The sequence below is a fragment of the Cervus canadensis genome, chromosome 30 (assembly GCF_019320065.1).
Source record: "Cervus canadensis isolate Bull #8, Minnesota chromosome 30, ASM1932006v1, whole genome shotgun sequence".
Classification (NCBI taxonomy): domain Eukaryota; kingdom Metazoa; phylum Chordata; class Mammalia; order Artiodactyla; family Cervidae; genus Cervus; species Cervus canadensis.
Window position 1 is genome coordinate 29,347,920 of NC_057415.1, and position 72,089 is coordinate 29,420,008.

Here is a 72,089-nt window from a genome sequence, read left to right on the forward strand (position 1 = left end):
GTGACTCAGTGGTAAGGAATCCACCTGCCAATGCAGGAGACGTGGGTTCAATTCTAGGATCAAGAAAGAAATGGCAACCCACTCCAGTATTCTCACATGGGAAATCCCATGAACAGAGGAGACTGGCGGGCTACAGTCCATGGGGTCGCAAAGTCACACACACAAGAGTTGAAATTCCAAGAGTCATGACAAAAACCACTACAATTAAAAAAAAAAAAAAAAAAAAGAACCACCTATAAGGCTAAATGGGTGACCCTGGTGGCTCAGACGGTAAAGTGCCTGCCTATAATGCGGGGACCCAGCTTCGATCCCTGGGTTGGGAAGATCCCCTGGAGAAGGAAATGGCAACCCACTCCAGTATTCATGCCTGGAAGATCCCATGGACTGAGGAGCCTGGTGGGCTATAGTCCACGGAATCACAAAGAGTTGGACATGACTGAGTGACTTCACTTTCACTTTCATAAGGCTAAACGGCTTTCCAAAAGATCGTAACAAACTGTAAAGTCACCAGCAAACTATGAAAACATTTTTTGTCATACAGTTTTTAATATCATTGGAGGTTAGTCTTAATTGTTCATTTTAACACATAACAATATCACCTTGTTTTAATATGCTTTTTTTTGATGGGTGGCTGAATTTTCCTTTCACCATTGTTGAGTTCTTTCTCTGTTCTTGGCACTCCTCCTGGTGCTTACAGAATCTGAACAAGTAAAACAGACAAAGATCCCTGTCTTCTAGCATGGGAGATAGACACTAAAGACACATAATAAATAAATAAACAATATAGTGTGTTAGAAGAGGAGGAGAGCAGGGTAAGTGGTATAGGGAGTGTTGACTGGGAAACGGACATCGTCATAGCAAACTGGGCGGTCAAGGGGTCAGAGCAGGGTTCACTGAGAAGTTGAAAACTGGAGCAATGATTGGAGGATGTGAGGGAAAGAACCCGTGCAAGAGTGTCTCGGGAAGTAGAGATCAAAAGACCGGGTTACAGTGGACCTGGTGAACTCAAGGGACAGCGAGGCTGCAGCAGACTGCACCTGGGGAAATATATAGCTGATGACATCAGAAAAGTAACAGAGAGGACGGAGGGAGGGGAGCGACGCAAAGATTTGAGATTTTACTGATGGAAGTGGGAAGCTAGTACAGAGTTTTGAGCAGTAATGAACTGATCTATATTTTAAAAGAATATGGCTATTATATCTAGAATAGACCATGAGAAAGCAAGGGTGGAAACATGATAGGCACTTGAGGGGAGTGACCGTGGTGGCAGAGGTGGAGACAGTGCATGGCCTCTTGGCATGACGATCCTTGGTAAGGATGGTCTAGCCACGATCGCCTCTGAATGTCCAACCTGCCAGAGAGAGAGGCCAGAGATGAATCCCCCATCTGGTACTATTCTCTGAGGGACCTACTGGTCACATGGTAACAAGTTGACTTCACTGGGTCCTTTGCATCCTGGAAGGCCAAGCAATTTGTTCACATAAGAACAGATAATTATTCTGAGCACACGTTTGTACTATGAAGTACAAGAGCTTCAGCCTCTACCATTCTGCAGTTTACAGAGTGCCTGACCCGTAGACCAGAACCCTACCCATAACAGCATCCAACCAGGGGACCCACTTCACAGTGAAGGAGGTTTAGGAGGGATCCCATGATCACGGGACCTATTGGTCTTACCACACACCACCTTCCCCCGAAGTGCCAACCTGAGAGATTGATGGAACAATCTGCTGGTGGTGCAGATGAAGTACCATCTCAGGGGCAATCCTAGGAAACTCAGCTGGTAAAGAATCCGCCTGCAATGCGGGAGACCTGGGCTCGATCCCTGGGTTGGGAAGATCCCCTGGAGATGGGAAAAGCTACCCACTTCAGTATTCTGGCCTGGAGAATTCCATGGACTGTACAGTCCATAGGGTCTCAAAGAGGAGACACGACTGAGCAACTTTCATTTTCACTTTCAGGGGCAATACTGTGCAAGAACAGGGTCTCATTCTCGAGGGTAGAACCTACAGACTGAATAAAAGTGTCCTACAGGGTACTGTGTCCCTAGCAGGAAGACCAGATGGTCCAGAAATCAAGGCAGGAAAGCAGGAATGGGCCCATTTACCACACCCAGTGACCCACTGAGGACCTTTCTGATCCCATATCTTTGAAACCTGTGTGGTTAGAAGTCTTGGTCTTCAAAGGGGGAGCTCTCTGTGAGGGGACACAGCAACGGTCACAATGAATTACAAGCTGTAGCTGCTACACGCATGCCTGCATGCTCAGTTGCTCAGTCGTGTCTGAGTCTTTGTGACCCCATGGACTGTAGTCCGCCCAGCTCCTCTGTCCATGGGATTTCCCAGGTAAGAATCCTGGAGTAAGCTGCCATTCTCTTCTCCAGGGGATCTTCCCAACCAAGGGATCGAACCCAGGTCTCTCAAATTGCAGGCGGATTCTTTACCATCTGGGCAACCAGGGAAGCCACGTGGGATCAGATGCTAACTCCAGGTAGTGCCAGGACTGAATCACACTGTAGGATACCCAGCTGGTGTCTACAGAGAACTGGAGAATTACTTGGCATGGGGAAAAATAAACCTACCTATTTGGTGATCAGAAGTAAATATTAAAAGTAGTAATAGAAGTGAGTAGAGGAGACACAATAAGAGTTTTGCCTATTCTGTTCCTGTCCTTGTAAGAAGAGACAGAGGGACAGACATACAAGAGGAGAACATCCAATGATGATGGAAGCAGAGATCGAGGTGGTGCAGGAAACCACAGGCTGCCAATGATCGCCAGCAAGCCACCAAAAGCGAGGAAGAGGCAACGAAGAATCCATGTGTCAGATATCAGAGAGAGTATTGCCTTACCAACATCTTAATTTTGGGCTTCTAGCCTCCAAAAGTGTGAGACAATAACTTTTTGTTGTTTTAAGACACTCAGTTCAGGGTACTTTGTTTTAGCAGGCCTATGAAACTAACGAGGTGTAATCCAGGGAGATTCAATAAAGGGACTCCTCACAATGATGTAGGGAAGTGTGCAGGCACGCTACAAGGACAGGGCAGCACCCTGCAGTGAGAAGCAGGGCCCTCTAGGGAGCACTTACCAGGACCTGGAAGGACAGAGTCACACGGAAGGCCACACAGAAGCAATTATCCTGTATCGAGAGCACTGCCAACTACACACCTAATTTCACGTTCCTCCCTCAGTCCTCTCCTGCTAGGACTCCCCAAGAAGCCAACTGTGGAAGCCCATCTGGGGCAGTCCTCTTGGGACCAACTGCTGGGTGAAGAAGGGGTAAGAAAGAGGATGGGTGAGGGGGACTTCCCTGGCAGTCCAGTGGTTAAGAATCTGCCTTGCCACGCAGGAGGGCTCCCCAAGGGGTTCAGATGGTAAAGAATCTGCCTGCAATGTAGGAGACCTGGGTTCAATCCCTGGGTCAGGAAGATCCCCTGGAGAAGGGAATGGCATCCCACTCCAGTATTCTTGTCTGGAGAATTCCATGGACAGAAGAGCCTAGGGGACTATATAGTCCACGGGGTCGCAAGGAGTCAGACATGACTGAACAACTAACGTGGACATGGCCTGACTTGCAATGCAGAGGACGTGGGTCTGACCCCTGGTTGGGGAACTAAGATCCCACATGCCTCAACTAAGCCCGCGTGCTGCAACTACTGAGTCCATGAGCTACAACTAGAGTCCTTGCGTTACAGTGAATGATCCTGCATGATGAAATGAAGATCCTGCGTGCTGCAGTTAAGACCTGATGCAGCCGAAAAAATATTTTTTAAAAAGGTGAGGGAGGGGAATGAAAAATAGCTGGTACAATCTCTGTAGCAAGTATTTCATTTCTTAGCACTACTGATCTTCTTCATGTTCTTTTAAAAAAAATAGTACTTATCAGTACCCCCATCTGCTATAATTTTGATTTTCAGTTTATTATCTATTATTCCACTAGAATACAAACTCCATGAGGGCAGTGACTTTGCTCCCTATTGTATCCTCAGCACCTAGAACAGTTCTTGGCATGGAGAAAGTCTCAAGAATTCCTTGATGAATGAATGAATGGCTTGGACTCTGGCATGTTCTACCCCAGTATTTTCTAAGTCAGTAGCTCTTGCATCTCTGCTTGCTCATCTTCTTCCTTGAAATCATTTGACTGACTTCCAAATATACAAGTAATATTCCCTGGATTGTTCTCAAGTATTTGGAAGTAATGACACCCTTCCATCTTTATATTTTGGCCCAATAGCTCCTGAAGAAGCTCAAGGTCTATCCTACAAGCCTTTGCTCATAAGCACCCTCACCTTGGTGGCCTTTGCACTGGCGAGTTGGAGGGGGTCCTTTCATCTATTATGTAAACGGCGGGACTCTGGGCAAACACACCTACATCAGACAAGGAGGCATACAGCCTGCCCAACCTGTACTATTTAGCCAAGAAAATTAAAAAAAGTAATAATTTCAGGTAGAGCCATGAAACAATTTAAAGAAGGGTCCTACTGTAGATGGACTTTGACTGTGTATATCACAACAAAGTGGTAAATACTTCAAGAGATGGGAATACCAGACCACCTTAACTGCCTCCTGAGAAATCTGCATGCAGGTCAAGAAGCAACACTTAGAACTGGACATGGAACAATGGACTGGTTCCAAATCGGGAAGGGAGTACGTCAAGGCTGCATATTGTCACCCTGCTTATTTAACTTATATGAAGAGTACATCATGTGAAATGCCAGGCTGGATGAAGCACAGGCTGGAATCAAGACAGCTGGGAGAAACATCAACAACCTTAAATACGCAGATGACACCACCCTTATGGCAGAAAGCGAAGAACTAAAGACCCTCTTGATGAAAGTGAAAGAGGAAAGTGAAAATGTTGGCTTAAAGCTCAACATTCAGAAAACTAAAATCATGGCATTCAGTCCCATCACTCCATAGCAAATAGATAGGGATACAGTGGAAACAGTGGCTGACTTTATTTTTTTGGGGGGCTCCAAAATCACTGCAGATGGTGATTGCAGCCATGAAATTAAAAGATGCTTGCTCCTTGGAAGAAAAGTTATAACAAACCTAGATGGCATTAAAAAGCAGAGACATCACTTTGCCGACAAAGGTCCATCTAGTCAAGGCTATGGTTTTTCCAGTAGTCATGTATGGATGTGAGAGTTGGACTATGAAGAAAGCTGAGCACCAAGGAACTGATTCTTTTGAACTGTGGTGTTGGAGAAGACTCTTGAGAGTCCCTTGGACTGCAAGGAGATCAAACCAGTCACTTCTAAAGAAAATCAGTCCTGAATAGTCATTAGAGGGACTGATGCTGAGGTTGAAGCTCCAATACTTTGGTCACCTCGTACAAAGAACTGACTCACTGGAAAAGATTGATGCTGGGAAAGATTGAAGGCGGGAGGAGAAGGGGACGACAGAGGATAAGATGGTTGGATGGCATCACTAACTCAATGGACATGAGTTTGAGCAAGCTCCGGGAGTTGGTGACGGACATGGAAGTGTGGTGTGCTGCAGCCCCTGGGGTTGCAAAGAGTTGGGACACGACTGAGTGAACTGAACTGAATTGTAGATGGGTTTCCCAGGTGGCCCTAGTGATAAAGAAACTACCTGCCAATACAGAATACCTAAGAGACACAGGGTCAATCTCTGGGTTGGGAAGATCCCCTGGATGACAGCATGGCAACCCATTCCAGTATTCTTGCCTGGAGAGTCCCATGGATAGAGAAGCCTGGCAGGCGACAGTCCATAGGGTAGCACAGAGTCGGACATGGCTGAAGTGACTTCGCACGCATGCACTCCTGTTGCAGATATCACATAGTTTGGTGGGGCTCAGATATGAGGTTCCATGGAAAGTGCCTCGAATAGTGCCTTGCCTAAAGGGTTAATGTATGTTTATTATATATTATTAAAGTTGCTGGAGAAATCTGGGGAAGTAAATTATGACTTGGACCCTGAATGATGAAAAGTTAGTCATTCAAAGATCTGGGAAGAGAATTTCAAGCTGAAATAAACTCAAATGCAAAGGCCAAGAGATTAGAACCAGCCTGGCCTATTTAGAGTATGAAAGAAAAGTGGTGCAGAGGGATGACAGTGAATGAGAGGGAGAAGGGAAGAGATGAGGTCAGAGAGTTTGGCAGAGCATGTGAGCTCCCCAAGGTTGGGTCAGTTCAGTGCAGTCACTCAGTCCTGTCCAACTCTTTGCAACCCCAGGGACTGCAGCACACCACGCTTCCTAGTCCATCAGCAACTTCCGGAGCTTGCTCAAACTCATGTCCATTGAGTCAATGATGCCATCCAACCATCTCATCCTCTGTTGTGCCCTTCTCCTCCTGCTTTCAATCTTTCCCAGCCATCAGGGTCTTTTCAAATGAGTCAGTTCTTTGTATGATGTGACCAAAGTATTGGAGCTTCAACTTCAGCATCAGTCCTTTCAGTGAGTATTCAGGACTGATTTCCTTTAGGATTGACTGGTTGGATCTCCTTGCAGTCCAACGGACTCTCAAGAGTCTTCTCCAACACCACAGTTCAAAAGCACCAATTCTTCGGCACTCAGCTTTCTTTATAGTCCAACTCTCACATCCATATGTGACTACTGGAAAAACCATAGCCTGGACTAGATGGACTTTTGTTGGCAAAGTAACGTCTCTGCTTTTTAATATGCTGTCTAGGTTGGTCATAACTTTTCTCCCAAGGAGTAAGCGTGTTTTAATTTCATGGTTGTAGTCACCATCTGCAGTGATTTTTGAGCCCCCCAAAATAAAGTCTGACAGTTTCCACTGTTTCTCCATTTACCATGAAGTGATGGGAACAGATGTCATGATCTTAGTTTTTTGAATGTTGAGCTTTAAGCCAACTTCTTCACTCTCCTCTTTCACTTTCATCAAGAGGCTCTTTAGTTCTTCACTTTCTGCCATAAGGGTGGTGTCATCCGCATATCTGAGGTTATTGATATTTCTCTTGGCAATCTTGATTCCAGCTCGTGCTTCATCCAGCCCAGCATTTCTCATGATGTATTCTGCATACAAGTTAAGTAAGCATGGTGACAATATTCAGCCTTGATGTACTCCTTTTCCTATTTGGAACCAGTCTGTTGATCCATGTCCAATTCTAACTGTTGCTTCCTGACCTGCATACAGATTTCTCAAGAGGCAGGTCAGGTGGTCTGGTATTTCCATCTCTTTAAGAATTTTCCACAGTTTATTGTGATCCACAGAGTCAAAGGCTTTGGCATAGTCAATACAGCAGAAATATATGTTTTTCTGGAACTCTCATGTTTTTTTGATGATCCAGCGGATGTTGGCAATTTGATCTCTGGTTCCTCCGCCTTTTCTAAAACCAGCTTGAACATATGGAAGTTCACGGTTCACGTATTGTTGAAGCCTGGTTTAGAGAATTTTGAGCATAACTTTGCTAGCGTGTGAGATGTGTGCAACTGTATAGTAGTTTCAGCATTCTTTGGCATTGCCTTTCTTAGGGACTGGAATGAAAACTGACCTTTTCTAGTCCTGGGGCCACTGCTGAGTTTTCCAAATTTGCTGGCATACTGACTGCAGCCCTTTCACAGCATCATCTTTTAGGATTTGAAATAGCTCAGCTGGAATTCTATCACCTCCACTGGCTTTGTTCATAATGATGCTTCCTAAGGCCCACCTGACTTCACATTCCAGGATGTCTGGCTCTAGGTGAGTGATCACACCATCGTGATTATCTGGGTCGTGAAGATCTTTTTTGTATAGTTCTTCTGTGTATTCTTGACACCTCTTCTTAATATCTTCTGCTTCTGTTAGGTTCATGCCATTTCTGTCCTTTATTGAGCCCATCTTTGCATGAAATGTTCAAGGTCAGTTAAATTTGCAAGGTCAGGTAAGGAGTTTGAATTTTATTCTCAAATGTGATTAGGTATTAAGACTGATGTGACATGATTTGTATCTGAAAAAGACCACTCTGACGGCTGAGGAGGTTGAAAAAGAACAGAAGCAGAGAGACCAGTTTGGAGGCAGGTGAAAGACGCTGAAAAGATCCTGATGCTGGGAAAGGTTGAGAGCAGGAGAAGAGGATGACAGAGGATGAGACGGTTGGATGGCATGAGTCTGGCAAGCTCCAGGAGTTGGTGATGGACAGGGAAGCCTGGTATGCTGCAGTCCATGGGATCACAAAAAGTCGGACAGGACTCTTTGAAAGATGAACTGAAATGAAAGACGTTGATGGACTAGCCTAGGGTTTTAGAAGTCGAAATGGTGAGAAACAGCTGATTTGGGGATATAACTTGGAGAATAAAGTTGACAGGACTTGATAATGGATTAGATGTGGTAGCTGGTGCAGGGAAGAGGAGAGGGAAGAACTTATCAGGCATGATGACTAGATTTTTGGTCTGAGCATGTGGGTTGATGGTGGTGCCATGAACTAAGATGGGGGGAAACTGGGAGAACAGGTTTCAGGGGGGAGGGAGGCCCAGAGCGGGTCAATGGTTCTGTTTGGCCATGTTAAGTCTCAAATGCTAATTATATTTCAAGTCAAGATATTGTGTTGGGACTTCCCTGGAGGTCTAGTGGTTAAGAATCTGCCTTCCACATGAGGGGGTGTGAATTCAATCTCTGATCTGGGAAACTTAGATCCCACATGCTGCAGGGCAACTAAGCCTGTGCACTAGGAAAGATCCCATGTGCCTCAGCAAACACCCGGCACAGCTAAATACATAAATATTTTTTAAAAAGATACTGTGCAGGCAATCAGCTAATGATAGCTAAGGGGAAAAGTCCAGGCGAGAGGTATTTCAAAACAAGGGATAAGATGAGATCACCTGGTGACTAATAATAGATAAAGGGGAAGACAGAGGGTGGAGGGTTGGATGCTGAATTACAATACAATAGGGCAACACCAGGTTGGTCAGGCAAAGTTCCATGGAAGAATTAGATCTGGGCTCCTAGAATCCACAGAAAACCAAGCAGTGACATTATTTCAGTGAGGATGCTGGTACAGTGGGGGTAATTTGCAATTAGTCATACAGCTAGTGACCTAACTGTAACTTTGCATTTGAATTACTTTAAGTTAAATGTGCAGCTGAACCCAGGTCTCCCGCATTGCAGGCAGATTCTTTACCAGCTAAGCCATAAAGGGAAGCCCAAGAATACTGGAGTGGGTAGCCTATCCCTTCTCCAGGGGATCTTCCCGACCCAGGAATTGAACCCTGGTCTCCCGCATTGCGGGCGGATTCTTTACCGTCTGAGCTATCACGGAAGCCCCTAAATGTGCAGCAGAGTAGGTAATTAAGAGAGAGGAAAGCCAGGCACCTAGGAGCATAGACTTTGAAATCATTCTGCTTGGATTCAGATTCTGGACCTGCCACTTAGCAGGTGGGTGACTCCAGGTACGTTACTCATTATACTTCAGTTTTCTTAGTTGAAATGGGCATACTACAAACAGCTATCTACTTATGGGCTACTAACTGTGCATTCCTGGTACAAATATTTTACATACACTATTCAACACCCCCCTCCAATAATCAATGAAGTGCTATTATTATCCCCATTTTACTGATGAGAAACCAAGAGCACATTCATGGATTCCAAAAATATTTACCGTGCCTGCATTACACTCCAGGCATGTTTCTTCGTGCTAGGGGTGCATCACACAACACAACAAAATCTTTGCCTTTGTGCAGCTTGCCTGTGATTTACTGAAGGGAGAAAGATGATAAACCCAATAAATATGTCTTAATATAAGGGGACGTCAAAGGATGAGATGGTTGGATGGCATCACCGACCCGACAGACCTGACTTTGAGTAAGCTCCGCGAGTTGGTGATGGAGAGGGAAGCCTGGCGTGCTGCAGGCATTGGGGTCGCAGAGTCGGACACGACTGAGCGTCTGAATTGAACTGAACTAAGTACGATAGAAAACACAGCAGGGTAACGGAACTAGGGAAGTTGCTGCTTTAAGTCGGGTATCCAGAGTCGATCTCCCTGAGAAGGCGACATCTGAGCAAGGATTTGAAGGAAGTGAGATGGCGAGCCACGCACGTATCGAGGAACAGAGGACTCGAAGCGGAAACGGCAAGGGTGAAGGTAGACTCTCAGGTGAGAGCATTTGCTGAACATCCACCAACAACGTCTAGTGCAAGCCGAAAGAATAGGATGTGGGAGGTAGGGACTGTGTATCTAGCTCTAGGAACTTTGACTTTTACTCATGAGATGAGGTGCCATTGGACAGATCTGCCTGGGGAAGTGATATAATTTGATCTTATATTTAGGCGCAAGGTCCATTAACTTGGTCTGGCGCTGAAGTCAGTGTTCTCAGGGTAAATTAATCCCAGCACAAGGGTTCAGCCTCACAGCAAGCGCCGGCCCACTATTCTGGTTGCCCACGACCCTTTCACTTAAACCTCGCCCCGACCTACCGCCCTCTAGCTCCCCAGTTCCAAGGATCGCCATCCACTCTGTCCTGTCTCCACGTAGCGCTTCCCCGGCTACGGATTGCGCAACTCAGGCAACCGGAGTCTGCACGTAGGCGGAGCGACAGCGGGCGGGAGAAGGCCCCAGAAACAGACGCGACGAGGAAGCCCTGAGCTCCACCCCCCGCGACGCCCACTGACTGCGCCTGCGCACGCGCCTTCCAGACGGCCGACATTCCAGAGCGGCAATCCGCCCCGCCCCAATTCCGGGGCGGAGTTCTTAGCTGCGCCTGCGCACAGCCTCGCCGCACCCTACGCCTGCGCGCTCTGCCAGCCCGGCCCCATCCCCCCAGGTTTTTAGGGTGGTGGGGGGAGGGCGCGTCTCGGCGAGTCACGATGATGGCGGCCACCAGCCTGTGGTGAGCTAGCGGATTCTGTGCTCCTCTCGCAGAGCCCCTCGCGCTTCCTGCAGACCCAGTGGCTGGTAACCGGGCGCGTGAGGAAGCACGGTGGCCCGAGCTCGCGAGGAAGGCCGCAGTCGCGGAGGGAGCGGCGCGGCCGGGGGCCAGGACTCGGGGAGAGGCCGCTCTGCAGGGCGAATGTGACAAGCCCCCACCCCCACCGCCTTCCTCCCGAGTGCGCGAGGAGCGCGGGCGACCCCGGGGCCCCGCCAGGCCACAGACCCCGCCCAGCGGCCAGCACCCGGAGCAGGCCCGGCAGCGGAGCTGCGCGACGGCACCATGCTGGTCACCCTGAAGACCCTCCAGCAGCAGACCTTCAAGATCGACATCGACCCCGACGAGACGGTGAGTGCGGCGGAGCGCGCTGGGCCCGGCACGGATCGGGGGCGGTCCGCGCGAGGGGCCGGGAGGGCCTGGGCTGGGGTGGGTGGCGCGGCGGGACCGCGTGCGGGGCCCCGACCTCAGCTTCGAGCGGAGCCCGAGCGGGTAGAGCCGCGGTGCACCCGAGAGGGCATGGCGAGCCGGGGGTCTAGGGACCCGGGCGCTTATGAGGCCTGCGGGCTCCGGGCGCGGGTAGGGCCAGGGACCCGGCGGCGTGCGGCCCACTGGACCTTCAAGGGTGGGCTGCGGGCTTTGTGGCAGTTTTGTGGCAGCAGTGAGGGGAAGCAGTGGTCGGACACCGAAGCCCGGGTAGCATATGGCGTGAAGCACGCGCTAGCGGGGCACCGGAGGCCTCGGCCTGGGCGCTCTCGGCGGAGGGGCCAGAGGGGGAGGGGACGTCAGGGTGGCCTGGGCGGTCGAGCTGGGCTACCGGGTGTGGGTGCACAGATTGGGGAGGGAGAGGTAGGCGTCGCCACTGTCCCTGCGTGGACCTGGTTAGGCGCTGAGGTCTTGGAGGTGGTAACTGGAGATAATGAGCCTTAAATAAAATGGTATCGGGTTCTGTCAGCCGCGGAGTGTGAGTGTGAGGGGTGGTGAAAATGCATTTTTTTGCCCTCTTCGCCGCAGAATTGGTGACCCTTTTATTTGCATAAATCTCGAATCGTCTCGCAGCAGTTCTGCCGCCACCCAGCCCACACCCATACGTTGATTGCACTTCGAGGCCTCTTTGGTGGTGAAGATTGTTGCATTAGAGCCCTTCCAGTAAATCCAGACGCAAACTTAACTCCAGATTAGCGAGTTCCCTGTGTTAGAAGCCTTGAAATTGTAGGAGTCGGAAGTCTGCACCCTACCCCCAAATAATAACCTTTCAGAGGAGAAATAAAATAAAAACTCTGAATCTCTTCTGTAAACTCTTGAACGACTCAAACTTCACGTGTAAAATTCTCATGTCATTCTCTGTATTTGTGACCGCAAAAAGCCACTGTGTTGAAATCAGTACAACTTTATGCCAAGATCTAAAAATTGCCATTCAGTGTAAACTTACTTCTTGTGTTCTGGAAGTGTGCGTCTGCACACCTTTGAGGTTGTCACAGTGTTGTATTTACAGCAGCAACTTTCTGCCCGTCTGTATTTTTCAAAATGATTGATTCAATTTTGGTGGAGGTCGGGGACCTTCAGTTCAGCTCAGTCGTGTTCGACTCTTTGCGACCCTGTGGACCGCCGGATGCCAGGCCTCCCTGTCCATCACCAACTCCTGGAGCTTACTCATTTAAACTCATGTCTATTGAGTCGGTGATGCCATTCAACCATCTTATCCTCTGTCGTCCGCCTTCAGTCTTTCTTAGCATCAGGGTCTTTTCCAATGAGTCACTTCTTCGCATCCGGTGGCCAAGTATTGGAGTTTCAGCTTCAGCATCAGTCCATCCACTGATATTCAGGACTGATTTCCTTTAGGATGGACTGGTTGGATCTCCTTGCAGTCCAAGGGACTCTCAAGAATCTTCTCCAACGCCACAGCTCCACAGTTCAAAAGCATCAATTCTTGGATGCTCAGCTTTCTTTATAGTCCAACTCTCACATCCATACATGACTACTTAGTGTTGGTTAATTAAATAAACGTGAGCGCCCATTTGCGGCTCTAAGTTAATTTGCCATGTACCAGTTTTACAAAGATGTGAAGATTAAATAGTATTTAATTTTTGGTCAGTAAATGGAATCAATTATTAATCAATGGGTACCTTTGAGTGAGGAAGTTTTCTACGTCTTGAATTATTTAAAAATGTAGTTCCCAACCTTTTTGAAATTGTGGCACAAAATGATTTTAGTTCAAGGTACTTAATTATATGTGTAAACATGCTACATGATAAATTCTTAAAAGGTACAAGAGATACCAAGTTTTGATGAGAAATTAAGTGTCCTCAAAATTGACAACACCTGTGGATTGCTATTAACTGGCAAATCAAATTCTTCCTGAATATTCCTTTACTGCTTAGTGGGTACTTATAAGTTAAAGGATGGAAGTGAAAATGCAGCTGTTTAATGTTTTCAGCCAAAATTTTCCATAAAGTATCTATTGACTTTGGTTTTTTGTAATGTTGGTGCTGCAGGAACTTTATTCTGGTATTCACAATTAGTTCCAGAATTATTGAAGCCTAAAGGTTTGGAGTGGGTTTGTGTGTGTTGTGTTTTTGTTTTATATTTCTGGGTTTATTGAAGATATGCAGTGACTTTCTACAGCTCCACTGAAATATTTATGTTCTACTAGATTTGTATTGCTCTTGAGGCATTTTATGCATTCATTATCTTAGAGCCAATATCGTGTTTGTATAGATAATTAGCTATGTTGCTATTTGTGTTTGTATAGGTAATTAGCTATTATCCAGTTTATTTATATGAAGTATAAACATATACTTCTGGAGGTAGATTTTCAGAAAGCTTAGTTACAGAGTTGCTTCTTCAGTTTTTTGTTGCTGTTTATATAAATGTAAAACCTAACATTGTTAGTCTGAGACAAGAAATGAAAACATTCAGTCCGGATATTCTGAAACATTTATTTTAAAATGACTTGTGGGTTTTTACTTTAATGGACTTAAATTTCAGAAATGGGGGAATATTAGAGCTATTTTAATTACATCTTTATAGTGATTTTTAAATTAACGTTTATTTTTAATACTGTATTTGAGAGCATTCCAGTAAAAGAAGCAATGAAAATTATATAATTATCGGCAGACTGTAAGTATCCTGTTTGTGAAAACTAGATAGCCAGGATATTAGGAAAATAAATCTAAAATAAAGGGGAAAAAATAGGATTTCAGTGAGACTTCTAGGGAGATTGACATAAAATGAACAGATTTTGGTCTCTGAAACCTCTATGTTGGCCACTCAGAGGTTTGATTTTTTTACCTAGAAGTAACTAAGGAACCTTAAATTAGTTAAGTAACTTGAAATGGCTGGTGTAGAAACTCTTGTGAGCTTGAGAGGAGTAGGAGCAAAAATGAGTGAAAGAGGACTGAGAGATAAGAGGAATCATGGGAGTGATTCATTTGCTGAACAAGTAAATGTTCAGTAAGCTTTGACTGGCAGAACCAGAGGAATGCAAGGACATGGAGACATAGTCTGGGTCTTTTGGGGAGGCATATTTACATAGTCTTAGCTCAGACGGTGGCTATAGCGTAGGAGACAGACACAGTAGAAAAAGCAAGAGGATTTGTTTTTAAGGTGTTTGTATTTGCTTTAGTTTTTGAATGTTGAAAGTCCTCCCCTCCTTTTTTAAAAAAAAAAAAAACAAAACAGTGAAACTTTCTTAACATTGCCATTTTGTACCATTTACTTGACCATTATCTTGCACTGCCTTTAGTGTTAACCATTACAGAAGTCTTTTTATTATTACAATAATAATTCATCTCCTCTTATAAAGTAACTGGGGAAAAAACAACAGTAAGTTTGAGGTGAGACATTAAATGCACAAGCTAAAATACTACATAAGTCACAACAAAGCTATGTGTATACATTGGAAGTTTTTGATAAGACGGTTGCTGAAGTACAGTAGTTTTGATTAGACAGTATATTTGATGTTCTGTACAGTAATCTGCAAAGAATTATCTCACTTCGTGATACATTTGTGCTACAAAATACTGCTTGAGTACTAGTTTTGTATATAAGATTTACTAGCCATCATTTTTTAGCACATTGTTCCATCATGGCTAATTATATTATAATAGAGTTGTGCTGGAGTTAGTGCCTTATTATGGAAGTTTTCTAGATTATTAAAACCTTTAAGTAGTTAACGTATTAAAATACTATATCACAGGTGTCTTGGCATTTTGGTAAAACAAAATACTGGAAGTACCTGGGAAACCTGGTAATGGCTTGTATCAGACCTTTGCTGTTTCTGTACTTAGCATGCAGGAAGCATTTAAGGGAGCTTTCCAGGTGGTTCAGTGGTAGAGAATCCATCTGCCAATGCAGCTGATGTGGGTTCGATCCCTGGGTCGGGAAGATCCCCTGGAGAAGGAAATGGCAACCCCCTCCAGTATCCTTGCTTGGGAAATCCCATGGACAGAGGAGCCTACAGTCCTTTGGGTTGCAAAGAGTTCGATATGACTTGGAGACTAGACAACAGCAACAAGAATTTGATAAAGATCTTTTGAATGAACTAAATACATTTTTTGGTGAATTGCCAAGTCAGTGATCCCTCAATCTTTGCATGTAAATTTATTTACTGTTGGTTGAATACTTACTAAAAATGTCAGGTCCTGCTATTATGGTGCATACGTTGTAGTGGGATAAATCAGTTGAAAAACAAGTTTTCAAAACCAGATAATGGTAAGAGTTATGTAGAGAATTGAAATAGGGTGAGGTAATGTGATAGTGCATGACTAGGTGGCTACTTTTAAATTGACTGGTCACAGAAGACCTTTCTAAATAAGGTGACATTTAAACTGAGATCTGAATAATAAGCACTCAGAGATGGGGAGAGTGTTTTCTTTAGGGAAAGACTTTCAAGAGTGCTTTGGGAATCAAAAAAGGCCTGTTTTGTTGTTCTAGTAGGTGAAGGGAAAGAGAGGTGAGGGATTAGAGTTAGGCAAGAGGCCAGGGCCTGTAGGGCTTTGTAATAAGCTGGAGCTTTTCATTGTAAAATAGGAAGCCTTTGGGGGCTTTTAAGTAGAGCAGAGAAGAATATTTCTTTTATGATTTGGAAAGGTTATTTTGCTGTCTGGAGAACAGATAGTACGAAGAGCAGTGAGGCTTGCACAACAGTTTCGGGAGTTGAAGCTTTGACCAGGGAAGTAAGAGTAGAGATATAAAGAGAGTTGGAAGGATTTGAGATATGGTTGGAAGGGTAGAGCTGATGAAGAGTTGGAGTGGGGGAAGTTGAGAAATCAAAGATTAAGTGTAGGTTTCAGTTGTATAACTTGTGTGAATACCATGTTCTTTGCCGAGACATGGCGGGATGGGAGAGGAGCAGGTTTAGGGATTGGGGCGGGAACTCAAAGACTTACATTTAAGACGCCTACTAAAACATTCAAGTGGAGATGACAAGGAGATTTGCTATGAATTTCAATTCCAGAGGGAAATTTGGCTGGGGTTAGAGACATGACAAGCCACATGTATGTTTGACCTCAGTCCATGGAAATGGATGAGATCATCTTGCCTCAGCCTTTTTCAGTGCCTGTTCTTGACGAAATCGAGCCCAACTGCCTAAATTACCCCTTGTGTGCTACTAGAATTGAGGAACCTTGGTGAGAATGGAATGGAGTGGTGCTTAGGGCTGAAACCTGGGGCGCTCTACCATGCGAAGACTGAATAGTGAAGAGGTCAGGCAGTCAAGGAGCAACCTTTGAAATAGGAAGAATCCAAGAGAAGAAAAAAGTTTCAAAGACAAGGAAAGGGTCAAATGTATCTGCTACTTGCAAAAAAGTTAAGATGAAAACAAGGAACATGACTTTTGTTTTTGGCAACTTGGAGGTCGTAAGTGACCCGGGAGAGTAGTCTCCTTGAAGCGGTGGGGCCAGAAGTTAGATTTGAGTGAATTGAGGAATGCATGGGAGACACGTGAAAACAATCGCAATAATTCTGAGTGTCACAGCTTGTGGTAGGCATTGTTTTTTAAAAAAATAAACCAGAATTGTGAAAAATATGTAATAATGTGTGTTTTAAAAAGAATTGGAGACCAGCATGATGAGTAACCTGTCTGGGGTCACAGTCAATGGTCTTGGTAGTTTCACTGTCTTTGAACGGTCTTGCCCACAGTCTGATCTCAATTCATTAATTGCCCATCTGGTGATCTTTCCTTCTACTTACTTCATTTATTCAGACCCAGGAGTGGTAACTAGCTCTTATCATAGCAGGTAACTGGAGCTCTTCCTCTTGTCCACAGTGATCTGTTTTTGGTACCTCACTTTAACTTTCCTCTGTTGCCAGTTTTTATGAGACTTAGAATCTGTTTGATCTGTACTGCTTTTCTCTGCTCCCCCCCTCCATGTTATTGCTTCCACTTTTGCCCAGCTAAAATAGAGCCAGTGGTTATAATCACTCCTTTGCAAGGGTCAAGTGTAGCATGTCTCTTGAGCCAGGCTGCCCAAGTCTCAATCCTGGCCATAGCACTTGCCATGTGATGTGCCCTTTGGCTAGTCACCCAGTTTTGTGCCTGTTTCCTCATCAGTGAGGTTGAGAATATAGCCACGGAAGTACTGGCCGCTCAGGATTGTTTTGAAGGTTAAGTGAGTTTGAGGTAGTACACAGTGTGCTTGGTGACAGCGCTTCACAACATGGTCCCACTCTCGCCCCGTGGTTCTTGTTTGAAAAACCCCAGATGTGATGAAGTCTGTGCTTGCCCCTGTGCTACTAGAAGCTGAACACGCGGGCTCCTTGTCTCAAATTGCTGAACGACAATCATCACCAAGTCCTTCGTGCCGGCAGTCATACGCTTCACTAGTCAGTTCATTTTTCCCGTGTCATCGGCAGATTTCATACCACCTCCGCTCTATTTTCAGTTGATGACCCTAGATTTGAGATTTTATTGAGAATATAGAAACTGTCAGGACAGAACTTACTCAAGATCCCAGCAGAGCGCCCTACCCGACAGCCTCTCTGTTGTGGAGATAGCTATGTCTCGTGGATAGTACCATCTAAGGCTGCTTCCTCCACTTTCCCACAACTTCCTAAACCCATTTATAAAGGACACTACTCCATCAGTTCTCCTTTTCCTCATCATTGATTTTTCCATTTCTAGAGTTATCTTAACATTGTCCTTGTTTTAGTAGAACCCTCCCTTGTCTCCACATTTGTCTACTGTCCCGTTTCCCCCTCTTCCTTACAGCAGAACTTAAGAGTAGCTCTTGAATCTGTTTGCTAGATTTTTTTTTTTTTAAACATCTTGCTCTTTCAAATACATCATACTGTTCCTAAGATAGAGGAGAGCTTTTTCCCACTTTGTAGTTGCTTGGTATCTTTGAATGTGGTATAGTGCTTAAATGTGTTTTCTCATGGGTGAAATGGGAGGAATAGTAATTTATCTGCCTTCCTCATAGAGATGGTGTGAAAATCAGATGAGATCATGGATCTGAAAATCTGGGTAAATTGTGAAATCATAAATCTTACACAGTTTTTTAAAAAAACAAGTCCTGTTTTTATCAGTTTTCCATTCATTGTGATCAGTGTTTTCACTGTCCTTTTTGAACATGGTTTTTGTGAGATATCCTTATTTTCTCAGCTTGATGAAGTCAGCAACTTCAGTGTTGAGAGCTGTGTTCTGCCATTTTAGGCTTGAAAATTGAGATTATTTCATAGATAATGTATAAAATTTCAGTTGCTTTTGGAAAGAAATGTTATAAATTTAAACTTGGTATAGAACAGTGAATCCTGCTGAAGGACACCACAGTGTCTGTTCCTCGTAAGTTTGGATAAATACATTTCTTGTATATGGAATTTTTAGTGAAATGAACTTTATAAACCCTTTAGCATTGTATATACCTTTTCCAGCAGAGGAAGTAGAGCAGCTGCAAATGATTAATATGTATGAATAGGTCCTCGAGCTTCAATGGGTGGATAACAGTTGTTGTCTCTCCCTCTGTCCTGTTCTTTACGGGTCTGGTTGTATTAGGTGGGTGGCTTTTTTTGTCGTGTATTAGATCCGTTCTTTGCCTACATAGAAACTTTAAAATTTACGAGTAACTTGGGAGTTTCTGCTTTACTGTCTTCAAAGTCTATGTCTGTTTTGATCTTGATGAGACCATACTGTTAGAAATGTATTTATAATATTGTAGAATAGATTAAACTGGCATAAATAGATAGGCTTTTTTTATTAAAAAAAGAAGAAGAAGAAGAAGAAATTAGTAGCTGCTGTTGGTTACCAGGGGCTTCCCTGATGGCTCAGACAGTTAAGAGTCTGCCTGCAATGCTGGAGACCCAGATTCAATCCCCAGGTTGGGAAGATTCCCCTGGAGAAGGGAATGGCTGCCCACTCCAGTATTCTTGCCTGGAGAATTCGACAGACAGAGGAGCCTGGCGGGCTACAATTCAACAGTTCTCTGTTGCAGAGTTGAACACAACTCAGTGACTAACACTTTCAGTACTTTGGCTTTAGGAGCCCAATTATCATAGTTTCTGTTGGGGGAGAATGGATTATGAATTTCAAATTATACTTAAAATAGTAACTTTTAGATCATAACCCTAATTTGAGATTAGGGTTACTGCCTTTGTTTACTGTTATCCACGCATTGTTAATACTGTAATCTGAATTATTTTTTCAGTTAAACAAAAATGATTGTGCCACGTTTTTTCATTCCTTTGGTCCAGTGGGAAGATTTTTTCTGTTGCGTTAATGTCAGCTGACATCTTCATAATCAGTTCTGTTTTTAGAATTACCTGAAACCTGCTTTGTGGGCAAGATTCAGGAAATACTCTTTGGTGCCTGCACCAGTTTCTCAAATGGAAGGATACTGCCCAAGGAACCAAAAATGAAAAAGTTTTGCCCATAGTGTAAATGTATGAAATCCTTTTGTAAACATATTTTGCTTTAGGTCTCTGTTTCCTTTTGCTAATGGGGGCTTCCCTGGTGGCTCAGATAGTAAAGAATCTGCCTGCAATGTGGGAGACCCAGGTTCGATCCCTGGATTGGGAAGATACCCTGGAGAAGGGAATGGCAACCCATTCCAGTATTCTTTCCTGGAGAATTCCATGGACAGAGGAGCCTGGCAGGCTACAGTTCATGGGGTTGCAAAGAGTCAGATTTGACTAAGCTACTAACACATACATAATGGTTAATGGCTAAAACTTATTTGCTGTTACTAATTTTTTTAATTTGCTAGGCTATATAGTGTTAGAACTACTATCCAGAATTTTCTGCTTTAGTGAGATCTCATAAATTGCAGTGTATTCTTGTGTAATATTAGTAATGGTTGGAAGAGGGTACAATGAGATGTTTTTTCTTTTAAACTACTTAAATTTCCCCTCATTACTAAAAACAATCGAGACTTGTTATAGTAAGTAAAATGTATAAAATAAAAAGCAAAAGGCTTTAGGCCCCTGGTCTTAAGTAACCACTTCTGAATTCTGTATGTGCTGCTTTTTTTTTTTTCCAGAAAAATGTGTGCGTATAATACATAAAAACAACACTATGTATTTTAAAATCCATTGCTTTTGTCCCTTAAAGATAATTGTAAATATTTCATCCAGTCATTTTAATGTATATGCATTCTCTGCATTTCTTTAGTCACTGTTCTTAATGTATTGCATAACTATACAGCTGTATGAATGAGCAATAATGTATTTTACCATTTCACCATTGATGGATATTTAGGGTTGTTTGCGGTATTACAGTAAGTAGTGTACTACACATGAACACATTTTGTTCATGTATCTTTGAAGTATTTCTGTGAACATCCTTTTAGTACTGATTCTTAGAGGTGGAATTTTTGGGTCAAAGGATGGCCGATTGCCTCAAAAATGCCTGCATCAGTGTTCACAAATCTCGACAGTATTTGTTCTCAAATACTAAGTCTGTCTGAATAACCAGCCAGGATTCAAATAGAGATCTAACATAGAGTAAATGAATTAAATATTGTGAGACTCTTTGTACACTGCCTGACACATGGTAAGTATGTAGCACCCATGAACTAAGTGATGTGTAAGAAGACTGACTTGCAAAACATCATACTACTGTGGAGATAAGATTTAAAAGACATTACTTTTATATTTGAAACATACAACTTAAATTCATGGAAATAACTACTTTTAATGGTGGTTGGCCTGAACTAAGATAGTGTCATGGGATACAATATAGTGTTCACATTGAAAAGTAGTTAGATGATAAGTTGGAACCACTGGATTTAATGTAAGGAATATTGGAGAAGTGAGAGACAACTTCCTCAGAACAGAATGGGATGAAAAGGATAACTGATCTGCTTTTGTGTTGGCCTTTTTCAGTAAACTATTATGATTGTCTCCCTTTTGGATAAAAAAGGCGATGTTAGCTATGTTTAGTGGAAGATGTTGATTATGTTTTTCTTTTAAAATGCACGGTTTCATAAAAGAGAAGTATGTGGTTAGAAAAAAAATAGATTTCTTGAGTCTTAACCATGTTCTGTCTCTAATCAATGATAAACTACCATCCTTTATCTAGGGGAAAATAAACAGCAAAATGAAAGTATAGTTCCATATTCCTGCTTCATCCAGGAGAAACGTGTTTACTCTGATTGTAGTGCTTAGTATTATGCCCATCCTTTTGAGATGACTTACTGGAAGCATTGACATGGGGCTCAGCACAGTTCAGTTCAGTTCTGTTGTTCAGTCATGTCCTACTCTTTGTGACCCCATGGACTGCAGCATGCCAGGCTTTTCTGTCCTTCACTAACTCCCAGAGCTTGCTCAGACTCATGTCCATCCAGTCGGTGATGCCATCCAACCATTTCATCCTATGTCGTCCCCTTCTCCTGCCTTCAGTCTTTCCCAGCATTGGGGTCTTTCCCAGTGAGTGAGTTCTTTGCATCAGGTGGCCAAAGAATTGGAGCTTCAATTTCAGCATCAGTCCTTTCAATGAATATTCAGGACTGATTTCCTTTAGGATGAACTGGTTGGATCGTCTTGCAGTCCAGGGGACTGTCAAGAGTCTTCTCCAACACCACAGTTCAAAAGCATCAGTTCTTCAGCACTCAGCTTTCTTTATAGTCCAACTTTCACATTCATACATGATTATTGGAAAATCCATAACTTTGACTAGATGGACCTTTATTGGCAAAGTAATGTCTCTGCTTTTTAATATTCTGTCTAGGTTGATCATAGCTTTTCTTTCAAGGAGCAAGTGTCTGTTAATTTCATGGCCACAGTCACCATCTGCAGTGATTTTGGAGCCCAAGAAAATAAAATCTGTCACTGTTTCCATTGTTTCCCCGTCTATTTGCCATGAAGTGATGGGACCCGATGCCATGATCTTAGTTTTTTGAATGTTGACTTTTAAGCCAGCTTTTTCACTCTTCCTCTTTCACTTTCATCAAGAGGCTCTTTAGTTCTTCTTTGCTTTCTGCCTTAAGAGTGGTGTTGCCTGTGTATCTGAGGTTATTGATATTTCTCCCGGCAACCTTGATTCCAGCTTGTGCTTCATCCAGCCTGACACTTTGCACGATGTACTCTGCATATCAGTTAAATAAGCAGAGTGACAATATACAGTCTGGCTGTACTTCTTTTCTTATTTGGAACCAGTGTGTTGTTCCATGTCCAGTTTTAACTGTTGCTTCTTGACCTGCATACAGATTTCTCAGGAGGCAGATAAGGTGGTCTGATATTCCCATCTCTTGAAGAATTTTCCACAGTTTGTTGTGATCCACACAGACAAAGGCTTTAGTGTAGTCAGTGAAGCAGAAGTAGATATTTTTTTGGAATTCTCTTGCTTTTTCTATGAGCAAATGGATATTGGCAATTTGATCTCTGGTTCCCCTGCCTTTTCTAAATCCAACTTGAACATATGGAAGTTCACAGTTCATGTACTGTTGAAGCCTGGCTTGGAGAATTTTGAGCATAACTTTGCTAGCGTGTGAGATGAGTGCAATTGTGTGGTAGTTTAAACATTCTTTGGCATTGCCTTTCTTTGGGATTGGCATGAAAACTGCCCTTTTCCAGTCCTGTGGCCACTGCTGAGTTTTCCAAATTTCCTGGCGTATTGAGTGCAGCACTTTCACAGCATCATCTTTTAGGATTTGAAATAGCTCAGCTGGAATTCTATCATCTCCACTGACTTTGTTCATAGTGATGCTTCCTAAGGCCCACTTGACTTCACATTCCAGGATGTCTGGGTCTAGGTGAGTGATCACACCATCATGATTATCTGGGTCGTGAAGATCTTTTTTGTATAGTTCTTCTGTGTATTCTTGCCACCTCTTCTTAATATCTTCTCTTCTGTTAGGTCCATACCGTTTCTGTCCTTTATTGAGCCCATCTTTGCATGAAATGTTCCCTTGGTATCTCTCATTTTCTTAAAGAAATCTCAAGTCTCTCCCATTGTGGTGCTCTCCTCTATTTCTTTTCATTGATCGCTGAGGAAGGCTTTCTTATCTCTCCTTGCTATTCTTTAGACTCTGCATTCACATGGATATATCTTTCCTTTTCTCCTTTGCCTTTCGCTTCTCTTCTTTTCTCAGCTATTTGTAAGGCCTCCTCAGGCATTTTGCCTTTTTGAATTTCTTTTTCTTGGGGATGATTTTAATCAGCCTCCTGTACAATGTTGCGAACCTCTGTCCACAGTTCTTCAGGCACTCTGTCTGTCAGATCTAATCCCTTGAATCTGTCACTTCCACTGTATAGTAGTAAGGGAATTGATTTAGGTCATACCTGAACGGTCTGGTGGTTTTCCCTAGTTTCTTCGATCTAAGTCTGAATTTTGCAATAAGGAGTTCATGATCTGAGCCACAGTCAGCTCTTGGTCTTGTTTTTTGCTGACTGTATAGAGCTTCTCCATCTTCAGTTGCAAGGAATATAATCCATCTGGTTTCGACATTGACCATCTGATGATGTCCATGTGTAGAGTCGTCTCTTGTGTTGTTGGAAGAAGGTGTTTGCTGTGACCAGTGCATTCTCTGGGCAAAACTCTGTTAGCCTTTGCCCTGCTTGATTTTGTACTCCACGGCCAAGCTTGCCTGTTACTCTGGGTATCTCTTGACTTCCTACTTTGCATTCCAGTCCCCTGTGATGAAATGGACACCTTTTTTGGTGTTAGTTCTAGAAGGCCTTGTAGATCTTCATAGAACCGTTCCACTTCTGCTTCTTCAGCATTAGTGACTGGGTCATAGACTTGGATTAGTGTGATACTGAATAGTTTGCCTTGGAAATGAACAGAGATCACTCTGTCGTTTTTGAGGTTGCACTTAAGTACTGCATTTTGGACTCTTTTGTTGACTCCATTGGCTGCTGCTTCCTGGAGAAGCCATGTGCAAGAGTTGCTCCCTTTTCCTTCTTCACAGCATCTGGAAAGAAGGCTTTTCTGTATAAGCTATTTCAAAATGATGCTCAGCTTGATTGGGTTAGAGAAGACTTAAAGTAGTCTAGAAACCATCCTTCAGAAATACATTCTGGTTCAAATGCCTATGGGATATCCAGTGAAGGTTTCTAGTAGAGTTGGATATGCAAAACTGAAGGTCAAGGGAGAGCTGGGCTAGAGATACAGGTGACATCTGAATCCTTCTCAAGACCTAGAGGTAGATGAGATGGATTATCCCAGAAGAGTGTGCGAAAGAAAGTGCAGTCAGAAGCAGAGCCTTGACAACACTTAAAGGTCTGGGCAAGGAAGGGGATTTCAAAATGGAGGGGGTAGAGGTAGGAGGAACACTGGAAGAGTTTAGTGTTACGGAATCCAAAGGAGGACAGTGTGAAAGGGAGAAATGGGTCAGTACTGTCAGCTGTGACAGAGAGGGCAGGTAATACTATAGAGAAGGATTAAGACATGTTGGGTGCTGATGCTGCTAAACTCAGGGGTACTGGGGAGGGCCACCTTCCTGTCATTGTAGGAGTGGCGCCGCTGCCGACAATAAGCAGCAAAATGAGAACAAAGTCCACGCTTCAGTTTATCCCATTGTATTGCACTCTTGAGTAGTAAGTATGCAGTTGTGGGTAAGTAAAAGCAATGTGTAGTTAACTTTTTTGAAAATTGCTTGAGACAAGGGGAGGAGAGTGTAACCAGCAGGAGACAGATTGGGGGAGGGGGTTGTTTTTAAGATGATAGAGAATTAGGTCTGTTTAGTGTGAATGGAAATGAACTGGCCTTGAGGGAGAGGTTGAAAATAAAAGTGGGTGGGGAGATAGGAAACAATGAATCTAGCAAGGTACTGGAGGGACAACAGGAATTAGATTTGAAGAGAGGGAGTAGAGAAGAATACGGAGATTAGGTCAATCTGGATGCCAAAAAAAACCCATGTGTCAGTTTGGAAGCAGCAAGTTGAGAGTGAGTTCCTGGGGTGTTGTCTGTGTCTTGAATGAAGTAGAAAGTGATCGTCTGTGGGGAGGGGGCACGTGTTGGGAATCAGACTTAGAGGAGAGTACAGATTTGAAACAACAACGTCTTGGAGGAGGGAGGGAGAGGGCTAACCAGGGGAACAGAAGGATTGGGGATGTCTTTCCTTTTCTTCAGTAACATTAAGAAGACTGGGAATGTGGATAAGTAGCTGGTTAGGTATTAAAGGTGAGATTTGTTAGCTCCGTGAGGTAGAAAGGTATGACAGCACAGCGTGGTTGAGGTAAAGTTTGAGCGCTGACAAAGTCGGTTGTGTTGGTCCACATGTGGAGATGTGCCTGGTAGGAGCAGTAGGAAGACAAACAGCTGTGTGTTAGAAAGTCGTAGAAGCAGTGGCGTTATTGTCTACGCTGAACAGAGCTGGAATGAAAGGAGAGGCTCATGGGACCAAGGTCGTAATGAAATGCAAGAGCAGGTGTGAACAGTTACTGAGAGAGTTGATGGGAAGAGATTAGCACTTTTATTATAATTTCGAAGAGCATTTTGGGGCTGTCTAATGGCTGTGAGTAGATGACTTAAATGGATGGAAGTGAAGATCATTGGGTTGAGGTAAAGGAATAATGCCAGAAGCTTGGATGGGTCAGTGAACCTGGTTCCAAAGTCTAGTTCTCCTGTGTTCTTTGATGCATGACCTAAAGTGGTATTGCCAGGTTGAATCTACACACACTCCCACACGCCCTCTGCCAAAATACTGAGACATTTTGGCATATTGTCCACAAAACATTATATTATTTGATACTCTCATTCTGAAAGTATATCCCTCTCTTCACACTTAACACCAAAAATTATTCAAGACAGTCTTTTCCAGTGTGACCGTTATTGGATTAATGATAATCTGACATTAAAATTTGTGCTTCTGGTTATTAATGAGGTTGAGCTTTCTTTTTATTGGGTCTATAATTGTGACTTGCCTGCTGTGTCATTCGTCCATTTTTCTGTTGCTACAGGAACCATTTTCTACTATTTCTCTTAATTTATGTGCATTTTCCGTATGATATGTTTCTTGTTATTTCTGTTTGAATTACATGCTTAGTTAATTTTCCTTCAATAATAAATGTTTAGTATTAGTCTGTGATTACTTTTTTAATTACATCATATAGGTATTAATGTATATAGAGTTCTCATTGTTATTTCTTAATATTTGTTAATCACAGTTTTGATTTCTTTGAAGCACTGTTATTTAGTAATAAAATGATTGGAGGAGTGTTTTGTTGTTGTTTGTCCTACTTTCCCTCTCGTAATCATATATATTTACTGGTTGAGATTCTTGTGACGGATTTCCACTTTGGGAAATAACAGAATAGCAATGATGCTACTGACCCACTTCAGGAAGATGATAAGTATAGCAAGGGTGATTTATGTGACATTTGCAAAATACTCTCCTCTAAAGCTTGGAGTCAGAAGATCTGGGTTTGGATTTCAGCTACTACTTACATTAATAGTAACAGTGTGATTTGGGGAGGAGCCCTCCCTTTTGTATCCATGACAATTTTCCACATAAAGCTCAGAACTATCAACTTGTACAATTTTCAGAAGTTTTCTGGGAATTGAAAGAAATGAGATTTTCCCCCTTGATTCTTCGGCATTAAGTGAAATTTAGTTTTATTCTCTCTCTCTCTCTTTAACTTCTGTGCCACCCTACTTCAGAAATAGTTTACATTTGTTTTCTGAGTACTTCATAATGAACCTGTCATATAATTTTAGAGATCGAAAACCATATTTTAGAGATCAAAAACCATAAAGATCATCCGTTCCAGTTCCTCTTTATAGATGAGACTGATGCTGAGAAAAACTGAGCAACTTGTTCAAGGTCATTTAAGTAATACAGTGGCTCTCAACCTTGGCCAGATTTTGAAATCAGCTGTAAAGCTTTTACAAAATATTGATGTCCAGACCCACACTCAGAAATTATGTTTTAATTGGTCTTTATAAAAGCTCCCTCAAGTGATTATAATGAAACATTAGCCACTTCAAAGTAAATACTTTGCTTTTTGACTTTCATATTTAACTTACTTTTTATCATTGTAGACAAGACCACTTTATTTCTTAAACCTTTTAGATTAGAGAGCTTTTCTTTACTTTGCTACTCTGTGGGAGATAAATGCATAAACTTTATAATGAGAATCATAGTTTCTGCTTTTGAAACATTTATTTTGAATAGATTTGTAAAGTCAACTAAGAAAGTCTTTTTAAGAAAAAAAACCTGTGTAATAGATGGTAAAACAGTTTATACTTAACCATATCTAATAGTGTGGGTTATCAATAGAATTTTTTTACATAATATTATGAAGACATGATCTTTTAAGTTTTTGGAATCAGTAATATGTATAAAATTTTTATATTGCATCATTTGTTCAGATTCTGGATTTTCCTTTGTTTAGATTTTTTTTTCAAATATTTTAAAATTTTTCCCATAGGTGAGAGCACTGAAAGAGAAGATTGAATCCGAAAAGGGTAAAGATGCCTTTCCTGTAGCAGGTCAGAAGTTAATTTATGCAGGTATGAATTAAGTACTGAAATTAACATGCCATTTTCATGTATACTGTGACATTCTTTTAGTTTTAGAAATCACCATCTTAAGAATTGTAGCATATACAAACGGATTCTGTTAGAAACATTGTAGAGATAAAAGCAGAGAATGAACAGTCATTTGAATGTTATTTTATTAATATTTAGTCCTCTGTTTTTCACATTTGCTTTATGTATTTCTCCATCCAGTGATGTTAGTTTTTTCTTTTGTAAGTGTTGTGTAACTGGCTGTATTTGTTTTGCTTTGTTTTTTGAAGTAAAAAATTTTATTGAATTACTTTGTGTGACATTTTTTAAGTGTAAAGTGTACAAAGTGTTAGCTCTGATACATATTGTAATTGATTGCTGTGGTAGTGATACTTATCACATTATAGAATTAACAATATTATTGTCTGTATTCATTATACTGTGCATTAGATCTCTCTGGCTTATTTAATACTCATTACAAGTTTATACTCTTAAACACTATCACTCTTATCTCCCCCATGCCCCAAACCCTTGGTAACCACCAAGGTAAAACAACCTTTTTTTTAAAGTTCAGAGTTTTAAATTCCACATACATTTCCACATATAAGTGATATCATACTGTGCTTGACTTATCTTGCTTAGCATAATGTTCACAAGGTCCATTCATGTTGTTGCAGATAGGAAGTTACTGTCTTTCTTGTGGTTGAATAATGTTGTATGTACCCAAAGAAGTGAAAACAGGATTTTGACAAGACATATACACTCCCGTGTCTGTAGCAGCACTATTCACAATAGCTAAGATATGGAAACAATCCAAAATGGCCATCAAGGGATGAATAAATAAAAAAGACGTAACTCATACACACAGTGGGTCATATGGTGGATCTATTTTTAATTTCTTAAGAAACCTCCATATTCTCCATAGTGGTTGGACCAGTTTACATTCCCACCAACAGTGTATAAAGATTTTTTTTCCACCATAACCTTGCCGGCCCCTCTTGTCTCCTTGATGAAGCTGTTCTAACAGATGCAAGGTAGTATCTTGTTTTGATTTACATTTCCCTGAAGCTTAGTGATGTGGAGCATCTTTTCATCTGTCTGTCGACCATTTCCACGTCCTCTTTGGAGAAATGTTGATTTATATCTAATCTGCCAATTTTTAAACAGATTGTTTGGGTTTTTTGTTATTGAGTTCTTTATGTACTTTGGATATTAGCCACATAACTGATACATAGTTTTTGAAATTTTTCTCCCATTCTGTAGAATTCTTTTCATTTTAATTGTTTATTTTGCTATGCAGAAGCTTTTGACTTTGATGTAGTCCATTTGTCGAATTTTGTGTGTGTGTGCGCTTTCTTCGTGATACCCAAAAAATTGTTGGCAAAGTCACAGTTGCTGGCTTTCTTCCCTACATTTTCTTTCAGGAGTTTTATGGTAACAGCCCTTATGTTTAAGTCTTTGATCCATTTCAAGTTAATCATTGTGAGTGGTACAAGATGGGCGTCCAATCTTATTGTTCTGCGTGTGTTTTCTTTAGTTTTCTCATCAAACTGAGCATCTTGTGTAATCTGTTGAAATGTTGTTCTATTTTTTGGCTATGGTAGGTCTTAGTTGTGGTGCGTGGGCTTTCTCTGGTTGCCGGGAGCAGGGGCTACTGTCCCTCGTGGTGTGTGGGCTTCTCACTGCAGTGGCTTCTCTTGTGGAGTACAGACTTGAGGCATATGGGCTTCAGTGGTTGCAGTACTTGGGCTCAGTAGTTGCGGCTTGCAGGCTTAGTTGCTCCGTGGCATGTCGGATCATCTGGGACGAGGGATTGAGCCAGTGTCCCTTGCATTGAAAGTGGATTCTTAACCACTGAACCACCAAGGAAGCGACAAGTTTATCTGTTTTCAAATACAATACCAAAATTGACTGAAGACTACAGAAAACCTTATGTCAAAAGACAATACAATAAGTGACAGGGGAAAAAAAGATTAATATTCAGATTATATAAAGAGCTCTTGACAAATCAATAGGGAAAAGGATGACCCAATTAAAAAACAACAAAGGATATGAATAGGAAGTTGCAAATTAACTGGCCTCACTAATAACCAGGAAAATGTATGTTAAAAATAGACTTGATAGGTGAATTTTGTGGGGAAAATTGTTTTCTGTGTTCTTTAGAAGAAATACTGAGCACTTTGATTGCCGATGTCAGTAAGGTGGATCTTAACTTACCCCTGGATTCTTGTCTGTTTTTAGATAAAGATTTTGTAGTACTTTCTTAACTGAGGTAGTTTAGAGGAAACACCAGCCCTGTGATGAGGACTCAGAAGCCTGAAGAGGCATAGGTAGTTGGTGGCAGATAGAAAACTAGAATTTCTGGTTCCTATTCTTGGCTTGTGTTTTTCATTCCTATACAGAGACACTGCTCCATTTTGTCTTAATGCTTGCAGCTTTTGATTCAATAACTTTAAAACTGGAAAACTAATTTCAAGGAAAAGGAAGCCTGAAGGAATCCTGACCTTACATCTGTCATTCTGCATGACCAAAGTCTTACATAGTCCATGTGGCTTACTCAGTTCTGTATCTTGCCATTTCTGTGTACCAAGTCATTATGAGTATCTTACTTTTTATGGCAATGAAACGTTTCTGTGTTGCAGGTATCCAGTATTTGTGGGAGTAAGAAGATCTTTTCTCCTTCCATTAAGAGGGTTTATAGGTTATTCCCAGGCCGGGTTGGGGGTGGATCTTTGAGCATCTCAGAATTGAATTTTATTTGTTTTCATGATCTTCCGTTTCTCAGGACCTAGTTAATGTCTCCTTACCCAGCAAGTTTTTTTTTTATTGTTATAAATACTTTTTAAGAAATGCTTTGGCTTCAGATATCTGTAGACAACATTTGTGTTTGCTGTCTTTTAGTCAGATGCTCATGCGTTCTTAACTAATCTTGTATCCATTTATGTTTATCTTGGCTGATTGGTTAATGTTTTTCTTTGGGGAAAGTTTTAATTGATAAAATTAATGTTTATGATTGTTTTAACCTCAGTGTAAGACAGTTTATGGTGCCTTTAATAATATGTTTGTTTCTTAATGTACTAGGCAAAATCCTCAATGATGATACTGCTCTAAAAGAATATAAAATTGATGAGAAAAACTTCGTGGTAGTTATGGTGACAAAAGTAAGTTTCAGCCTCCTTGTATATATATATTTATCCATGTGAGTTTAGGAAAAGAAAAAATTCCAAGTCTTTCTTTATACTTAATTTTTAAGTGAAAACAGTATATATACATCCATAGTGGCATGCACTTAATAGTTATTAAGCATGTTAACAGTTTGCTTTGAGTCAACCATAAAGTTAATAGTTTTATGTATTTGTAGTTTGAGCATAATTTTAAATATGTTGAAAGAGTTGATATATGAAATGTCATGTTAAACATTATTAGGTATTGTTAGATTAGTAAAATCACAAGTTATGTAATAAGAGAATGTGATTCTTGTTTCTTATTTTATAGTTTTTATTAAGAATGCTTTAAAAGGACTTGGCTAAATGATGTACTAGACCTAACAAATGCCTCAAGGCCAAAAAGGCATATAGACTAAAAATTTCAGTGATGTTTTTTAGTCAATAAGATAGATTTTTAGAAACTAGAAAAAGGGAAAGACAGAAAGATAGATAAATATGCAGTAGGGAGTTAAGACAAATAGAGGAGTGGCAGTACTTGTGACGCTCACTTTTAAGATTGAATTATGATCTAAATTCTGAACCCCTAATAATCTGAGAAGAATAATGTTACTTATAACACCCAAACTAAATTTAAATGGTAATTGGAAGCCAGTTTGTCAAAGACTTTTTAATTCTCAAAGGAAAAATGCAGTAGAAAATAAGAATTGAACAAACGGATTTTAATTACTGCATACTTTCGTAGTGAGAAACAAAAAAACAGCTAAACATTTCATATGTATTGAGGTTAATTTTTTAAATATTTTGTTACATATATTTAAGCACTTAATTATTAAAATATTAAACTTTAAATACAGATGAACAGAATCATATGAGGAAACTTTGTCTCGACTAGTTTTTTCAAAGACTGATAAAATGCACAACATAAAATTTACAAATTTAATCATTTTTAAGTGTATGGCTCCTTGGCATTAAATACATTCACATTGTTATGTAGCCGTCACCACCATCCATTTCTAAAACTTTTTTCATTTTCCCAAACTGAAACTCTGTACCTATTAAAGAGTAAATACCCATGCTGTGCCCCAGCCCGACACCTCTACTATCTTTTCTGTCTGTGTATTTGACTACACTTTATACCTCATATAAGTGGAATCATACAGTATTTTTCCTTTTGTGACTTGTTTATTAATATTCTCCTTCATAAAATGTCTTCAAGGTTTGTCCATATTGTAGCATGTGCCAGAATTTGTCCTTTTTAGGGCTGAATGATATTCCCTCATTTAATTTTATCATACATAGTATGTCTGGTAGCCACAGACATTTGGGTATGTATTTGTTATGGTCTTATTTCTTTTAGTATTATGGTAACCTTGACTGTTAAGAACATAACTAAGAGTTCAGCAGGCTGGGTCTCAGAATAGGTGCATGGCGTTTGAAAAACAGCCACTTTGGAGCCAAGCAGATTTTTATTTTACTTAGGCCAGCTTTTAGAAGGGGAAGAAGACTGCTACAGTTAAACATTTTGGAAGCAGAAATTCCCTTATTACAAAGAAGAGAGAAAAAACTATTAATATCAAAAGTTAAACAGAGGACCTTTGAAAAGCAGATAGGTTTGGTACTATTTAAAGTGAGGTTTAAAAAGTTCTTTGTGGCAACAGAGACCTTGAGGACATGGTATATTGTACTATTATATTGATCACTATATATAATATATAACTATTACATATGTAACTATAATATATAAAACATAATTATATATAATACATATATGACCCACTATATATATAACTAATATATATATAGTCACAGTATTATATTGATCTTAAGGGAAATAGTAAATGAGCAGAATTCATTTAAATTACATTCTTATCTAGTTGGAGTTATAGAACATTAATAATTTGCAGGGAATTACGTTGGCAGTAAAAATTACAGAGCCAAATTCAGACTCTTAATACAGGCAAAGGAGGGAGCAAATGCTACATCCCATCCCCCTACCTTGCACAAGACATTTTTTCCCAATACACTCTATACTAGCTCAATTAGAGTAAGACACAAATCCAACTCATTTACAGTTTGTTGATTTATAGTTGGGGCAACTATGTTGAATTTTAATCTCATCTTCCAGCAAATCAGTTACCTTCTTACCTTAGGAAAGTTATGAACTAAGTAGATCGTGAGCATTAATAGGCCTTTGGAGAAAGATAAAACTCATATAGTATGATTTTTACTCATATGTAACTGGCTTTTTGCTTGGTGGGAATACTTACGGCTCTGATTTTAGTTCAGAAAGAGCTGAGCATGCAGTTATAACTTTATGTGGCCTCTGTTTAACTATGTATACATCTCAAAAGTAGTGTTAGTCTCTTTGTACTTAAATCCGTTGGCTTCTGGTCAACATTGGGATTTTCTTCCCTCTTCTAAAATACAGCAGATTATCTGGCATGTTCATTAATCATACTTCTCTTCATACTTTAATTTCAAGGAAGTTATTTTCATAATGCTTTCAAATGACGATAAATACTTTGAAGTTGTAACCAAGAAACTTTAATTATGAAGTTTGGGGGTGAATTGTGTGTTTCTTTTATTTATTTAGTTAGTTATTTTGGATATATACATTCTTTATGTTTTGAAATATTTGCTTTTTTGGTTCTTTTTCATAATGATCCTAAGACTGAAACCATTGACTAGAACTAATTGAGATTGATAGTTGATATATATGCGCTTACCAGCTTTGAAAGTGTAACATAAATGATGATTCAGATTGCTGCTGTTGATTACTCATTATGTCACCTTACAAAATTGTTTTAAATCTACAAATTTGTATTAGTGTTGTTATGTTTGTTTATAGCATCCAGAGGTCAGGTAATGATGTAGTATTTTATCATAATGCATGATTTTGCTTTGTAATGTGTTTAGCCCAAAGCAGTGACAACACCAGCACCAGCTACAACTCAGCAGTCAAATTCCGCCACCACTACCGCAGTTAGTTCCTCCACAGCACCCGCTGTGACTCAGGCCCCAGCCCCTGCCCCCACTTTGGCTCCCACTCCCACACCTGCATCTGTCACTCCAGCATCAACGATAGCATCTTCTGAACCTGCACCTGCTAGTGCAACGAAACAAGAGAAGCCTGCAGAGAGGCCGGTAGAAACACCAGTGGCCACTACCCCAACATCAACTGACAGGTAAGAACTGGACTCTAGGGCATTGCATAGGAGTATGTTCATAATAGTACTTCATGCATGCATTTATTTTGATTAATGTGTGGATCAAACATTCTATCTAAACTTTGAACCCTGACTAAAATAGTGCGCTTTTTATGTCTGTTTAAATTTACATAATTGGATTTTTGTTTTCTTCTAGGGAGAAAGGAAAAAAACTTTCGTATAGAAAAGTTAGGAAATACAAATGACGCAAAAGAATAAGAATTATAAAATAACCTGACAGTATATTATAGCTTGACATATAAACAACTTGACATTGTCCCCCGATCATTATTTGTTGTATATTATTTGACTGTTGTCACATTTGTCATCAACATCTTTCCATATCAGTAAGTTTTTCCAGTTGCTACATAGTATTGTGTTCGGGTCTGATATTTGTTTGGTCTTAACCTTAGAAATGGACAAGGAAATGGCAACCCACTCCAGTGTTCTTGCCTGGAAAATCCCAAGGACAGGGGAGCCTGGTGGGCTGCCGTCCATGGGGTCGCACAGGGTCGGACACGACTGAAGCGACTTAGCAGCAGCAGCAACCTTAGAAAAGAAATGAACATCTTTGGATTTTTCCTCATCTGTAAAGTGTGGATGACAGTAAAGACTACATATTACAGTGCAAATTCCACTTCTTGATATCTACTGTAGAGAAACTTGTGCACAGGGACTGTATTGCTTGTAATTGAGGACAAATTGGAACTAACTTAAATTCCATTAGTAAGAGCATGACTTGACTTGTTATTTGTTCATATTAGAGAACTGGGCTTATTCACATTGAGTGATAGTTGCTCAGTCGTGTCCAACTCTTTGCGACCCCATGGATTATAGCCTGCCAGGCTCCTCTGTCCATGGGATTCTCCGTAGTGTGGTAGTAAACAGGCAGCATCAACATCACTGGGAGTTACTCTGAAATTAATTCTTCGGCTCCACCCCCAGACCTCTATAAATCAGAATTCTGTACTCTTGGGTCCTCAAAGTCTGTTTTTAAGAAGCTCTACTAGTGAATTCTAGTAGAGTCCCCTAGGGATATAGTGAAAGACAGGGAAGTCTGGCATGCCGCAGTCCATGGGGTCTCAAAGAGTCAGATACGACTTGAACGACTAAATAGTAACCCTGGTGAATTCTTAGGCTTCCTAAAGTTTAAGAAACTCTAATATCCAGTACTGTAGGCCAGGTAAAGTATGCAGTATATATGCATATTAAATGAATGTGGTTTCAAGGCTTTGTTATCAAGTGAAAAGAAGCAGATTGCAGAACAGTAGAGTCAGTAACCATAAACCAAATAAAAACCACATGACAACATTGATGTTTTCTGTGGGTGAGCATGCTAATGTGCAGAGAGACAGTGGCAGAGGGACATCACTTAACTGATGAGATGGTTTCCCCTGGGGAGGGGGAGGAGTGCTGAGGCAGAATCAGGATTTGAATGGTGGTTAAACAGTATCTCGGAGAAGGCAATGGCACCCCACTCCAGTGCTCTTGCCTGGAAAATCCCATGGACAGAGGAGCCTGGTAGGCTGCAGTCCATAGGGTCACGAAGAGTCGGACATGACTGAGCGACTTCACTTTCACTTTTCACTTTTATGCATTGGAGAAGGAAATGGCAACCCACTCCAGTGTTCTTGCCTGGAGAATCCCAGGGATGGGGTCCCACAGAGTCAGACACAACTGAAGTGACTTAGCAGTAGCAGTAAACAGTATCTCAGTGTTATCTGTAAGGTTTAAAAAGAAAAAAGTATGCAAAAACAGCACAAATTGTTCTATAAAAGAACAATAATGAGGGGTCTAATTAATTCTGCCACATAATAAAATGTGCATGGTAGTGATTACAAATTTAGAATGGCTCTTATTAGAAGGGCTACTTGGTGAAATAGCAGTCTAGAAACAGACCAATATACATACAGGGACTTGATATGAGATAAGAATAATTTCAGACCACTCTGGGAAATGCTGATGGGATAAATGTCTAGCCACCTGGAGGTCATCTTATAAAAATCAGTTTTAGGGACTTCCCTTGTGGTTTAGTTATTACGGCTCTGCAAGCAGCATGGGTTTGATTAACTGGTGGGGGAATATACTGCACAGTGTGGCACAAAGAAAAAAGAGTAAGTAAATTTTAAATAGAGAAAGATTTAATGTAGAAGTGAAATCTTAAACTAGAGGAGACCATGGGAAAAACAATGCAAAAAAGTCATGAAAGAAATGATTAATAAATTTGAGTACAGAAAGAATTTAAAGATTGGAAACCAAACAGATTCTTACTAGTTTGATTTGATCAATTAAATGGAATGTCATGCCTCTCTGGGAAAAATTGAGGCAATTGTAGTTCTTCTGACATGCGTTTATTCCAAAACACAACAGTAAGACACAAGTGAATATGTAGAAACTACTAGTAGTGGTTGTCTCTGGGTAGGGGTCCAGGGCAGGAGAGTTTTTTCCCATATATGTATATGTGTATATAGTGTTGAACTATAGTTCAAAAACTTCATTTTGAAGTTTTGCCTTCTACACGTTAGTTAATGAAGGTACGTTGAAAATTATACCAAATGATTGTTTTACGCTTACCAATCATGTTGAGTGTTAGGATGCCAGGCACTTGGCAGCAGTAACCCTGCCCACAGCACCCAGGGATACAAGGGTACTATTGCTGGACCTCATTGTATTGGGGAAGAACTGACTGAAGCTTACAAAGTAATTTATGAATTCAAAGTTAGGTATTTCCGTTGTCTTGCTGTGCTGTAGGGTTTTCTCAGAACTGAAGTCTAGTAAGTTTCGTTTGTAAAATTGGGACACAGGTATATGTATATATTGTGTTTGTGTATGTTGTAATTTAAATTGCCTACTGCTGTCTTTACCAGTTTTGTGAACCTCATTTTTCTTTGGCCTTCTCTTCCTGGTCTTTAATTATTGTATTTGTGTCTACTTTGTTTTCTAGGCTCATCTTCTTCAGTTGCCTAACAGAAACTTAGTCCTTTTGTTTTTTTTAATATATTTGGGAGATCAGGAGATGCCTCTGTTGCTTTTTTTTTTTTTAATGTGATTTGGTTGCAGCAAGTCTTAGTTGTGGCATGTAGGATCTAGTTCCCTGGCAGGGATCAAACCCCAGCCCCTTGCATTGGGAGCATCGAGTCTTAGCCACTGGGCCACCGAGAAAGTCCCATGAAAACTTAGTCCTTTTAAACTGGTTTAAAACTTGGTTACAGCTCGGGTCTATCCAACCTCTGCATGTTTTTAATGCTGTGTTCCTTGTTTGAATACTATCTTGCAGTATTTTTCTGTGTTCAGAACCTAACTATAAGAGCTAAATGAAATTCTACTGTATAAAGACTTCCCAGGGCTTTCCAGCCAAATGCAGTTTCTACATGTGCTGTTTATCACGTACAGCTTTTGGTATTTCTTTGACTGTGATTTGACTTAAACAGATTATTTAACTTTTGTAAGTTCTTTAAATGATGGATTTGCAGAGCAGAATGAGTATTAAAATTCTTCCCAAGCCATAAATGTTATGGATAAAGCTTTGGATTTTAATCTGGAAGCCTTTTTAAACACTGTAGCCAGACTTATACATTTAATTAAAATCAAAGAGTCTGTACAAATTGGACAGTTGCTAAGCTTTAAGGTAAATTTTACATACTTTCTGATACATGATTTTCTAAAAACATTTTGCAGTACATCAGGTGATTCTTCTCGGTCAAACCTTTTTGAAGATGCAACAAGTGCACTTGGTAAGTGTCTACATAGTAAATTACTTTATAAGAGGGAAGAGGTTTCATTTCTCTAGATCATGAAAGTATTTATTTTCATGGTTGTTTATAGTCAGGTAGTTAAATGATTTAGATAATTGGTGTTACTGAAGACTTTGTAAGTTAATGTTCTACATATTGAATCATTTAAATTGTGCTGTTAAGAGTTAAGCATACTTCTTTCTTTAAAGCAGATACATTTTCCATTTTCCAAATATGAGTTTTAAAATGAAGTTTAATCTGTGTATAGGTTTATTATGAAGTGTCTTTGAAATGAGTGTAAGATGTTATGAAATCTGTCTCACATTTCGTCTTTATTCTCCTCCAGCCTTTATTCCAATTTGTAGCCCTGTAGGTCCCCATCCGCATCTTGTTGCTTGTATTGTACTTACAGTGAAAATGCCTTTTTATCCTGACTTTTTACCTGTTGAGTAATGTCTTTCCATCTTCTCTTCACACTTACATCTGTCAAAATGAGTTTGGGTTTTTTGCCCACTTTCCCGTTGTGACTGTCCCTGGTACAGTGCCTGCTGTAAGCGCTCATTATTGGTCTGTTCGCTGGCAACCCCGCTCCTGCCCTTGGGTGCTCTTCTGTACTACAGGCCGTGGTGGGGAGGTGGAGGACTGGGAGCAGGTGGGAATGGCAGCTTCCGTAGCGTGTGGGCTTCTGGATTCCCCGTGGAGCTGCTGCAGCAGCAAGGTTGCAACAGCAGTAGTATCGCTAAGATACGGGGTTGGCCCTCTGACCTCATTGAGCTTGAACTCTGTGATGCCCTGATTGCCATGTAAAAAGCTGGCTAGTTGCACATAGCACGTAGGTGCAAAATAGTTGTTTAATCAACCTAAGATCACCTGGATGTACCAAACCCACATTCATACCTGTGAGGACTTTTCTGGGATTACTCTGCCACCATCTGAGTATGAGTTTAGTGTCCAGCAAGCAGGAAAACAGAAATCACTCTATTTCAGACAGTAAAAGCTTAATCTTAGGAAATGGTTACAGAGGTTCTGGAACAGCTCAAGGTTACCCAGGGATGTGTAAAATGCTCTGTAGCCTCAGAGCTGGAACTGGCCTGCACTTCCCCCGATGCTGTTGGAGGCTCTGGCTGTTGCTGTTACTCGTCAGTTGGAATGCGTTGACGCTGCCTGGCAGGAGCCCAGGAATGCACAGCTCTAGTTGCTCCTGCTGTGGTCTCTGGTGGTGGTGTCTTCCCTTTTCATATCTGCATCTCTTAGAACTGCCGTTACAGTCTCAGGATCCCTTTACCCTTTAATCTTTAATTCATCCATTCTTTACGTTGATACCCTGCTTCTTTAAATGTTGCTTCTTTGGCTTCTGTGACACCTCTCTTTTCTTGAACTGTATCTCTGACTGTTCCTTCCTCAGGCTTCCTGGTTAATTCTTTCTGTCTTACCTGGCCCTTAAATGTATGGGTTTTTTTCTAGGATTCTGCTCTAGGTCCTAGTTCAAAGTTCAGACCATGGGAATAGTAAATACCACCCACATACAGTTGACCCGTGAATAACACAGGGGTTAGGGCCATCAATTCTGTGTAGTCAAAAATCCATCTATAACATGATGGACAGGCCTCTATCCATAGTTATGCATCTGCAGATTCAGCCAGCCATGGGTCACATAAAAGTATGCTAGGAATGCAGTTATCCGATTATTTGTGGACCTACACAGTTCAAGCCTACATTGTTCAAGGGTCAACTGTACTTTTAAGGATTCTCAAAATTAAAACTCCAGTACGTATATCCCTCTTGACTTCCGAGTCTCATTCTTTAAGCTGCCAGCTGGAAAACCTTTAACCTCCATAAACTCCTTAGATTCATAATTGACAAATTTTTTATTCCTCTGATTCTTCTCTCTTGTTCCTTTCTTGCTTCCATCATCATCCACGCTCTGCCAAAGTATTAGCATCAACCTTGACCTCTTTCTCTCTTGGCCAGTGAGACTAGGAGTCCTGTTGATCTCCTTCCTAAAGTCTCTGAAATCTTTGTTTCTCCTACCACTTAATTGCCTCAGCTCACACGTCCCTACCTTCCTGACGCTCTAGTATTCTAGTATTATTCTCTTAACTGGTCTATTTCTTGCCACAATGGAGTTTCTAAAAGCCAGGTCTAGTGAGGTGATTGTTCCTTTCACAACACCTCCTATCCTAGATGATAAGTTCAGAATTCATTGGTAATCACATTTTCTTCATCACTATTTCTTTAGTCTCATTAGCTCTGTCTGATGTTGTCCATTATCCCTAATTTTCCTAGGAGTCATTTCTCTCTTACCTTTAGGATCTAAAATGTACCCAGCCTGCATGTAGACACTTCTGTTTGAGTTTTTACAACTTGACTAATTAGAAGGCATGGCATTACGGATTAGGTGTGGGAGCTCTAGGGTCTAGACAGCTTCTGTTTGTGTCTGCACCATGCCTTAATAGCCGCTGATCAAACTGTTACTCTTTCTAATAAGCCTTAGCCTCATTATGTTTAAAAGGAGGGGAAAGTAAACTTTTCTTACAGAGTTCTTGTGAAAATTGAGTGAGAAACACTATGTTAAAATAGTATAGTTCTGATACTCCACAGCACTTAATTTTATTATTGATACTGTTTTCTGTATCTGAGAACTAGATTACTGAAAGTATATTGATACTTGAATGCTTTGTGCTAGAATTGTATCAGTGGGTAATTAAAAAGTTGAAATAGCTTAAGTACTTAATGGAATAGGAAGGGAAAAGTCATTAAACAAGATACCAAATGTTGAATTTGCTCAGTGCTACTTAGTTTTTTAAGCTATACTTTCATAGCTGTTAGAACTTCATTGAAAAGTTTGCCATCAACAAAGTAAAAAGACAACTTATGGAATGGCAAGAAAATACTTGCAGCCATATATATGTATATGATAGGTTAACATCCTTGATATATAAAGAACTCATACAACTCAATAGTAAAAAGTAAAAAAAAAATTTAAATGGGCAAAGGACTTGAACAGATATTTCAACAAAGAAGATATACAAAAGTTCAACAAATATAAAAAGATGCTCATCATCACTAGGTGTTAGGAAAACTTGCTTTAAATCAGTGTTGTCTGACATTTCCATGAAGAGTGAGTTGGGGTTGGAGAGATCTCTGGGAAATGATTTACAGAGATAATTGTACCATTTTATATGGTATGAGACATTCTGACTTTCTCGCTTCCAACCCCTTTTGCCCCTCCACTTTGATAGTAAAAGGTGTCAAAGGAAGACAACTTAGTACAATTGATTGCTTGAAATGTCCCTGCTTCTTGCTTTCAAAAATCAGTTCATCTGTGTCCTCTTCCAGGATGCCAGCCTTGACTTCCTAATTCTGTTTTATGTTTGTGTTACCTTTGTGCTTGATATTTTTATTATATGTTTAACATACTGTATTAGTTTTCCATTGCTGCTCTGTTTCACAGCTTAGTGGTATAACACAACGCATTTATTACCTTACTGTAGGCTAGAAGTCTGATGTGGAGCTCACTAGACTAAAATAAAGGGACTAAATCATTGGGCTAAAACCAGAGCTGCATTCCTTGCTGGAGCCTCTAGGGGAGAATCTGCTCTGTGTCCTTTGCAACTTCTAGGAGACTGACCACATACCTTGGCCATAGCTCCTTCCTCTGTCTTCAAAGAAGTACATAGCATCTCTGCCCCTGCTTTTTTCTCTAACTTGCCTCCACTTATTTCTCTGACCCTCTTATCTGCTTCCCTCCTGCTTTTAAGGACCCTTATCCCTACATTGGACCCACCCAGGTAATCAGGATAATTTCCCTATCTTAAAGTCAGCTGATTAGCAACCTCAATTCCCCTTTGCCTTGTAACCTAACTTATTTATAGTTTCTAAGGATGGGAGGAGGTGAATTATTCTACCTACCACATGTATGTTGTAGTAGTTGTATATGTGTTTTAGTTACTCATCGTTGTATTCCTAACATTATAGTGCCTGACAGTGTATACATACATACACACTGAAATTATGTGGAGAATGTTTGTTTATTAAATTTTCTTTCTCTTTTCCCCTTTCCCTTCTTCCATCCACACACACACACATCTTTTTTTAGTGACAGGTCAGTCTTACGAGAATATGGTAACTGAGATCATGTCAATGGGCTATGAACGAGAGCAAGTAATTGCAGCCCTGAGAGCCAGTTTCAACAACCCTGACAGAGCCGTGGAGTATCTCTTAATGGTGAGAAGCATTTTGCTTTCTTTGTTCTAGTTGTTTAAGAATGAAATCTCAAACAGAAATTTTAAAGAAACAATAGCAGTTCATAAGATAATAATGATGTATGCTAATTTGCATGATGCTTTTCTTGACATTTATTGGGTTTTCCAAAAGTTCTTTTGGGATTTTCTGTTACATCTTATGGAAAAATCAGAGCAAACTTTTTGGTCAACCCAGTACTTTTCTTAGTGCATTAACATTTTCTGTTAATAAAGTATAACGTCTTCTAAAAGATGGTGATAAGACTTTGAATCAGAAAATGTGACTAAATGAATTTTAAAATTGGCTATCCACTTGGAGTAGTAGTGTCTAACCCAGTTACACCATCCTCTAAGGATGAGAGCTGTGTGTTAAAGGGCTGGGGGTGGGGCAGGTTTTAAAACTAATTGAATCCAGCATTTTAGTAGCTTTTTTGCCTGCCAAACATGATCCTGGATGTACTGTGTAGAGTGAAAGTTTCAAGTTGAAAGTCCAAGTCAAATTTTGTACTATGTAAATTTTTGTGAGATTTTGCTGAAAAGTTCAGATAATCTGATTTATCTGGACAACTCAGATCCCAGATTTTCACAAGGATTTAGGGAAAATTTTAGGTTGTAGACTCCTCTACTAGTAAAAGTTTTTGAGAAATAGATTGTTAAGGGCATGGACTGAAACCCTTGATATTTATGACAATGAATGTCTGTTTTACAGATGTGACACAGATCAAAAGCAAAGTTTGCAATAATATTGGATTAACTTTTAGTCTTAAGATTTTAGTCTATAATTGTCTTTGGTCTGTTAGAATATTATCAAAAGTCTGAATTACACTAAACATCATCTCAGATCCTAACTCCTTGGAGAATACCGTTCACAGTTGAATCCATTCCTTGTTTCTAGTTGTGCTTCTGGTAGAAGCTCCTTTTCAGAGAGCAGTTTCGGAAGAGTCCCCGTCATGAGCAGATAACTGCTTCTCCAGTCATTTCCTGCTTACTGGCATGAGGTTCAGAAAATCTTAACATATCATTTTATCTTTTGAATTCTTTTCCCATTGTCCTCTTGAAAGTCTGTAAAATACTGACAGTTCATTTAGTTATCAGTTTGAAATTGAGAAATCATACTGGATTGATAGTTATTGTGGATCTGTTTATGGTTGCCCCTCATTCCTCCCCCAAAAAACATGTATTACATAAAAACATTGCCTTTCCTTTTAAAGAATGGCTTTAATTTATACCTGATTTTGGAATTCTGCATAATTTTAATGGTGTCATCAAATATTTTGACCCAATAGATTTGAAATCTTGAGGTTTGAAAAATGAATTACTATTTTCACAGTTGCTGCTATTTAGCATCAAATGCAAATGAATAGATGAGAGGTTCATGAAACAGTTATTCTTTACTTTCAGTTGAAGCAGGCATCTGTTTTGATGCTTTTAACTCTTGCTAGTTTTTGATGACTATGTAAGTGAAAGTGAGTGTATAGAAAGAAATAATGATCTAACAAAAAGCTAAATACTGTGTGTGAGAATTTGAGGTAGATCTGTAGCAGTGGTGATTAACTTTTTACTTTAACGAACTTGTTTGAGAATTTGATGGAGGCTTTTGGACCCTTGATCTGTTTGTAGTTTGACCACACTTGATAGCTCCTCATTTAAGGGTTTGAATTGGTGGGTGGTTCGCAGTACCTAGAGGGAACATCTAATATAGCAATTATTATCCTGCTATTTATTGTCCTTCATTCTTTATATGTTTATGATTTTGGCTTCTGATTTCCTGGGAAATGGAAGTGATTACTATAGCCATCTCATATTCATATACAATATTTTCTCCTCTATTCTCCTTCCGAATCCTATAAAGATTGCATAAAGATCTGATAAGCTATATATGAGAAGTCTTATAAATCATTTTTATCAAAATAGGATAGTCCAAAAATCTTAGTGCAGTTTTAAGTTGTAATAACTTCAGAAGATAAATGCCACAAACTTAGAAAAATTATCACTCAGAAGTTAAAGATTCTTCTATACCCATTTACTTCTTTCTTTCTTTCTTTCTTTTGGGCCATACCACACAGCTTGTGAGATTTTAGTTTCCTGACCAGGGATTGAACCCATGCCCTTCGCAGTGAAAGTGCAGAATCTTAACCACTGAACTAAAAAGTCAGATATGTCTTAGTAAGATTTGTGTTGATATTTTGAAAATTTAAATAATTAGCTTTTTAATGTTAGACAGTATTATATACAAGTGTAGGATCTTACCTGATACTTTGGTGTTAGATATTAATATGTGTTGCTGTATAAACATCATTTCATGATTTATTTATTTTTTTTAATTAATAAAATTCCCTACTTTATGTCTCAGATCTACACTGTCTAATCAGGTAGCTATTGAGTACTCTTAAGTACAAGTAAGTTAATACTTACTCTTTTTTTTAAGTGTCTTAGTACCATTAGCCACATTTCAAGGTCTCAGTAGCTACTTGTGGCTAATGGATATTTTTATTGGACAACATAAACATAGAGGTGTTCCGTAATGAAGAGTTCCGTTGGTCAGTGCTGCTGTATGTAACAGCAGTAGGGATTCGTCCACACCACATTGAGGCCATTTCTAATCTTGAATATGTGCAGATTTTGTTTGTCTTTATCCTTTACTTTGAATTGAAGCAGACATCTCTTTGATGCTTTTAGAAATTAGACAAGGATATTGAATAGTCTCTTATTCTGTGTAATATTTAGCTTAGTAACTTTGAATGATGAACTATTCTAAAGCTTGGAAATTATGTTACAGGGAATTCCTGGAGATAGAGAAAGCCAGGCTGTGGTTGACCCCCCTCCAGCAGCGAGTACTGGGGCCCCTCAGTCTTCAGTGGCTGCAGCCGCAGCAACTACGACAGCGACAACCACAACCACAAGTTCTGGAGGTAAAGTGGAATCTTTTGATGGGGAAGAAATGGCTATGAATCTTCAGTGTAAAATAATTTAACCTGAAATACTTTTGAGGTGAGGTTCAGTCTCAGAGCATCATAATTCTTAACATCTCTTTTACTGTTAGAGAAGGGCCCAGAAGAAACTGTACTACGTGGATATAAAAGATACTCTTATATTAAACTTCATCGCTGCAGTTTTGGTAAAGGACATATTCTCTTTAGCTCATTCTAAGGAAGAGGTGCTTCCTGGCTTGTATTTAGTGTTATATTCTGAAGGCATTCAGAATGGTTTGCGCACCTTGTCTCTTCCTCTCTTTCTAAATATCATAAAATATAATTCCAAAGCCAGTAGGATCTCAATAGTTATTATAGAACCAAGAAAGTAAAACCTAGTATATTTAATATCTTGTATCTAGAGGTGAAAGCAAAACTTAAATTCAGGTATCTTTACTGACCAGCACCCACACTTGGCGTTGGCAAAGGTTTGACTAGAAAGCAAAGTCTAGAGCCTGTGATAGGCCTGGGCATGTTCTCTTTCATTCTTTCTTCTGTGAAATTGATAAAGTAATTCAAACTGTTAATTTTGAAGAGATCATTCCTTTATGTATTTCCTAGCTCTATTTATGGCAGTCAGCTCTGGTTGATAAAAATCCCTAAGCACTTTCTGTACAGTCTCCCAGAGGATAAGCTTTCATTTCCTGAGATTCAGCATGGAAATGGAGGAAGCAGAGCTTTGGTTCAGGGTTGGGGTGCTGTCCGGTTCAGTGGCATTTATTGGATAACTTAATTTCTGAGTCTTGTTTTCTTCTGTAAAACTAGTGTTACACAAAGAAGAGTAAATAACCATGCTCTGTGGCCATTTTAATTTGAATGATTGTCTTGAATAATTCAGGAGATGACAAGGTACATCTAGAAAATTCCCACTAATCTTCATAACCTCAAAAGCATAATTCTTTTGTATACAATGAAAGATGGTAGGTTTTTTTTGTGTTTCTTAGTTTTGGTATGTATATTTCTTAGGAACTTTCGAGCATCAGAAACAACTTTTAATACTTTTTATAGAGTATATGCAGGCCACAGGTTCTCAGTATTATTTGATAAGTTGAGTGCCCAAGGCAGTTGTAGGAAAACGTCATTCTTTCAGTGTTCTGTTCTCTCTACACTGTGTGCTCTGCTGTGCCGAGTCGCTTCAGTCATGTCTTTGCAACACCATGGGCCGTAGCGCGCCAGGCTTCTCTGTCCATGGGATTCTCCGGGCAGGAATACCAGAGTGAGTTGCCATGCCTTCCTCTAGGGGATCTTCCCAACCCAGGGGTGAACCTGCATCTCTTAGGTCTCATGCATTGGCAGGCAGGTTCTTTACCGTTAGTACCACCTGGCAAACCCACTCTCTACCTGAGCTAGTAGGAATAACTTCTGCAGTATAAGACTTGCAAGTTGGTACAACTTGAAGATTGTCATTACTTGCTTCATTTTATGTACATCTTAGAACTCAAATCATTTTTTTTCTTCACAGTGTTTGCTGTCTAAATTATGTTTGTTATTTTTGTTTAAGAATGTTCATGTTTATTTTAGGACACCCTCTTGAATTTTTACGGAATCAGCCTCAGTTTCAACAGATGAGACAAATTATTCAACAGAATCCTTCCCTGCTTCCAGCATTGCTACAACAGATAGGTCGAGAAAATCCTCAGTTACTTCAGGTGACTGTTTAATCAGTTTCAAAAATGGTTAGGATGTATTACGTTTTGTAGAGGTCAGTGAGCACTCCTTCGCCTCTGCCAGGTGTATAAACTCTTCTTCCAAGCTACCCTCAGGAGAATGTTACAGAGGTACTCATAAAAAGAGAATTGGGGGTGGGGTGGGGTTAATTTAGTCAAATACTAAGTTTGGGAAACACTTTATTAAAGAATATAAGAAACTCTCGCAAAAAGGAATGTTTAATTTTCTAAATCTTTCTTTCTCAAGTTTATCACTAGAGGTGCGCTGCCTCTTAGAAAACATACCTGTGGGGTTATATTATTGTTCAGGTCATGAAGTATTTGAATTTCAAGTAGCATTCTACTGCCTGCTAGTTGTGGAAGATGCAAATATATAGACATATATAATTTGTTTTTTCTTTTAGCCATCAAGTAGTTTTTTAATAGTAATGGGGGGTGGAGTGTTTATGAAAGAGAATTTGAATTCTTTTAATTCTTCACTGTTTACCTCCCTCAGAAATACTGAGTTTCTTTAATGTGCAAGAAATCACATCCTTCCAAAGACTGACTAATCCAGAATCATTCTAAAATAATGCAATTGCAGAGTTGTAGCTTTCTCTCTTATTTGTATTAGAGTTCTTATTTTCCTGGAAGGAGCTTCTCTGGTGGCTTTATAGCAATGTGTTGTTCTTGTGTTCTTTAAATCACTGCAGCAAATTAGCCAGCATCAGGAGCATTTTATTCAGATGTTAAATGAACCAGTTCAGGAAGCTGGTGGTCAAGGAGGAGGGGGAGGAGGTGGCAGTGGCGGCATCGCAGAAGCTGGAAGTGGTCACATGAACTACATTCAAGTAACGCCTCAGGAGAAAGAAGCTATAGAAAGGGTGAGTTTAAGTGAAACCTAAAAATTCAGTTCCTGGTCACACTAGCCATGTTGCAAATGCTCAGTAGTCCCTGGGGTTAGTGGCTCCTGCATTGGGTAGCCTAGATATAGAGTATTTCCATCGTGGAAGATAGCTCCTATTGCATGGAGCCAAATAGAGCATTATATGTATGTGTGATTATATAAAATATGTATAGTGAATGTCAGAATCTGATACTCTGAGTCTCTTTTCACCCTGATCAGGTCAATCCATACAGGTTGTGCCATTGCAATAACCCAATTTTTATGATACTGTGACTAGTCAGTCATCTTCTCTGGGCCCCATGTAAATAGAGAATCATAGTACTTGCCCTGTCTTACCTTACAAAGTGTTTTGAGGTAGAAATCAGAGAAATTGCATATTAAATAACTTAATACTTAAAAAACCATCTGAGCTTTAATTTGTCTTTATGACATAAGCATATAAGTGTTCAAGGTTTATAACTAGTATTTCCTAAAAGATACTTTATATATTGTGCTGTTTTACCCCCTCAAATAATAGAAGTGACAGTAGACAATTGCTTCACTTGTTCTATAGTAACTTTTTTCTTTTTGAGACTGTTAGTTCTTGATTTCTGTGTTGGAGAAATTTACTTTTTGTTGCTTTTGCTTTTGGTGTCGTACAAGAGAACATTGCCTTACCCAAGGTCAGAAGACTTGAGCCTCTGTTTTCCCCAAAGAGTTTTATAGCTCTTACTACATTTACATAATGAAAAATGTCTGTGCCCCATTTTGAGTCAGCTTTTTGTTTATAGTGTGAGGTGTAGGAGTCTAGATGGGTATGTCTCGCCTGTATAATATTCAGTTGCCCAGCACCGTTTATTGAAAATATTGCTTTTTAAATTATCTTGGCATCCTTGTTGAAAATAAGTTGACCATAAATATGATTGTTTATTTCTGGGCTTTCAATTCTGTTCTGTCGGTCGTATGTTTATCCTTATGCCAATCCTTCGTTGTCTTAATTATTCCTTTATAAGCTTTCAAATTGGTAAATGTGAGCACTCCATATTTTTTCTTCTTTCCCAATATTTTGGCTATTCTGGATCCCTTGCATTTTCATATCAATTTTAATACTAGCTTTTCCAATTTCTCCATAAAGAAAACCAGATGGGATTTTGATAGATAATTGTGTTTGTGTTTTTGGTTTGGTTTTTTTTTTTTCAGTGGATGAATTTGGGGATGTTGCCGTGTTGGCAATATTGTCTTTACCAAGCCATGAACATGGAATGGGATGTCTTTCCGTATTGAATTTCCTTCAGAAATTTTTTAATCTTCAGTTTGTACTTCTTTTGCTAAATTTATTTCTAAGTATTTTTATTCTTTGACACTGTTATAAATAGAATTGTGTTCTTTTTGTTTACTTATTTATTTTTGGCCACACCAACACATGTGGGATCTTAGTTCGCTGACCAGGAATCAAACCCATGACGCCTGCATTGGAAGCACAGAGTCTTAACCACTGGACCATTGAGGAAGTCCCTAGAATTGTTTGCTTAATTTCAGTTTTCGGATTGTTCATTGTTATATGGAGATACAATTTTGTGTTTCGTGCAGTTTTGTATACCAAAACACAATTTTGTGTACCTTCCTGAACTCATTTGTTAATTCTTAGTTTTTGTGTGTTCCTTAGGATTTCTGTATGTGAGATCATTTGAAGGTAGACATAGTTTTACTTCTTTTTCAATTCAGATGTCCTTTCTTTGTTATTATTTACATGTTATGTATATATATTTATTTGCTTAATTGTCCTGCTAGGACCGCCTCTATTGTTGAATAGCAGTGATAAGAGCCAACATCCTTATCTTGTTCCAGATATTAGAGGAAAATGAAGTATTAAGTCTTTCACCATTAAGTTTGGTGTTAGCAGTGGGTTTCATTAGATTCCTTTCATCAGGTTGAGGAAGCTCTCTTCTATTTCTATTACATTGGACGTTTTTGTCACAAAGGATGTGAGATTTTGTCAGATTGTGTGTTGACTAAGATGATCATGTGATTGTGTCCCTTTTTCTATCAGTATACTTTGCTGTGCTGATTGATTTTTCTGTGTTGGTTCAACCTTGCATTCCTGAGATGAATCCTCTGTGGTCGTGGTGTTAAATGCTCTTACGTGTTGCTGGAGTTGGTCTGCTAGTGATGTGTTGAGGATTTCTGCATCTTCATGCATAAGGAGTATTATTGGTCTGTAGTTTCCTTGTGGTGTCCTGGTCTGGTTTTGGTGTCAGGCTAGTACTGGTCTTACGGAGTGTGTTCCCTCCTTTTCTCTCGTTTGGAAGAGTTAGTGAAGAATTGGTGTTAATTTTTCTTTAAATTGCTGGTACAGTTCACCAGTGAAGTTATCTGGGCCTGGCTTTTGGGGAAGTTTTGTGATTAGTAATTAAGTCTCTTGTCATAGGATTTGTTCAGGTTTTCTGTTTTTTTTATCTTGAGTCAGGGTGGTTTTCGTTTCTCTAGAAATTTGTCTGTTTGATATACATTGTCTTAATTTGTTGGCATACAGCCGTTCTTAGTATTCCCTTATTGTTGCTTTCATTTCTATAAAAAGTAATTATAATGTTCCCACATTTATTTCTGATTTTAGTCATTTGAATTCTCGGGGGTTTTTTTTTGTCATTTCAGTAAAGGTTTGTCAATGTTGTTGATTTAAAGGAAAACAAGAATTTTTGGTTTTGTTGATTCTGTATTTTTCTAGTCTCTTATTTTATTTCCTTCTGTTTGCTTTAGATTTAGTTTCCTCTTTTTTTTTCCCCCTAGTTTCTTAACATGAACTTCGATTATTGATTTACTATCTCTTATTACACAGCATACCTTGTTTTATTGTGCCTCACTTCGTTATATTTTGCAGTTAATTCCTTTTTTACCAACTAAAGGTTTTTGACTGTCAAGATGATGGTTAGCATCTTCTGGCAATAAAGTATTTTAAATTAAGGTATATACATTGATTTTTAGACATGCTGCTGCTGCACGCCTAACAGACTACAGTATAGTGTAAATATAACTTACATGCATTGGAAAAGCAAAAATTCTTGTGACCTGTTTTATTGCCATATTTGCTTTATAGCAGTATTCTGTAACCGAACCTGCAGTATCTCTGAGGTACACCTGTAGGTATTTACAACCAGAAACTTCTGCAAGAACTGCTACAGCAACATGCCATAAATTTTAGTGTATTGACGTTTTATTTTCATTCATCTTAGAGTATTTTCTAATTTTGTCATTTTTTTTATCTGTAGATTAGGGTTTTATCAATTTCCATATTTATGAATTTTCCAAATATCCTTCTTTTATTGATTTCTAAGTTCATTCCGTTGTGGTCAAAGAACATAATTTGTGTAATTTTAACCCTTATAAATTCATTGGGGCTTGTTTTTTGGCCCGACATAGTCTTTGTGGAGGATGTTCTGTGTATACTTGAGAAGGGTGTGTAATTTGCCATTGTTCAGTGTTCTGTATATGTCTGTTAGGTCTGGTTGGTTTATAGTATTTTTTCTGGTTTTCTTCTGCCTTCTCTTACCCATTTTAGAACTTGGGGATATTGAAGTCTCCAGCTGTTGTTGCACTTGAAGTCTTTCTGATTGTTTTATCATCATAAAATGTCTTTTAGTAACAATTTTAATCTTAAAGTCTATTTTGTCTGATATTAATATAGCCACTTCAGCTCTCTTTTTGTGTAGTTATTTGCATGGTATGTATCTTTTTCCATCCTTTACTTTCAGCATACTTGTGTCTTTGAATCTAAATTGTGTGTCTTACTGTAAAGCATAATGGTTTGATTGTGCCCTATCTGCCTTTTACTTCAGCTAGCCCAGCTTTAATCTGGACAAGACCTAAGGAACAGAATCGTTCTTGAGTTTCTTCTCCTTTCATGGATGAATATAATCATTCTTGAATTAGGCCTTTCGCCCGGTTTTTAAAGGTCGTTTCTTGATACAGTCTAATGCAAGGGACAAATGTGTGGTACCTGGGGGATTAGATTAATTCACCCGAGTGTTGAAAAGCTTTCAAAAGCGGTGATTCTTGAGTCACAAGTGATTTTCAATAGACTAGGAAAATAAAATTAAATGGATCATATCACCATTTAAAATGCTATAAAAATTAAGCAGATAAAAACAGAATACTGTATGTCTTGATTTCAGAAGTATGTTGTGTAATATTACTAATAATTGACCACACATTTTTGTAGTATAAAGTGTTTCATAAAGCAAGGAGGTTAAGAGTGATATTTGACCCTAAGTAAGAATGTGGCTTTTTTTTTTTTTTTTTCTTTAACAAATAATTGGATTAGGTAGTTAAACTCACCTCCACCTCAGGTTGCTCTCATCATAGCTTCACCGCCTATGTACTAAAAGCCATCTGATTCACAGATTGCTGTAGGGCCATTTATTTTTAAACTACCACAGCGGCTGATTTTTGGTGTTAATGCCAGTGAGTGTTATCAGAGTGTCTGTTTGGCCTTGAAGCTCTAACCAGGAGCAGAGAGTTTGTAAGTGGCTGCAGCAAAGGGCCCAAGTCCTGTCTCGCCCCTTGAATGGTACAGCAACTCCATTGTCAGAAAGGGATGAGTTCATGTAACATTCTTAAGCTTTTTTGCATCCTTTATAGTATGTTTTCAAACAATGATGACTCCATAATATGTTTTCTTTCTTTTCTTTCAGTTAAAGGCATTAGGATTTCCTGAAGGACTTGTGATACAAGCATATTTTGCTTGTGAGAAGAATGAGAACTTGGCTGCCAATTTTCTTCTACAGCAAAACTTTGATGAAGATTGAAAGGGACTTTTTTTTTATCTCACACTTCACACCAGTGCATTACACTAACTTTGTTCACTGGATTGTCTGGGATGACTTGGGCTCATATCCACAATACTTGGTATAAGGTAGTAGATTGTCGGGGGTGGGGGGGAGGGACCTAGGATATCGGGCAGGGATATATACAGTGCATGTCTGCTTCGGTCAGCAGATGCCGCAGATCCACACAGTGTGTAAAATACAACCAAAAATCAGCTTCTGCAGGTCTTTATTTCTTCTATAAAACAGTAGGTAACTTTTCCTAGGTTTCACTCTTTTTAGTGTACTAGATCCAGAAATTTAGTGTAATGCCCTGCTTTATATTTCTTTGACTTAACATTGGTTTCAGAAAGAATCTTTGCTACCTAGAATCTACAGTCCCTATTTTATGGCAACACTGGATAATGGCTTTGTGAAATTGGAAAAAAAGAAAAATGGGAGTGACTGTAAATGGAAATGCCAAATTATTGATGGTTATTGTTGCTGCTTCAAATAAGTATAAAATTAATGTGTAAGAAAGCCCATTCTTTCATGATACGTACTTGGGGTTGAAGGGGGGAGATGGGGAACGTTTTCTTAAGATGAAAATAATTAACTGCTATTTTAAATTTCTTGATCATTGAATGTGAGACCCTTCTAACATGATTTGCGAAGCTGTACAAGTCTAGGCAGAGTTATTTTTCTGTTTACATTTTTTTTTTTTTTGGTTTATTTTGGGGGGTAAATTGGTAGCTGCCTAATTACTGTTTACTTCATTGTTATATTGCAGTAAAAAGTTATAAAAACCACGGTTGCATGTTTGCTTTTGATGTATCCCTTTGTGGAGTTAGCACTTTGGGGCCAATGAAGAAATGCAGCATTCACTCTCCCTGTCTTCCCCTTCCCTCAGCAGAAATGTGTTTGTCAGCAAGTCGTGAATTCCAACTGCTGCCTTTTTAAAAACCCACAGAATGCTGATTCAGTTCAAGATTAATGCAAATGTCTCAAAACTGGGTTTCTGATATTTGTAAATGTTTTTTCCTTATTAGATAAGAATGTATGACCATTAAAGTCATTAGGATTATTTTGCTTTTGAAAAGAGAAGGTGGACAGAACTACAATCCAGCATCTATTATTGCATTGGAAAGACTGACGAAATCTTTTGGAAGGGTTGGGAGATGCAGCTGGAATAGTACTTTGGAAAATATACAATCAAGATATCTCATGGCATATTAAAAGAAAAATCTTAATAGCAGTGTTGGCTTTTATTTGGATTTTTTTCATCTCAGCTTTTTTCTTTGGAATCTCCTTTGTTGGCATTGTTATTTGATCATGAAGAGGGGGCAGGTGTCTACTTGTTTTTTTTTTTCCCCGAGCTCTTTTCCTGAGTATTAAAAAGACTAAAGAAATAATTTTTTTTCTACATACTGAGTTAAGAAGATGAATTTGCACAGATTTCATCCTGCATAATCTCTTAATAATCCTTAGCACAGTTTGGTGATGACTTTTAAGCTTTTACATCATGCACTCGTAACCTATCTCTTATGAAAATAAACAAAATTATGATTTTTTTCCCATGTTAATTATGTAGTTTAATCTTCATGTGTTTATTCCATAAACACAACAAAACCTTTGGACTTTGTATTACCTGTATGTTTTATAATGGATTGTGCAAAAATGTCTCAGAATAAAATGAGGATTTGTAAATATGTTCATCTTTCAAGGTAGAGCAATGAGTTGGGAAGTGGGATGGCATTCCTGGTGAGATAATGGAGTGTTCATTTATTTAGATGATATTTTACCTGCTACTTAATTGCTGAGAGCAGAGTGACAACTGGAAAAGGAGAGAGAAGCGACCAGCAGCACCTCTTCTTTTCTCTGGAAAGTGACAGCAGGAGGTGATCGATCACATGGAGCTTTTGTCCTTGGACAGCAAAACTACAAATAGTGGGATTAATAGTTACCAGAAGACAATTCAGGCCAAGTTTTGACCATTCTTTACAGTGCTCTGTTTATCTGCGGAAAGAATCAGCCATGACACCATGAAAGAAATAGGCTTTATGTGACCTTTTGCTGTTATCTTTTAATTTACAAACATTTGGTAAATCTCTTAATCTAAGTGGCTACGTGACTTTGGAATTTTGCGTTTGAGGTATTCTGTCATCTGTCTCTTGAAATCTATTGATTGTTTAGTTGCTCTGTGGAAAACCTGAAGAAGCTTAAGTTTATACTTGTTAAATTCTTAATTGCCATCTAGTCAAATATATTTTTACATTGTTTAAAAATACTGAAGTGTTCCACCATATGATTTTTTTTCTCCTGTACTCAATGGCTAGGATTCTAGAGAATTAATTATAAAATATTTTCAATATATCCAACATGGCATTTCTCATTTCTTATAATGATTTTACTGTATAGAATCTTAGATTGGAAAGTGACAGTGCCCCATCACTGAACCTTCTGTTTCTTCAGGTGAATTAGGGTGTGGGATGCCCGGCACTAGGTCGATTTTATTGGGTCTCCTGTTTGTGTTCACTGTGAAAAAACATCAACGCAGAGATGGGACACTTCCTCTAGAATGTATATAACAGAGTTTATGGGGGCTTTAGAGATTTCAGGGAGTTCTCTCTTTTCCAGACCTTATTATTATTATTATTATTTTTGTTAACATGAGCCAGCCTGAGATGGCTACAAAGTATTCAAAAGCAAGCAGTTTCCAGGAGTCCTTCTGACCACATCTGTGTTCTGCTGAGCTGCCTAGCTGTGTGGCTCAGGTACAATGTGTTCTTCCAGTTGACTTCCCACTGTCCATTTTGTTCCACTTTGTTCTAAGCCAGGGACCAGCAAATTGCAGTCTCATGAGCCAGATTTGGCTCACTGCCTGTTGTATGAGCCATGAGCTAAGAATGGCCTTTACAGTTTTTAGTGTTTTGTTTACAAAAAGGTGAAAATTAAGATTGCAATCCCAGTGTCCATAAATAGTTTTGTTGGGACACAGCAATGCTCCTTTATTTACATATTATCTATAATCAGCCACTTTTGTGCTGAAGAGGTTTGCTGTTGACTAGTTTGCAACAAACACTGGCCAGCAAAACCTAAATACCATCTGGCCCTTTACAGAAAGTTCCATCCTTGTCTTAGATTGCAACTAGGCCCATCATATGTTAAATTGTGACGCTTTTCCCCCTTTTATTTGTCATTCTTGGCCTCTTGAGGTCTTGACTTCAGTTTACTTTGTTGGTGGGGTCTTTCAGAGGTGTGGTATCACCCCCACATATTCGTTATCACAGGGAGGAGCGCCTGGTATGCTAGTCTAGCGTGTATGTGATGTCTAAAATTATTCTTTGCTATTGCTATACTATTTCTCGTGCTTTAGTAAGATAACTAAATAAAGCACCAAGTGAGTAAGTGAAAGTGCTATTCTCAGTTGTGTCCAACCCTTTGCTACCCCGTGGCCTGTAGCCCACCAGTTTCCTCTGACCATGGAATTCTCCAGGCAGGCATACTGGAGTGGGTAGCCATTCCCTTCTCCGAGGGAATCTTCCCGACCCAGGGGGTCAATCCTGAGTCTCCTGCATTGCACGCAGATTCTTTACCGTCTGAGTCACCAGAGAAGCCCAAAATTCAGCACTAAGTGGTGTCAGAAGCACTTTGCATAGTGATGACTGATTCAGAACAGAGAAGTCAAATGAAGGCATCTGGGAATGCTCGGGCCCTGGGGTCAGACTTGGGTCCGTGAAAGGGAGGATCTTAACTACAGCTGGAAGGGTGGATGAAACCCTGGAGGGAGAGAGTGAGCAGTTGAACCTGAACTGTGTGGGTGGTTTGGGGGTGGGGGCAACGGTGACGGAGGCAGGGAGCAAAGCTTGGACTCGCTAGGGAAGAGACGGCAACCTGCACCAACGTTTGGGGAGCCACACCAAATAATGACAAATGGGTTATAAAAGGCCTTCCCTATCATATAGTTAATATGACAAACGTGGTCCCTCAAGAAGGGTTTGCACTGTGAAGAGGAGGCTAGGAGGACCAAAGAAACATCACTCCTGACTAATTTGTTTCACGTGGTGCTGTGGATTCCATAGTGAATGGAAACGTGATCTTTGCCATTGAGCGCGGTTTACTATGGCAGAGACTGAAGACTAATGGATCCTTCAACGGGTACAGCGTAGCTGGAGCACAGACCTGCTTCCTGTCTCATGCAAACTTATTTTCTATTCTTGTTGCGCTAGTAGGCTTTCATCCTCTCGCCTCACCTGGCTCAGAATGAGTTACAGATGTTTGTAGATGGTGTTCCTCTCCAGACCATGAGGTGGTCTTCAGGTACCTGGTGAGGTTGGCCTCTCAAGGAGCCTCGCCATTTTTCTCCAGTGTTTGAACTATTAGGTTTTCTGTGATGAAAACTGAACACTTCTACACTTTGACCAGCTCTAGATGGGCTTTCACACTTCAAGCCTGTGTCTGCCAGGACTGCTTGTTGGACTGCAACCTTAAGTCTCAAAGGATATTTGATGTGCATCCTGAGTTTTGTTACTGGCATCTACCATCTCTATGACAAAGTCCAAATTGGTCTCAAAATTCTTCTTAGAGTGTCTGGCAGTAAATCACAGAAGTCAGCTGGGTTTTATTTGCCAACAATAACAGATTAGAAGAACACCATAAGTTACCTCAAAATTGGTTAAAAATTGGATGAGAATGAAATGGGGCTGGTGGGTCTATGCCTTAGAACAGCTTAAGGTTATAATTTGTGTGTGTGGCAAGGGATGCTTTTATGTACCCTGAAGTGATTTTTTTGTTTTTCTTTGCAGTTTTTTTTCGCATTTTAGTCCTATTTGTTGATGGTGGCATTTTGTGGAGTTTTCTTTGATTTCGTTTTTGTCTTCAAATTTCTTTTTGGTCAATAAGGTTGCTTCTACTTGTTTGATATCATTTAAGGTAATATTTATCTCCACTTTAAAATAATTTTGTATCTTAAATTTTGGGGTTATAAATTTTATGCTATGTTTGCATTTTTGCAAAGAACCTTAATTTCTTCATCCTTACACAGTTTCAGACTTACAGAAAATTGTGGGAATAGCACAAAAAGCTCCCAATTAAACCCACCCACTACTTCCCCAAACCCACTTAAGTTTTGCAGTTGTCCTAGTAATGTCTGCCATAGAAGAAGGCTTCAGTCGAGAATGATACACTGCATTAAGTTGGTTTCCAGTCTATACTCTTTCACAGTCCTTCCTTGATGTTTAGGAGCTTAACTTTTTTTTTTTTTTTAAGATTACAGGGTGCTTGTCTTATGCAATGTCCCTCAATTTACATTTGGTGTTTCCTCATGACTAGACTCAGATTATGCATTTTTGGAAAAAGTGCTGCTATGCCCTTTCCAAATGACATAATTTCTTTTTTTATTAATAAGTATTCACTTGTATTCTGGCTCATCTGTACTCTTTACCTCATTTGTAATCTGCATTCCTGTATGGACTGCGTTCCTGTTTTACTCACTGGTATATAGTCCATAACTCACTACATTGATGCTCAGATTATCCTGTTTTTTCCCTAAGATTTATTTTTTTGGATGTGAACCATTTTTAAAGTCTTTAATTTGTTATAATATTGTTTCTGTTATGTTATGGTGTTTTGGGTCATGCAGCATGTGGGATCTTTTAGCTCCCCGACCAGAGATTGAACCCCCACCGCCTGCACTGGAAAATGAATCTCAACCACTGGACTGCAAGGGAAGTCACCGTCCCATTGTTTTTGTTCGTAAAGCTGGTGTCTGTGTTTGGCATGTCCTTATCACTCTTTTGTGTACTTCCTTACTTTCTCACACAATAATATGTTTCAGGCTCTCGTATTAGGTTGGCCAGATAGTTGGGAAAACCTGAGTGAACTTTTTTTGACCAGCCCGGTATTCTCTGCACCAGCCCTGGAATTTGCCATATTCTCCAAGAAGCTCTGGTTCCCTTTCATGCAGATTGTATGTAGAGACCAAAACTTTGTTATAGGTGTGCTTAATTGTTACTGGAGTCTCACTGCTCCTAAGCATTTCAGTAGACACGTAGAAGATAAATACACATATGCAAACATTACATCTATTCCTATGCCTACATACGGATATTGAACATGAGTTCACACTGGTATTCCCCCTCCCCCCGCCCCCCGCCTTTTTTTAACACGTTATCATCTCCCTTTAGTTTACTGAAGTATAGTTGATTTACAGTGTTGGGTTATGTTCTGGTGTGCAGCAAAGTGATTCAGGTATATGTGTAAACACATACATGTAATATATTTTATATATACTTTTTCATATTTCCCATTCTACTATTTTCCAAAATGTAGTTGTATCTGTTCATCCCACACTCTTAATTTCTCCCTCCCCCCACCCACCGCCCCTTCCCTTTTGGTAACCAAAAATTTGTTTTCTGTGTCTGTGAGTCGGTTTTCTTTTTGTGAATAAGTTCATTTGTATCATGTTTTAGGTTCCACATATAAATAATATGTCTTCTTCTTTCTGACTGACTTCACTTAGTATGATAATCTCTTGGTCTATCCATGTTGCTGCAAATGGCATTATCTTTTCTTGGGCACCGAGAGACTTAACTGCCATTCTGTTCAGTATGTTTGCTAATTTGTCATCTCTGTGTATAATGGCATTATTTCATTCCTTTTATGGCTGAGTAATATTTCTTTGTGTGTGTATGTATACCATATCTTCTTTATCCATTCCTCTGTTGATAAACATTGAAGTTGCTTCCATGTCTTGGCTATTGTAAATGCTGCTATGAATATTGAGGTGTGTGTATCTTTCTGAATTAGTTTTCTCTGGTATATGCTCAGGAGTGGGACTGCTGGATCATATAGCAACTCTATTTTTAGTTTTTTAAGGAACCTACCTACTGTTTTCCATAGTGGCTGCACCAATTTATATTCCCACCAAGAGTCGGAGGGTTCCCTTCACTCTCCCCCGCCTCCAGCATTCACGTGTAGACTTGATGATGGATGTTGTGCCTGGCCACAGCGGTACCATTAATACTGGTCCAGTACCACAAAGTTCGTTCTGGCTTCTCCTTCATTATTCCCAACCCCTTTCTTGGACGCTAAGAGGCTTAACTGCCATTATGTTCAGTATGTTTGCTTCTTTGTCACCCCCTCTGTATATAAACAATCTGCTTAGCCACTCAGCTGCCTAAGTGTGTGTTTCAGGTGCTAGTGGTGGTCGGGGAGATGGCAGGAGGAGCAGACGAGTGGAGGGGAGTGCGGCCACAGGCTGGACTATTCATGGCTCCCCCCAGAATTGTGCTCTGTTGTGTCTTTGTGTTGGCACACGCTGCTACCCTGATTCATTCATTCAGCAACTAATGAGCAGTTGCCTAAGGCCAGGCAAGCCTTTGGTTTGGCATTGCTCCCACCTCTTTTACTGATTCCTCAGTGTTCAAAACCATATAAGACCCCATTTGCCCATGAACCCCTTTTCCCTTCAATTTGAGCCAGAGAACTCTTCTCTCGATTCCCTCAGCAACTTGTGTCTACTCTGAAGGTGGAGATCCTGGATTGAAATTGTCTGTGTCACCCATTAGACTATACAGTGAATGAACAGGCATCTGACGAGCTCTTTCAAGTCCGTGCCTGTGTCTTTCATCTCGGTATCCTCAGAACGAGTGAAGGGTGGAGGTGCCGGTCAGCACTGCATGGATAAACAGGCAATGTACAAATAACTGGGACAACCTTTGTCGTTTTTACTAGGGCTCCAGGTTCATCCTTACCAGGTCTGTCATCCCTTCAGCTCTAAAAGCCGACTTAAGAAGTTTAGGGGCAAAGAAGAGAGTCCCAGAGCCTGCTCTGTTTTTCTCTCCTCAGCCCAGGGACCTTGGCACCAGATTCTGAAGGCCTGACACATAATACAGGGAGCTGGCTGGTGGTAGAGGCAGCAGGATTCAGTTGACAGATTCCAGATGGGTCCGCCTCTGAGACGTAAACAGAGCAGACCGACAGCTGCAGTCCCAAGAATCCCAGGCTGGGGCAGGTCAGAGGGACCTGAAGATCTGGGCTTGGAGTCAGGCCTGGATTTCTGTCTTCACACCCCATGCCAGCTCAGTGACTTCAGCCATGGGTCCCGCTTGCCTCCTGTAAAGCAGAGCCCACCCCAGAGCTTGCTAGTAGGGGTCAAGGGAGAGAGTAGATGGGAGAACACCCTTCCCGAGGCCAGGGCTGTTTTCTGACGTGCTTGCAGACTGCCTGTCCTGGAGGCTGGGAGTTCTTTTGCCTTTCTGCAACGTGAGGCATGGCGCCTGGAGGACAGAGTGGCTGATTGATTATCTATGGTGCTGGGTGCGCCTCCTTGATCCCGGGGTGCCTGGGTCCTCTCTCCGCTGTTAGCAGCTCAGCGTTCCCAGGGGGGCTGGTGGCCTTTCCATTCAGCTGGTCAGCGTGGCACAAACATTGGCAACACATGCACATAAGGTGTTCATGTCTACACACCGTTTCTGAGCAATGCTGACTTTTCTCCTGTCTGTTTCTAGGCCAAGGCATTGGCAGCTATGTCTCATCTCTGAATCAAGTTTGGCAGAGAACCCAGAAAAATTGCCTACTGCCCATTTCACCCATCCCTAGGGACACTGTGTGTGTCTTTTAGATTTCCTCTGACTGTCTCCTGCCAGTGGCACAGGACCTCAGGAATGGGCCTGTGGGTGCCACCCAGTGACCAAGCAACCGGGCCTCTGTCATGCCTCATCTCCAGCCTCCACTTGAACACTTCTAGCGGTGTGGCCCTCGCTACCACCAGCTCAGACTTCCTACATTTCAGACACCCCAGGATTGTCAAGCTCCCCTCTCCCCTCTACCTGTCCAGGGCCATCCTCAGGGCTGGGTTCACTTCTAGGGGTCACCCTGAGTCCATGTGCCAGCCTCTCAGGTCTTTGAGAAGAGTGATCGTGTCTCCCAGACCACCTCCCACCCTGGCCCTTTGGCCAAGTCTCCTCCATGCTGAAAAAAAATCCCTCACTTGGAATGAGTTATGCCAATGTTAAAGAATCCGCCTGCAATGTGGGAGACGTGGGATCAATCCCTGGGTTGAGAAGATCCCCCTGGAGAAGGGGATGGCAACCCACTCTAGTATTCTCGCCTGGAGAATCCCCATGGACAGAGGAGCCTGGCGGGTTGCAGTCCATGAGGCCGCAAAGAATCGGACGTGACTGAGCGACTAAACACAGCACACATGACGATGTTATGCTGATAAACACAATAGTTGAGGGAGGGTGTAAGTGGTGCAAACTGCTAGAGGAGATCTTACCTCCCTTGTTCTGTGCATGTCTCCATTAATGCTGACCGAATTTGAGCTTGCTCGTTTGACAGCCACAGTACACTGTGGCCTTGGTTTGAGCAGCTGTGCTTATAATACCAAAGTTTTCAAGATACCCATGTGCTTGGAGTCCACATCTGACCCATGTTACAGAAGCATAAACAGCCTACCCCAGGCTTATATATGTGTGTGTATATATATGTGTATATGTATATACTACTACTAACTACTGAACAAAAGCTGTTTTCAGAGAGTCCTCTTTGGGCCCAAGAGAAGGTAGATAACCTTTACAAGTCCCAAGTGTCTCAGCCTGTGCTGCATGCATTACCTATACTAGTGTTATCGCCAATTTACAGATGGATTAACTGAGGTTTCAGGGATTCCCTAGTGGCTCAGACGGTAAAGTGTCTGCCCGCAATGCGGGAGACCTGGGTTTGATCCCCGGGTCGGGAAGATCCCCTGGAGAAGGAAAGGGCAACCCACTCCAGTACTCTTGCCTAGAAAATTCCATGGATAGAGGAGCCTGGTGGGCTATACAGTCCATGGGGTCGCAAAGAGTCAGACAGGACTGAGCGACTTCACTTTCACTTTCACTGAGGTTTCAATCAGGCCAAAGCTACACAGTTACCAAGTGCAGAGCCAGGAGGCAAACATGGGTGATGTTGTTTTCTTTTCATCCTGACCTCTTCCTATCTCCTGAATTAAGCTTCTTTCCTTCCAGTGATTTAAAAAAAATTCCTCCTTGCTGTTTCGACAGCTATTTGCTCCTCTGATGATTTGCTTAGCAGTTCTTAAAATGTGGCCTGAAGACTGCTTTCGAGGCGTCCATGACACACAGGTACATCATAGAGTTTCCCAGGGGTTGCATGGAATATGACATGACAGCAGATGGAATGAGGGGGAAGTTGTGGGAAGCCAGCTGTCTTCCACTAAGCCAGGTACCAGAGAGGTTTGCAAAAATCAAACACAACACCATTCCTGTCACTGATGTCTTAAAACATTATTTTTCACAAAGATTAAAAATAACATGTAGTAGGTTTATTTTAAATGAATTAACTTTGGGGGACTTCCCTGGCAGCCCAGCGGTTAAGACTTTGCCTTCCAGTGCAAGAGGTGTGGATTTGATCCGTGGTCACAGAGTTAGGATCCCACATGCCTTGATGGCCAAAAAACCAAAACATAAACTACAGAAGCAATAGTGTAACAAATTCAACAAAGACTTTAAAAATGGTCCACATCAAAAGAAATCTTTTTAAAAAAATGAATCAACTTTTAGAACTTCTCAATTTTAATTTCTTATTAAGTATTGATAGATCTAACTGACACAAAGAAAAACTCTGGGGTTTCTCAGTTTTTAAGAGGGAGAAGAGGTCTCAAGACCAGAAAGTTTGAGAACTGCTGTGTTAGATGATGGTTTTTCCACTTTAGACTTGTTAAATGACCCCAAACACACTATATGGGATAGTCACTGGCGTGTTGGCGAAAGATTTCCTCCTGTCTGCTGCAGACATGGTGGGGATGCTGATACCTGGAGCTTGTATGCTGTCTGTCTGCCAATTGCCTTCCATTCGCTCTCAGGGTAATGCAGGCTGAACTCCTCTGATTGGCTTTCCGTGCCCTTTACAGGCTGGCTTCAGCAGATGCCTCCAGCCCGTCTCCCTGCCTCTCCACCATATGCAGCACGACTCCATTATCCAGGCTTTCCACACCTGAACACACACTTACACGTGCTGCTCACTCTGCCTAGAAATTCTCCATATTCCTCTCTTCTCGTCTGAACTCCTTTCCCACCTTTAAAACCCGCTTCAGTAGCACAAGCTCTGGGAAGGCGCTCTTGCCCAGGAGCCAGCAGAGGGCTGCTCACTCGTTCTACTCCGAACGTGCAGTGCACCCACTGCTTATCTGACCCTAACTTCATTTGCACATTTGTTTTACGGACATCACGTCAAAGCCAAAGCAAAACTTGCCAAGTCAATCATCAGCAATAGGAGCTCGGCACCCACGACTTACAAGGGAACTGGAAGGAACTGTGCTTTGGATCCCTGCTACAGGTTTGGGGTGGAAGTGGGGATGCCCTGGCGTTGGAGAGGGAAGGTAACATGGAAAACCCACTTTGAGTGATGGGGAGATGCCAGGACCGGCTCTCCACCGTGCCCTGACACGCCCCCTTGTGGTGAGGGAGCGCTATGCAGTGTTTCAGGTGGGAGGATGGGGACGAACCCCGCAGGTTATGGGCAACCAGCATCTCTGTGTCCTGGAAGAGATGAAGGCACCTGTGGGGAATCCAGCTCGGGGGAGGAGTAGGGGAGACGCTGGTCTAGAAAAGGCATCCCCTAGTGGCCCTCTGTTGCCCCAAGGAACGCCGTGGTTCTCTGTGTAGGGGAAAGGACAGAAGGGAACTAAACCTACAGGGCCATGGGCACTAGGCTTTATCTACATTGACTCGTTTAATCCTGCCATGTGGATGAGAAGCTGAGGCTCAGAGAAGGTGACATAACTAGAACATAGCCCAGGGAGGATGGGGACCTGTCTCCAGGCCACCCTCATGTCCCCCTTTATGCTGATTTTCTGTCTGTGTGAGCACTGGGGTTGAGGAGACAGTGCGATAGCCTTCATCTGAGATGCTCTTGTACCTTGCCCTCCTATGGCACGCCCAGAGGGAGGAACCCAGGCAAAGCTCTTAGGATTTAGTCAGATGGCTTTTTTTGTTTGTCTGTTTCTCTTTCAGATTTATGTTACAGTCAGTACATGGAGTGGGGTGAGGGTGGAGAAAATCCTCCCTTTAGAAGAATCAGCCTGTTCACCTTCAAAACCCAGCCACACACACAGACAAGATCTTCCAGCCTTCTCCTAGGCTCTGTGACGGAGACATCCCAGGCTGACCTGTGACACCACCTGAAGCCCCCTGCTCCCTTCTGTCTGGCCCTGACCCAGTCTATGTGTCACTTTCTGGCTGAACTGATGGCCCTCTCTTAACCACGGGGATTCTTCAGCATGATGCCCCTGCAGCCATAAGTATTTACCGACCTCCTACTGTATGCAAGACACAAGGAGGAGGCTGAACAAACCAGCTGCCTCGAAAGCTACACTTTGATGTTTTACATCTGAGGCTTCTGTATAATTCTACTATGGAAAAAGATAGAGTTAATAACTAAAAAGAAACACAGAAAGAAAAAACAAGTCTGCGCCCTCTTGCTTCATTGAACCACTGTAGGTTTTGTTTTCTTAATGGGGGTGGTGGTGGGGAGGGTCATTTATTTATTTTGTTTTTAGCAAAGGAGACAGCTGTGGTCAGATCTATTTTCAAAGAAATAAAGATAATCGTATGGCTTCTCAGCCCTTCCTTACAGCCACAGTATAGGAAGCCGGGAGCCCACTGCCCACTAAAGTGGAAGCTTTCTCTGGGTCCCGAGCTTGGAACTGGTCCTCTTTGCCCTGCTAGGTGCTCCCAGGGAAGACAATGGCAGGTAATGTGGCTTCTCTCTGGTTCCAGGAGCAAAAGGAAATGTCAGTTGCTTCTGGGAAGGAAGACGATCTTCTCTGAGGTAGGGAGCATGAAATCAGTGTAGTCAAAACACCATCCCAACTAACCCCTTCTGCTCCCTGGGAACTCTGAGGACAGCCTTGTGGAGTAAAAAGATCCCAGTCTTTGAAATAATACAAGTGAATAAAAGTCACTCAGTCATGTCTGATTCTTTGTGACCCCATGGGCTATAGAGGCCATGGAATTCTCCAGGCCAAATACTGGAGTGGTGGCCGTTCCCTTCCCCAGGAGATCTTTTCAACCAAGGAATCGGACCCAGGTCCCCCGCACTGCAGGCAGATTCTTTACCAGCTGAGCCACCAGGAAAGCAAATGTGGGTTTGAATCCTGATTTGGCCACTAATTAGTCCTGTGATCTTGGCCAACTCACTCAAATATTCCGAGTCCAAGTGCCCTCATATGTATTGATAATAATTATTATTTACACCGACCTCACTTAACAGTGATAAGATGTATTACAAAGCCACAGCCTAAGAAGTAACTCAGGAGAAAGTAGACAAACAGAACAAAGCCAGAAATCCTGCAGCAGATCTAGGAACATAGGAGAGCTTGGCATGTGAGGGAAGACACCAAAATCAGTGGACAGAGGATGGAATCTTTAGTGAATGCTTCTAGGGAGACTGGCTTCTATCCGGACAAAAATAGTCATCTTACATGTATGCGTGCCTGTCTTCAGCTGCTTGGGTGCTCACTTGCTTTAGTCACGTTGGACTCTTTGTGACCCTGTGAACTATAGCCCACCAGGCTCCTCTGTCCATGGGATTCTCCAGGCAAGAACACTGGAGTGGGTTGTCATGCCCTCTTCCAGGGGATCTTCTCAACCCAGGGATGAAACCCAGGACTCTTATGTCTCCTGCATTGGCGGTCAGGTTCTTTACCACTAGTGCCAACTGGGAAGCCATCTTCAGCTGACTAAGACTTAAATGTAAAAGAGAAAGCTGAAAACTAATTAAAGGATGTTTTAGGGACCTGTCTGAACAAGAGACGCCATCATGGGAGTGGACATCTGCCCAAGGAGAACCAAAAAGCTCGTCCAGCTGCAGTTTCTGCCCCAGAGGAACCAACTCTACCTTCAACCAGCTCGTGCTAGAGGTTGTTCACGAGTGGCAGCAACTTGGTGCCACTGTCCTGATTGCAGATAATCCAGAAGATGAGGCTCTCCGGCCGGGAGGACAAACCACTGTAACAGATGCTGTGCATGTGTGGAGGCACCCACACCAAGGTTGGTGCCCTCATGGGGGGCAGCCGTGCCCCCCAGGAAGAGGCTGGTGAGGGGCTCCATCTTCACCATCACCTGAGGTGACGCCACGTTCCCCTGGATTGCAGCCCCCTCCCACTCCCTGGTCCTCCCAAGGGCCCTGGGAACTGACGCGGCCACACCAAACCCAACAAGTGCTCCAAGGGTCAGAAGTTCAAGAACACTGGAGGCCAATGCACCGGCTAAGGCTCTAGGAACTAACCTTAGATCCTGCCTTGTTATGAAAAAGATTTTGGATGTTACGAGGGGGGAAAAAACTAGTAAAAGGAATGTGAGCATCGTTTTCACAAGGCAATCCCGGAAGGATAGAGGTGCATGTGTTGCCTTGTAGGATGGAGCCAATGTACTGCCTTGGGTGGAGGGGGTGGGCTGGACCAGGCTTCTGGCTCGGAGGGTACCGTGGAGTCTGGGGACTTGAAACATTCAGGGCCTCTCCGCAGGTGTGCCTCTCCCAAAGGTCGGGATCCCAGGACTTTACCCTGGCCTAACTGGACTTGCCCTAGTGGAGCAGTGCACTGTCTTTGAATTTCAGGCACTCAGACTATTATATATCCCGGATAGAAGATGCACCTCGGCTTGTGTGCAACTGCAGAAGCCCTTCCATTCCTGCCTTTCCACTGGCTGCCAGGAGGCCTGAGCTGTTCCTTATCTTTCAGTGGGAGAATCCATAGTATTGGGTGGGCCCAAAGGTTCATTCAGGTTTTCCAAAAGACATTCCAGAAAAACCCAAACCAACCTTTGGGCCAACTTATACTTGGTGATAGCCGCTTAATACTGTCATCTTTTTTTTTTCCCCCTTAAGTTTTTTTCTGTATTATTTATTTACTTGTGGCTGCGCTGGGTCTTCCTTGCTGTAGGCAGGCTTTCTCTCGTTGTGGTGAGCAGGCTTCTCATTGCAGAGGCTACTCTTACCGCAGAACACCGGCTCCAGGGCATCCACGCTTTAGTAGTTGCAGCACATGGGACTCAGTAACTGCGGCTCCGTGGCTCTAGAGCATGGGCTTAATAGTTGCAGCACACAGTCTTAGTTGCCCCATGGCATGTAGGATCATCCCAGATTAGGGGACAAACCCGTGTCTCCTGCATCGGCAGGCAGATTCTTAACTCCTGGACCACCAGGGAAGCCCTAATTACCGTCATCTTTAAAGTTACGATTACTCGCCACCCTACCCCCAGTCTCACATGCCCGTTATATTCATGGCCTGCCCGCACACTCCACCCACAGGTACAGGACCCATTCATCAGTTGATAGCCACCTTATGTTGGCGCCTGCCCATGCTTCTCCTTCCACCAGTGATGGGCTCCTTGCCAGCGGAGTGGGGACTCAGGCAGTCCCAAGCCCCATTTATCTCCCTGCTTTCTTGGACCACTCCTGGGACCAGCTGCCGCAGGTAAGGTTCCCAGGAAGCAAGCACTGAAGTGGAATTCAGGGGGGCGAGAGATTTGTTGGGGATCAGCAGAGGAGGGAGGCAACTGCGAAGCAGCCTGAGGAAGCCTCCAGCAGTCCGCAGGGAGCCCTGGAGCCAGCCTCGCTGGGCAGGGCTGTCCCACATCTGACGAGTGCCTGGGCCTCAGCACCCTGCATCACCGGTCAGCAGGTGTGGCTGCCCCCAGGAAGGGCTGCTCTCTACAGCTCGGCAGCAAGTCCTTCCGTGAAGGGGAATCTGGGGGCAGTCCTGGAAATGTCATCTGTGGCTGAAGGCAGACTGAGTGCATAATTACAACAGCCCATGTTTGTTCCGTATTTACAGGGCCAGATGAGGGCAGGGGCCATCCTTATCCCCATATTTGTGTGCGCTCATGAAGAAACTGAGGCCCAAAAAGTGGAAATGACTTAGGCTGTGGAACACGCGAAGGGGTTGAGGGTCCCTCTGCAGAAATTGTTTTTTTTTAATTTGACAAAACTTGAATAATTTTAAATTTTCAGAAGATGGTAACTCAGAGAGCTCCTGTCTATCCTCCTCTCAGCGCTCCCTGATGTCAACACAACCACAGTACAATCTTCACAACTGAGGAATTAGCACATCACAAATGATTAAATCACTGGCTTTAGGCGGATTCCCACTGATATCCTTTCACGGCTCCCAGGTCAGATCTGAGATGCCACCTTGCCTTCAGCGTCCCTGAGGTTTGGACTCTCCGGTGTAAACTCTTGACCCGGCGGCCCTCCTGCGTGCTGTTCCCACAGAGGCTTTGCGGCCACGAGCCCTTCAGGTGCCGCTCGCCGCCCCGGCTGTGTGTGTGGGCACGCTGACTGGTTCACTGTTTTCTAATGGAAAAAACTCCCACCAGGCCCAGTTCGGTGAGATGCTTGTTGTGATTTGCCCCTCGGATGCTTCCTGGTGCTCTCCGGTGTGTGTGGGGGTGGGTGCCTTATCGGGGCGCCCAGAGCTGCTTCGGGCTTGGCTCCAGGTGTGCCCAGCACCCGGCCTCCCTGGCCCTGAGGTCTGGTGTGAAGCAAGAAGGAATGAAGTAGGGGATCCCTGTTCTCCTGCCCACACCCCTCAGCCAGCCCGCAGACCTCCCAGGCGCCTGCTGGCTGGCTGTTCTGGGTCCGGAGTCCCACAGCGGCTGCCCCCTGAGAACTGGGGTGCTCTGAGCACCCACCTTTATACTATGGAAGGAAAGAGATTGAGCTTTACTGACTGGGAAGTGGGAAATGTGCAGATTACTTGCACCCGCTTCCAAGCTTGGCTACTTACTGCTTGTGAGGCCACTGCATTATTTCAGGTCCAGTTTTGTCATGGAACTCACTAAAACAACATCTTGCTTAGTGGTTAAATACGGTAGGCCGAAGCCAGATGATTTGAGTCTCTGCTGTTTATCAGCTGTGTGACCATCGTCATGTTACTTAACCTCTCTGTGCCTCACTTTCCTCATCTGTGATGTGGGGAGAATAACACCCACTTTAGAGGGCTCTTGTGAAGATGAAGGGAGAACAAATGCAGAGCATCTAGAACCATGCACCTAGAACCATGCTTGGCATGGATAAACTCTCAACAAATATTAGGTGTTATCGTCTAATTCACATGGAGGTTTTGTTTGTCATTGTTCAGTCACTAAGTTGTGTCCAGACTCTTTGTGAACCCATGGACTAAGCAAGCCAGGCTTCCTTGTCCTTCACTATCACCCAGAGTTTGCTCAAATTCATGTCCATTGAGTTGGTTATGCTATCTAACCATCTCATTCTGTCACCTTCTTCTCCTTTTTGCCTTCAGTCTTTCCCATCATCAGGGTCTTTTCCAATGAGTTGGCTCTTCGCATCAGGTGGCCAAAGTATTGGAGTTTCGGCTTCAACATCAGTCCTTCCAATGAATATTCAGCGTTGATTTCCTTTAGGGTTGACTGGTTTGATCTCCTTGTGGTCCAAGTGACTCTCAAGAGTCCTTCTCCAGCATCACAATTTGAAAGCATCAGTTCTTCGGTGCTCAGCCTTCTTTGTGGTCCAACTCTAACATCTATACACGACTACTGGAAAAACCATAGCTTTGACTATACAGACCTTTGTTGGCAAAGTGATGTCTTTGCTTTTTAATATGCTGTCTAGGTTTGTCATAGCTTTCCTTCCAAGGATCAAACGTCTTTTACTTTCATGGATGCAGTCACTGTCCGCAGTGACTTTGGAACCCAAGAAAATAAAGTCTGTCACTGCTTCCACTTTTACCCCTTCTGTTTGCCATGAAGCGATGGGACCAGATGCCATGACCTAAGTTTTTTGAATATTGAGTTTTAAGCCAGTTTTTTCACTCTCCTCTTTCACCTTCATCAGGACCTAGACATAAATGTTTCGAGAGAATCAAATGAGACCATTATTGTAAAGTGCATTGTAGATGGCAAAGCATGCTAAAAATGACTGGTGCTATTATTTTCCTGTCAGTTTTATTGACATAAGTGACATATGGCACTTCCAAGTTTAAGGTGTATAGCATAATGATGATTTGGCTTATAGACATCATGAAATGATTATCACAATAAGTTTAATGAACACCATCTCATGTAGATACAAAATTAAAATTTTTAAAAATTTTTAAATTAGAAAAGAAAAAAAGTTTTTTCTTTGTGGTGAGGACTATTATGATTTACTATCTTAGCAATTTTCATATATAACATACAGCAGTGTTAATTATATTTATCATGCTGTTCATTATATCACAGTACTTATATATCTTATAGCTGAAAGTTTGTACGTTTTGACCGCCTCCATTCAATTCCCCCACCCCCAACTCCACCTCTGGTGACAATGAATCTGATCACTTTTTCTATGAGTTTGTTTGTTGTTTTTGAATTATCATTGGCCTACAACAGTATGTTAGTCCCTGGTACAGAACACAGTGATCTGATATTTCTGTACATTTCGAAATGGTCACTATAAGTCTTATTACCATCTGTCACCATACAAAAATATTAGTACATAATTATGGACTGTATTCCCACATTTCATCTCCTTGACTCACTTATTCAGTAACTGAAAGTGTGTGCCTCTTAATCTCCTTCACCTGTTTCTCTCTTCCCCCCCAACCCTAGTGCTATTATTTTTTAAAACTATTGTATCAGGAGACACAAGTAGCCTATAGGAAATCATTGTCCATCTGAGTCAGATTACCGTGGCCAAGTACAACTGGAAAACGGATGAGTCTTTGAAGTCTACAGTCTTTTATGGAGCCCCAGTGTGTTGTATTTTTAGGCATGTTTGCTTATATTTTCTCATTTAATCATGGCAGTCCAACTTGAATGGCTATTTTTATCCACCCAATGGCTGTCTAAACTAAGCCTCAAATATGTTCCAGTCCCTCAAGAAACAGGAATCAACCTCAATCAGTTGATGTTTACTGAGAACCTCTCATGTCTAGAGACACTTCTAGGTGATGGGGAGTAAATATGATGGGCCCCTCCCTGCCCTAAAGAACCCGCGTTCCAGGGCAGGTTCAGTGAGTTATGGACCAATATGCCGGCCCTTTGCCTGTCTGCCCTGGATCCTTCCCTGTCCTCCCCTTGTTCCACTCTGGACCACGGAGGGCCTCCCTTGAAAAGTAAATTTCCCTGCCTGTCCAATCCGAGTGAGTCTCAGCGACTCTGGCAGCTGCGCTCAGACTTCCAGCCCACTAGACTGGGTAAGGGTAGGTCTGGAGTTGCCGCAGTGGGGAGCCTCCTTGAGTGACGTCAGCAGTTCCTTGGAGAAAAAGAGTCTTGATGATGTCTTCTTCGTCTTGAACCCGGCTGTGCCTGAAGCCGGGGCTCCCCCTGGGCTAACAAAGTCTCCTGTTGTCTGACCGGGGGCCTGAAGCAGCCCTCACTGATTCATTGCCTCCCAGGGCGGCAGTGAGGATTAAGTGAGAAATTCCACGGAGGCACTCTAGCTCGGGGCCTGCACCTAAGCCCCCGCCGCGGTCAGCTCTTAGGATTAGCTTCATAAAAAGTAACAGTTGTTGTCGCCGGGGCCCACGTCGCTGTGGTTGTCGGCTGGGTCTGGGTGGAGCGGGCTTGCAGATGCGGCCCAGGCAGAGCCCCAGCTGCAGAGAGATGTGGGGTAGCCGCGGCGGGGGCTCCCCGGGGCCGCGTTTGTTTGGAAGCTGCGTCTCGGTGTGCGCTCGCGGCGGCTTCCCTGTGCGCCTGTAATGCCGTAATTGCAGCC

General features: G+C 41.5%; 1 protein-coding gene across 1 annotated transcript; it reads left to right on the forward strand.

Annotated features, from left to right (window-relative positions):
* The first annotated feature begins 10,706 nt into the window (after positions 1-10,706).
* Positions 10,707-54,654, forward strand: RAD23B (RAD23 homolog B, nucleotide excision repair protein). Its single transcript, XM_043453142.1, has 10 exons — positions 10,707-11,179; positions 27,635-27,716; positions 30,795-30,874; positions 33,797-34,065; positions 37,765-37,820; positions 41,920-42,047; positions 44,844-44,976; positions 46,558-46,685; positions 47,396-47,566; positions 52,257-54,654. The coding sequence occupies exons 1-10, from the start codon at positions 11,114-11,116 to the stop codon at positions 52,368-52,370; spliced, it is 1,227 nt and encodes a 408-aa protein (XP_043309077.1). The 5' UTR covers positions 10,707-11,113; the 3' UTR covers positions 52,371-54,654.
* Positions 54,655-72,089: the final 17,435 nt, after the last annotated feature.

Coding starts and splice junctions, on each gene's coding strand:
- RAD23B (XM_043453142.1), top strand. CDS start 11,114: ATGCTGGTCACCCTGAAGACCCTCCAGCAGCAGACCTTCAAGATCGAC. Junction 30,875..33,796: donor TGGTAGTTATGGTGACAAAA/GTAAGTTTCAGC, acceptor TAATGTGTTTAG/CCCAAAGCAGTGACAACACC. Junction 42,048..44,843: donor CCGTGGAGTATCTCTTAATG/GTGAGAAGCATT, acceptor ATTATGTTACAG/GGAATTCCTGGAGATAGAGA.